The sequence below is a fragment of the Lissotriton vulgaris genome, chromosome 4_1, assembly GCF_964263255.1.
Source record: "Lissotriton vulgaris chromosome 4_1, aLisVul1.2, whole genome shotgun sequence".
NCBI lineage: Eukaryota > Metazoa > Chordata > Amphibia > Caudata > Salamandridae > Lissotriton > Lissotriton vulgaris.
In genome coordinates, this window is record NC_141691.1 from 1,846,128,721 (window position 1) to 1,846,200,809 (window position 72,089).

Consider the following 72,089-nt stretch of genomic DNA (forward strand, 5'->3'; position numbering starts at 1 on the left):
ATATTTCAGTGGTAGGGCCAGCTTACCCAGCTCCGCTCCTTGTTCGAAGCATGTGATCTGCTCCAGATAGAACTCCAAGAAGAACCTCGACTGAATGCGTAAGCCAACAGGCAAAGAAAAGATGTTAGGTGGATATTAGGAAGTGTCCCTGGGGCCACAGAGGTACTGGTCCAGATCAGGAGACTATGGCTTCTGGAAGGAAGGCCCTTCTGGACAAATTGGTGGAAGACACCACATCCAATGATCCTGACAGAGGTGACGCAACATAGCTTGAGAGGTGGGTGGCGGGTGGAGGCGGGGAATGAGGGACGGAGCGGATGACCCAAGACTTGGCTAAAAATCAGCACAGAGACTACACCACGGGTAGAGAGATGGTTTACACTTTTCCATCTCTAATCCAGGGACTATGGTTGATTGTTGTTACTGTTATGGGGTCAGTTTATGGGTGCCTGTTAGATAGCTAGAATATTCTTCCATACCTAGATCGTTATAAGTCATATCGGGGTTCCCATAAGGTGGGCGGAGAGGAACCCATAAGCACGAACCTAGGATGCATTGGACTCCTGCCATGACATCATTAACAAAGAAACCTGAGGGTATTGACCCTCAAAGTCAAGGGCTTGAATAACCCGGTCAAGAAGAAGGCAATACTTTCTTTTCTTGAGCACTCACGAGCAGATGTATGCCTTCTACAGGAAAAGAATCTGCTTCGTTGACTAGGCTCAGGTCTCAAGCTTTTCCGCAGCAGTTCTTCCTCTCCCTGACAGACAAGTCGGCGGGAGTTGCATTGCTGTTCTCATGCTCCTTCCAGGCAAATGTGGCGATAAAGGTGGCGGAGATCATAGGTCGCCATCTGGGGTACCATATACACTATGGCCCACATTCCATACTTTTAGACTCTATCTACTCCCCCAACGAGAGTGAGGAGCAGTTTCTACAGGAAGCAGTAGGAGAAATTATGGCCACATAGGATAGGTGGGTAGTGTTAGGGGGCAAATTAAATGTGGTGCTCCACAACGATTTGGATCGCTCGACCCAATGGCATGGGGCAGCAGGGGTGATTAGCGCCAGGGGTGCCCGTTGCTTGCAGGAACTGGGTCTTAGGGATCTGTGGCGGGGCCACCATCCGGAATCGAGAGACTGTATCTTTTACTCTCACACACAGATTTTACGCAAGGCTTTACTACTTCTTGGGCTCCAAGGAGGTACAGGAGGCATTTTGCTCAGTGAAAATCGACCCCCAAACCCTGTTTGACCACTTGGTGGTCCAACTAGACCTCGTCCTCCCACCCTAAAACCTATACCAAAAATGTGGATATTACGAGAAACACTACTACGCCGTCCAGAAAAGTCAAACAGGTAAAGAAGGCGGTTAGGGACTGTATCGAGAGAGGAAGTTTTTCTCCATAGACGCGGAGAAAGCTTTCGACAGGGTGCACTGGCCCTATCTGGCAGAGGTACTGATAGATTTTGGATTGGGGACAGGTTCTGCTCGTGGGTGTTGAGTGGGTGCAAGAGACCACGAGCGTTGGTTAGAGTAAACGGTAGAAATTCAGGGAGCTTTCCAAACCGACGAGGTACTGTAGTGCTAGAGGCACTCTTTTGGTCTTACACCCTGTGATGACCTTTGACTACCATTATTTTAATTGACTTTGGTGTGTTATTTCATCCTAGCTGAATGTACAACGTCCTACATAAGATTTAAAAAAAAAATGTTTTATTAGATTTATAACGCGCACAGCTACTCATGATTGTTCCGGTGCGGAGCCTAGCGGGGGAGGTACGAAGTACTTTCAGGAAAATAGGTGTGTTTCCAATTTCCTCTTGAACACAACTGGGTCTTGAACGGTGCGTGGAGCAAAGGGAAGGGCGCTCCAGGCAGCCACCGCCTTCACCGTATTAGAGCTACCCCCTATTCTCTTGGACTTGAAGTGAGGAACCTGAGCATAACAAAGGGATGAGGATCGCAGAGGGCGAGCAGGAACATAAAAAGAAAAACCATCTCCAAATAGAGAGGGCCACAACCATAAAGAGGAGGGTGGGCAATGGTCAAAGATTTAAATTTCACTCTATCCACCATGGGGAGCCAGTGGAGAGACCACAGCTGTTGACAGACACTGTTCCTAGCCGAAATACCCTACAAAAGTCTGGTACTGTATTTTGCACCACCTGCAGCTTTTGCAGCAGGTACCCGGGGATACCAGCATAAAGGGCATTGGCATAGTCCAGCCATGACAAAATCAGCGCACAGATAACCTTTTTCCTTGCTGCCTGAGGAAGGAGGGGAAAGAATCTTCTAAGAGTTTTAAGCAGGCCAAAACAATATCCAGCCAGTTTCATGATGTGCATCGAGAAGGAAAGACATTCATCAAACCAAACCCCCACATTTTTTGCTAGCTGCCCTGATGAAGTAGGTGATGGAAACTCAGGAGGCCAAAGGTGCTCTCTAAAGTTGAAGGGAAATTTGCCAAATAGCAGGAGCTCTTACTTATCTTCATTACATTTAAGCTGCGCCTCTGCCAGGCATTTGAAGATGGAAGATAAACAGTGTTGAACCAGTACTACCAAATCCACATCTTTGTTCCAGGTAAAAAGCAGCTGGGTGTCATCTGCATAAGCCATCACCTTAGCTCCCAGCTCCTCCGCCAAATATATCAGCGGAGTAACATAGATGTTAAAAAGAAGGGGGCTGGGGGGCGTGGCCAAGATGGCGGCCGGGACGGACGTGTAGCCGCGGAGCTCCTCGCCCCGATCCCCTGTAATCCCCATGATAGCCCCTTAAACGTAGCTGAATTGGCCCCCGCAAGCACTGCACATCACACTACACAATGCGGGGCAGACCCGGAGCCCCAGAGTGTGAACCTACGGAGCCGCGGACGCCCATCTCCGCCGCCACCGCTGATCGAGGCGGGGAAGCGCCGGGGACCAAGCCCTGTGTGTCGGAATCCAGGACAAGGCGCTGGAATGGATCATCTCCTTCCTCGACGGAAGAACACAGCGAGTCCGCCTACCACCGTACAAGTCAGAGGCCTCCGAAGTCATCTGCGGCGTCCCCCAAGGATCATCACTGAGCCCCACCCTCTTCAACGTCTACATGAGCCCCCTCGCGGCCATCGTACGCAAACACCACCTCAGCATCATCTCATACGCCGACGACACCCAGCTGATCCTCTCCCTGACCAACAACCCCGCCGCCGCCAGAGCCAACCTGCACGAAGGGATGAAAGAGGTAGCCGAGTGGATGACGACCAGCCGCCTGAAACTGAACTCGGACAAGACGGAGGTCCTCATCCTGGGCTCTTCACCCTCCGCCTGGGACGACTCCTGGTGGCCTCCCGCCCTGGGCACCGCACCCAAACCGACAGACCATGCACGAAACCTGGGCTTCATCCTGGACTCCTCCCTCTCCATGACCAGGCAAGTCAACAGCGTCTCCTCGGCGTGCTTCAACATCCTACGCATGCTACGGAAGATCTTCTGGTGGATCCCCTCAGAGACCAGGAAGACCGTCACCCAGGCCCTCGTCACCAGCCGACTGGACTACGGCAACGCCCTCTACGCCGGGACCACCGCCAAGCTCCAGAAGAGACTCCAGCGGATCCAAAACGCCTCAGCCAGACTCATCCTCGACATCCCACGATCCAGCCACATCTCCGGACATCTGAGAGACCTTCACTGGCTTCCCATCAACAAGAGAATCACCTTCCGCCTCCTCACCCACGCACACAAAGCCCTACACGACCAAGGCCCGAGCTACCTCAACAGCCGAGTCAACTTCTACGCTCCCAAACGCCACCTCCGATCAGCCAACCACGCCCTCGCCGCCGTCCCCCGCATCCGAAGAGCGACTACAGGAGGAAGGTCCTTCTCCTACCTGGCCGCCAAGACCTGGAACTCCCTCCCGTCCGACCTGCGCCTGACCCAAGACCACCTCTCCTTCAGGAAGAAGCTGAAGACCTGGCTGTTCGAGCAGTAGCGGCACCCCCCCTCCCCAGCGCCTTGAGACCCTACGGGTATGTAGCGCGCTTTATAAGTGCCACTGATTGATTGATTGATTGTGTTGATCGGACCTGCCGCGGTGCAATCTCAGCTGGCCGGAAGCCAATCCCCGGCGGGGGGCGTCTCACGGGACGCGGGGGAGACGCCTGGAGTGGAGGGATACCTCGCGGCTGAGGTGCGCCGGGTCCCGGGCGGCCCCCTAACACGGACCCCGGCTTGGGCCTGCACGGACCCCGGAACCAGCGGCGCGGGAGGGCACGACTCCCACACAGCGCCGCCCAGGCTACCACCAATAAATCAAACCTGACACCGGCACAGAACCGCTGGCCTTCGGGCTGGTGCTGCGGAGCAGAGGACGCTACGGCCGGCGCCCGAGGCGGACCGCGGCTGGGGTGCGCTGCACGCCAGGCCCCGACTTGGGCCTGCACGGCGGAAGGAGACAATTGGCGCGCAAACATTAAAGGCCCGCCACAAGCAACAAAGGTGTGCCCGCTACCCCCGTCTCCAGTGGGGTCCCGCTGCAGCGCACAATGCCCCACTTTGGGCCCACACAGAAGCACTTCTACCAGGCCCTGGCCCGGCTTGAGTTCAGGGATTACAACTGCGGGCCCGACAGTGACCGGGAGTACCGGACGTACATCGGAGAGACTGCTAAGATCTGCCCCGACCAGAAACATCGAACCCCCCACACAGTCATAGGGGCCTTGGAGGGGCACCTGCATCCCATCTGCAGAGGGGACGATCTGAGGCACAACAGTATTCGAGGTGAGGAGCTGGGGGAACTCGGGGAGCCAGGTAATCGCGCCCCCGGCGGGAGGAGAGCTGGTATACATCCACAGCCGGACCCCCCACCGGGCTCACTAACAACTGCCTGCTGTGCCCGGGGGGTGAAAGCTGTACTTCGGATGCGCCTTGGGGGCGTACGGGAATCCCTGTGGATCACTCGAACGGTGGTGTATTGCCCTTGCCTGCGCCGCCCCCTGCCAATCGGGGGGCGCAAATCGAGCCTCCGGCGGGGGTAGAACGCACGTAATACTCACCTACATATCACGGCCAGTCCCCAAGGCGATCAGGAGACTGGATCTGCAGGCCTAAAACTGTCACTGCACCTTTACCCTACAGGGACACAAGCTGTTCTTCTTCTCACCCCACAATTTCGAACACTAACCGCAGAGGGGGCCGGCCGATTAATGAACTCCTAATGAAAAATGCCTCTAAGTCAGAGAAATCCCAGACGTCCACGCCGCCGGCTGCTCAGACAGCCACCCCGACCAAGGAAGCTGAAGATGCCCCTATCACAAAATCATTTCTAGAAACCCTCTTCAACACGTTGCGTGAAGACTTTCAGACTCTAAAGCAGGAACTGGTGAGTGAACAAAGGGAGCTACGCCGGGACCTGGATGGGCTCGGGGAAAGAGTGGTGGCGGTGGAAGAATCTAATCATGCACGCTGTGAAGACTTGGTGCACCTCCAACAAGAAGTTATCCGTCTTCAAGAACAGCAGGTGAGCCTCCAGGCCCACGCGGAGGACCTCAAGAACCGCTCTCGACGGAACAATATACGGGTTCGGGGAGTGCCATCGAAAGCGGAGGGGAACAGCGTCACGGAATATCTCCAAGACCTCTTCCAAGAGATCCTCAACGAGCATGCTGATTTCCCTATCCGCATTGACCGGGGCATCAAGTGGGACTGCCTCGCCGGGCCCCAGCCCCCCCGCCGGACATCTTGGCGTTCCTCCCGGACTTTCCCCTGAAAGAGAGGATACTGAGGGACGCACGTCGGGCACAGCTCATTCGCTTCCGAGACAACCCTATTGAACTCTTTCAGGATCTCTCAGCTATCACTCTCCAGAAGCGCAGAGACTTCAGGATCGTCACCACGTTCCTAAGAGACAAAGGAGTGCCATATTCCTGGGGTCACCCGTTTCGACTAATCTTCAAATGGGAGGGATCCCTGCATCAACTCCGCTCACTTCAGGACACTTGCACCCTGCTAGGCCTCGAGCTCCCCGACGACACCTCAGACGGGGACTCCACTCCAGGGTCCTCGCAGGCGACCCGGACCCAGTTGTCTGGAGGAGGCTGGCAACAAATGAAGAGACGCCGCGCGCCTAAAAAGCGCCTCCGTCCGGACCCGGGGACGATTGCCAAGGATAAGGCTGCAGCCATTGAGGAGGTCGTTAAGGACACTGCCACCAAATCCTAAGTGTGCCTCTGACGGGGGGCCATGCTTAGCGCACTCTCTCTGAGTGGGAGGGGGGGGAAAGGGGCGGGGGGCCATGAGGGTCGCCACTGCCACAGTCTCCTTCACTTCTTCAACCTACAGGCCTGAACTGACTCTGGATAGGCCTGGGACTATGATTTCGGGTTGGGAACCACGAGTTGGGGTTAGGGTGGGACAGGGAGGGAGGTATTGTTGGGAGGGGGGATAAGGTGGGATCCGGGTGAGAGAGAGGACAGTCAGCTTGCTCCCCGGAGAGTTGTTTGGGATTGGGATGGGTTCAGTTTTGCCGAGGGGACAGGGGGGGGACTGAGGGAGGGGACCAGTATGCCAGGGAACTCCGACAGATTTGGTGCACCGACACTTACTCTCTGCGCATTTCAATGGGCACGTGGCTAAGCTGTACACCACCTGCACTACTCCACGATGTCTGATACACTTAAGGTATTGTCCCTCAATGTGAAGGGCCTTAATAATCCAATCAGGAGGAGAGCTGTAATTTCGTACCTAGAACACTCAGGGGCAGACATCTGCTTATTGCAGGAGACTCATCTCCTACCTAAGGACTGGCACAGGCTGAGCTCTAGAGCCTTCCCTCATCAATTTTTCTCGTCACTCCCATCTAAAAAAGCGGGAGTGGCTCTGCTGGTGTCACGACGCTTTCGGGGTCGAGTGGGGGTTAAGGTAGGAGAAATCAAGGGACGCCTCCTGGCATACACCCTCCTTATAGGGAACAGCACATTCACGGTTGGCTCCATTTATGCCCCGAACACTGGCCAAGAAACCTTTCTGAAGAACGCACTCTTGGAAGCCCTACAACCCCCTAATTCCCTCCTGCTCATTGGGGGGGACCTCAACCTAGTTATGGACACACACAAAGATAGGTCCGGACATCGGTATGGAGACACAGGAGCGCTATCTGAGGCGGGTGGGTTGTGGTTACGGGAACGGGCCTATTAAACCTATGGAGAGCTATGCATCCCAACACTGTACATTACACATTCTACTCATATGTACACCACACCTATGCACGCTTAGATCATTTCCTAGGCTCCTCAGAACTCACGGACCGCATTACCGACATTTCCATTGTCCCAGCAGCCCTCTCTGACCACGACGCGGTGGATCTGACACTTGCCGTACCCACAGCCACGCGCAATCCGAGCTCGTGGAGGCTCAATGAAATCATGTTGCAGAAACCGGCTGTTACCTCACAAATCCATAAATGCATCTCAGACTACCTCGCCACCAATGATAACTCCGTGACCTCCATATCGGCTCTCTGGGGGGCCCTGAAAGCTGTAGTACGGGGGGAACTGATTGTTATAGCAGCTGCAGATGCCAGACTTTGAAAAGAAAAAAGGGAGGATCTCACAGCACAGGTATCCGAGTTGGAAAGGGTCCACAGCTGCACCGGGGCCCCGAGAATCTGGAGACAGCTGAAGGCCGCATGGGCCCAACTAGCCAGCCTAGATACCGACAGGGCTGAGTTCGCAGCCCTTCGACTCCATTCCTACTATGTAGGAGGCAATCACACTGGGCGCCTTCTAGCTAGCGCCCTGAAAGCCAAGAGCCAGCGCTCCAAAATCACCACCCTCCTGAATGATTCCGGAGAGGCCATTACTGACGAAGAGCAGGTTGCAGACGTCTTCCGCTCGTTTTATGCTTCCCTATACAAGGGAGACAATGTGTCACCCACCGACATTGACGCATTCTTACAATCAGCGGACATCACACCGCTGTCCAAATTGAACACAGAAACCCTGGACGCTCCTATTCGCCCGGACAAAATCCTAGCCGCCATCTCCCGCCTGCGCCCGCTTAAATCTCCGGGTCCAGACGGCTTCTCATCAAGCTTCTATAAAATCTTTGGCCACCTCTTAGCGCCGATACTCACGAGATTATTCAACGCGTTCGAAGGTCCGAGCTCCATACCCCCAGACATGCTAGCAGCAGATATAGTGGTGCTACCCAAACCAGGTAAGAGCCCAACACATTGCTCAGCGTTCAGTCCCATTTCACTGTTCAATCTAGACTTAAAATTGTTTACCGGGGTTCTGGCGGCCCGCCTGGGCCCATGTCTTCCGGGTATCCTCGAACCAGATCAATCGGGCTTTGTTCCAAATCGCCAGTGCAGCGATAATACTAAAAGGCTCCTGCACCTGGTGGATAAAGCCCACTTCCAAGACTCGGACTCGGCGCTGTTAGCCATAGACGCTGAGAAGGCGTTCGACCGTGTCGACTGGACTTACTTGCAAAAGGTCCTACAACGATACCAAATAGGCGACCGCTTTCAAACCTGGATAGCGAGCTGCTACTACCGCCCTCAAGCTAAGGTTCGCTTGGGAAGTCTTAAATCAGACCCCTTCGAGATACAACGAGGTACTCGTCAGGGGTGCCCTCTCTCACCCCTCTTATTCGCCCTCTATGTGGAGCCGCTCGCGCAGAAACTCAGAGATAATTCTAATATCCATGGTATCACTTTCGGCCATGAACCTCACGTGGTAGGGCTATACGCCGATGACATCATCGCCACCCTGAACAGACCGTCCCACTCTATACCTGCCTTCTTGGAGGAACTGGAGAAATTTGGGGCCGTTTCTGGCTTTAAAACCAACCGGGGGAAATCACTTATTCTGCCGCTGGGCAGTAATGATCACTCTCGCACCCCTGCACCTGACTTTGGGTGCGACCTTCATACATCTCCGCAGCTCCCATATCTAGGAATCACTCTTACCTCCGCCACGGCCGCGACAGCATCTCTTAATTATAAGACGCTCACCTCCCAGATCCGAGCCGATCTTGTCCGCTGGTCGAAACAACCCCTCTCCCTGCTGGGCCGCATAGCAGCTGTGAAAATGTCAGCCTTGCCTAAGATTTTGTATATCTTCCAAACTCTTCCGATATCACCGCCGCCTGGTGCACTGCCGGATTTACAAACCGCCCTCCACCAGTTCATCTGGGGAAAGAAAAGAGCACGCCTGCATAAACAAGTAGCACACAGAGCTATAGATGAGGGAGGTCTTGGAGTTCCCAATCTCCTGCAATACTTCCAGGCCTCACAACTCTGCTACTTAGTGGAATGGTATAGACCGTAATCCGAGAAGAGGTGGCTATTCCAGGACAGAGCAATGGCCCAAACGTCACTATGGAAGATACCATATCTTGCCCGCCAACACAGACCAATATATCTCCTTCGCTCCCCCATCATGCGCAACATCATGAATGCCTGGGACAAAGTGACGGTCAAGAAAGGTTTAACAACTTTCCCCTCCCCGCTCACCCCGATTCTAGACAATCCGGAATTCCCACCGGGCAACGACCCTTGCGCCTTTCCACAATGGCGCGATTGGGAATGCCGGTCAGCTGGCTATTTTTTTAATCGGAAAGCTTTCTTCCCCTCAATGACATCGTGCAGGACTATGGGGTAACCAAACCCTGCCTGTTCCAATACTTCCAACTCCGCCACTGGTTGTCGAGCCCAGACTATGCCCCTTTAGTAAGTCGGCAGCTGACGCCGTTCGAGAAATGGTTGATCACAAAAACCTCTGACAGACATCTTATCTCAGATCTTTACAAGATGCTCTCACCTGCGAACGGCCCGGGCAAAACGGCGGGACAGAGACGATGGGAATCAGAACTGGGCAGGGCACTGTCACCCAAGGAATGGGGGTTTATATATTACAGGGCGGCGCACACCACTCGTAATACCACCGCCAGGGAAGCAGCGGTGAAATTAGCCATCTACTGGCACCTCACCCCGGTCAGACTCAACCGTGGCAATCCACTTCGGAGCGCGCTCTGCTGGAGGGGCTGTGGTGAACAGGGCACTTTAACCCACCTGCTATGGGATTGCCGCACTGTCAGGGACTATTGGAAAGCGGTCTTGGATGACATTGATTACACCTTCCAGACCGAAATCCCACGCTTCCCCGCGTATGCCATCCTGGGACTGCCTAACTCGCTTACATTTCCCTTGAGATCCACGCGCGGCAAGCAGATAGGTATTGCCATGCAAGCAGCGTCACAACATATCCTGTCACTCTGGGGATCACCCACCGCCCCCACCCACACTGGATGGTTACACAAATTGTGGTTCATGCTAGGCATGGAGCGTATCCAGGCCACATTGACACACACCACAGACTCCTTTCAGAAAACATGGCAGCCACTTTTATCCCTACTGTCCAAAGAATTCCATGAAATTACTTGCCCCAAATATCTTCGCATTCTGCGGAGGAGTGAGTGAGGGACCATATCGAATGCCACTGAGAGGTCGAGCAAAATTAATGCTGCTCTCCCACCGGCGTCCAGGCACTCCCGGTTGGCTTCTGCCACCTCTACTAACACTGTTTCTGTGCTATGGGATGTCCTGAACCCTGATTGGGCAGGGTGCAGAAGGACCTCCCTTTCCACAAAGTCCGTGAATTGTCTATTAACCACCTTCTCACACACCTTTGCCAAAGCAGGAAGGAGGGAGATAGGCCGGTAATTCCCTGGACAGAGGGGGTCCAACAATGGCTTTTTTAGAAGAGGAAGGGTCTAAGCCTCCTTCCAAGCCTGTGGTACCACCCCTTTCTGGAGGGACATATTAATGATGGTATTGATGGAGCGAGGTGGAAAAACAAAATTTTGTATACCCCTCGTAAAGTCAATGTTCCATAACGTTAACAATTTACTAATGGTGTGATGTGATTAATTAATCAACTATAGAATAAGAGGCATACATTTTTTACACACGGTAGTACTAACCTTGCTTGCATGATGCAATATAATTAATTAATATATGTTGTAATTGTGATGTGAACTAATGCGTAGCTTAAATATAAACAAATGTAGTTTAAATATGCTTATTGTGCACGTTTTTTGTGCCAAAAAGTCGTCGGATATGTAAGTATAAAGCGCATTTATGGGGCTTATCTGCTAGGTAACAACTAATGGGAAATATTAGTTTGGTGGGAGGTAAACAGAAGGGTTTTAGTACCATAATTAACATGAATTTGTGTTTGTTTCTATGATAGTTCCAAAAAGTGGCCTCTGAGGCCTGTTACAAAATGGTTGCCCGGGTAAACTGTGAGCAAGTGCTGGACAGCGCATGCGCGCCTAAAGCCTGCAAGTGAGAAGTGAACTGCCTGTGCTAGGAGAAGTTTAAGGCCGTCTTGCCCCGGAACCTAGGATGATTGCAAAAACATGGACGGTCAAGTGTTCTGAACGTGAGAATATACCTCGACGTTGCAAATCAAGGAAGTGACTAGGCCACAGACTGTCCTAAACAAAGCCCCTTTATTTTTCTGCTTGATTCACTCTGAAAAGCATGTTGTAATGATGAGGAGACGCTCATTTACCCCACATTTGTCCAATCAGAACTCGAATTAGTGATGCTAGTTACTTTTAAGATAGATTAAGTTAGGAAATAAGTGTATAAAAACCCCTGGTTTTGCTTAGAGGGGGGTGGCTCTTTCGATTTCCTCTGGTGATGCTGCCGGACTGAAGAACGATTCTTGGATGTAAGAATTCTTATTGTTTATTTGATTTTCTTTGCAGGATTATTAGGATAAGATGAGGGTATTAGTTAGGGGTGTAAGGAGAGAGTGAATTTGGAACTATCTGTTCTTTGCTAAACTTCTTACTGAACTTTTAAATAAATGTCTATTTCTGAGCTTCAAAATAAATGATCATTTTTAAAAATAAAGTTAAAAGATTCTTATTGAATAAAGAAATAAATAAATGCCTAAATGTCGGACATACTAAAAGTTTGTTTTGAATAAAAATTAGATAAATGGAGAGGTAAAAGCTGGTCTTAGGTTTTTCCTATGCCTAGTTTTCGTGCTAGCAGATCCATTGCCATTATGGTGGTGTGTCTGAATAAAATGGTGTTTAAATGAAACCATGGTAAATTGCTTTTCATTGCAGGTGTAAATAAAAATAGTTAAATAGGTTTAGACACTCCGCCAATGTTATAGTAGGACTCCTGGTTTGTTGGCCAAATCTGTGATGCCAAATTAAATGAACAGAGTAAATGTGCAGTGTAATGGGCCCCACTGTTGAATGAATGTGTGTTCTGAGGATTCGGGGAATGGCCATGTTGATTTAGAATATATTTTCGGAGTCCTGCTGTAGCAGTATTCACCTCTGTATTTACAACCTCAGCAACTACTGCCAGTGTCCTTGCAGGGAAAGGGTCAGAGGGTGAACCTGACTTTAGACCCTTAAGAATTTTAAAACAGTCCAGTGGGTAAACTGGGCTAAATACGGACAAGAAGTGAGCTGGACCGACCAAATGACACTCCAGTGGTAACTCCATAATGATGTCACGAGGAGTGAATGCCACTTGGATAACCCGAATCGTATCCCTAAAGCAACAGGAGAGAGTGTTACACCAAGAAGGTGAGGATGAAGACACACTTGCTTGAGCCAAAGGAGACGTGAAGCTCTGGACAATAGCAAACATTTCCTTAGAGTTGTTGCTGACTAATTCAATACAGGCTGAGTAAAATTGCCCTTTAGCTAGCGTAATATCTGCATAGTATAATTTTTGCTTATCTCTGAGCTTCCGCTTGTCTGACTGGCAGTAGCCTCTCCTCCGCCATGCCCGCTCCAGGGTCTTACAATCATGCTTCAGCGCTTTAAGGGTGGGGTTAAACCAAGGCTTGGATGGTGACTCCCTAGCCAACTTAGGGGCCGATTAGGATGGCGGTGAATCCGCATCCTCCGGGCCGGCGGAAGCCACTGCCGGCCTGGAGGATGCAGATTCACCACCGCGGCCACAGAAAACACCCACCGCCAGATTAGGATGGTGGTGGGATTGCGATGGCGTTCCTCCCGGACTTTCCCCTGAAAGAGAGGATACTGAGAGACGCACGTCGGGCACAGCCCATTCGTTTCCGAGACAACCCTATTGAACTCTTTCAGGATCTCTCATTTATCACTCTCCAGAAGCACAGAGACTTCAGGATTGTCACCACGTTCCTAAGAGACAAAGGAGTGCCATATTCCTGGGGTCACCCGTTTAGACTAATCTTCAATTGGGAGGGATCCTTGCATCAACTCCGCTCACTTCAGGACACTGGAACCCTGCTAGGCCTCGAGCTCCCCGACGACACCTCAGACGGGGACTCCACTCCAGGGTCCTCGCAGGCGACCCGGACCCAGTTGTCTGGAGGAGGCTGGCAACAAATGAAGAGACGCCGCGCGCCTAAAAAGCGCCTCCATCCGGACCCGGGGACGATTGCCAAGGATAAGGCTGCAGCCATTGAGGAGGTCGTTAAGGACACTGCCACCAAATCCTAAGTGTGCCTCTAACGGGGGGCCATGCTTAACGCACTCTCTCTGAGTGGGAGGGGGGGGAAGGGGCGGGGGGCCATGAGGGTCCACACTGCCACAGTCTCCTTCACTTCTTCAACTTACAGGCGTGAACTGACTCTGGATAGGCCTGGGACTATGATTTCGGGTTGGGAACCACGAGTTGGGGTTAGGGTGGAACAGGGAGGGAGGTATTGTTGGGAGGGGGGATAAGGTGGAATCCGGGTGAGAGAGAGGACAGTCAGCTTGCTCCCCGGAGAGTTGTTTGGGATTGGGATGGGTTCAGTTTTGCTGAGGGGGCAGGGGGGGTGGGACTGAGGGAGGGGACCAGTATGCCAGGGGACTCCGACAGATTTGGTGCACCGACACTTACTCTCTGCGCATTTCAATGGGCACGCGGCTAAGCTGTACACCACCTGCACTACTCCACGATGTCTGATACACTTAAGGTATTGTCCCTCAATGTGAAGGGCCTTAATAATCCAATCAGGAGGAGAGCTGTAATTTCGTACCTGGAACACTCAGGGGCAGACATCTGCTTATTTCAGGAGACTCATCTCCTACCTAAGGACTGGCACAGGCTGCGCTCTAGAGCCTTCCCTCATCAATTTTTCTCGTCACTCCCATCTAAAAAAGCGGGAGTGGCTCTGCTGGTGTCACAACGCTTTCGGGGTCGAGTGGGGGTTAAGGTAGGAGAAATCAAGGGACGCCTCCTGGCATACACCCTCCTTATAGGGAACAGCACATTCACGGTTGGCTCCATTTATACCCCGAACACTGGCCAAGAAACCTTTCTGAAGAACGCACTCTTGGAAGCCCTACAACCCCCTAATTCCCTCCTGCTCATTGGGGGGGACCTCAACCTAGTTATGGACACACACAAAGATAGGTCCGGACATCGGTATGGAGACACGGGAGCGCTATCTGAGGCGGGTGGGTTGTGGTTACGGGAACGGGCCTATTAAACCTATGGAGAGCTATGCATCCCAACACTGTACATTACACATTCTACTCATATGTACACCACACCTATGCGCGCTTAGATCATTTCCTAGGCTCCTCAGAACTCACGGACCGCATTACCGACATTTCCATTGTCCCAGCAGCCCTCTCTGACCACGACGCGGTGGATCTGACACTTGCCGTACCCACAGCCACGCGCAATCCGAGCTCGTGGAGGCTCAATGAAATCATGTTGCAGAAACCGGCTGTTACCTCACGAATCCATAAATGCATCTCAGACAACCTCGCCACCAATGATAACTCCGTGACCTCCATATCGGCTCTCTGGGGGGCCCTGAAAGCTGTAGTAGGGGGGGAACTGATTGTTATAGCAGCTGCAGATGCCAGACTTCGAAAAGAAAAAAGGGAGGATCTCACAGCACAGGTATCCGAGTTGGAAAGGGTCCACAGCTGCACCGGGGCCCAGAGAATCTGGAGACAGCTGAAGGCCGCAAGGGCCCAACTAGCCAGCCTAGATACCGACAGGGCTGAGTTCGCAGCCCTTCGACTCCGTCATTCCTACTATGTAGGAGGCAATCGCACTGGGCGCCTTCTAGCTAGCGCCCTGAAAGCCAAGAGCCAGCGCTCCAAAATCACCACCCTCCTGAATATTCCGGAGAGGCCATTACTGACGAAGCGCAGGTTGCAGACGCCTTCCGCTCGTTTTATGCTTCCCTATACAAGGGAGACAATGTGTCACCAACCGACATTGAATATTTGGAAAAAGGGGACCCCTATATAATATAGTAGCACTTGCTATACATAGGGAAGAAACAGAGTTAGGAAAGGTCTATAGCAAAGTGACAGACATTGATTAGATAATACAATTTATGGGTTTTTGTAAATAAAAACCTAGAATGAAACAGTATATTAAGTCCACTTGTGTACAGAAACCAATGAGCAAAATAATTTCTGATATTGCTTTATTGTTTATTGTTGTTGACTATTTTTCTTTTGTTTTCTACTGTTTTTTTTAAATATATATAGTTTTTATAAGTGATTATGTGTTTAAATTTTATATAGTCTTGAATTAAAAAATACAAAAGAGAAAATACAAAATCAATAGACATGAAACATATATACAGTGATGAAGGCAAAGCGGTAGACACCACTACGCGCGTTTCGGCTCTTGAGCCTTCTTCAGGTGACCGTCTATTGTTAGAGTTTCAAAGAGTCCAGGACTCACAGTTAGGTGTGGCGTGGATATAAAAGGTCAGTCGGTAAAGGCAGCTTCTTAAGATCTTGAGATGTGGAACGATGTAGTCCTATAGCTTGTCATATGATGTTATGACATCAGAGAAAAGGAGGTGGTAGAACAGTATAGTGGAGGTAGCTTAGATTCAGATCGTTATTTGTGTTGACATTTGTAGAACCTCCACGAGGATAACTTCCAGTGAGTAGATGGTAAGATGAGAGCAATAGTGAAGGAAACGAGTATTTATCTCCACAAGTTGATAAAATATCCGGAGGCGAGCAATAATGATGTATAATTGTTAGCACGAATATTTTGTATCCACCTAAAGATAAAGTAGAAAAGATGTCCCTGGAGCGGAAAATACTATGGAGGAGGATCTGGTCATAGCATCGCCCGTGAGGTTTGATGAAAATAGTGACGCTCCTGGTAGAAAAAGGACTGGTAGCAGTACTCGACCGCCAAAAGACCACACACCGGTATGCTAGAATGCAAGCCGACATTGACGCATTCTTACAATCAGCGGACATCACACCGCTGTCCAAATTGAACACAGAAACCCTGGACGCTCCTATTCGCCCGGACGAAATCCGCCTGCGCCCGCTTAAATCTCCGGGTCCAGACGGCTTCTCATCAAGCTTCTATAAAATCTTTGGCCACCTCTTAGCGCCGATACTCACGAGATTATTCAACTCGTTCGAAGGTCTGAACTCCATACCCCCAGACATTCTAGCAGCAGATATAGTGGTGCTACCCAAACCAGGTAAGAGCCCAACACATTGCTCAGCGTTCCGTCCCATTTCACTGTTCAGTCTAGACTTAAAATTGTTTACCGGGGTTCTGGCGGCCTGCCTGGGCCCATGTCTTCCGGGTATCCTCGAACCAGATCAATCGGGCTTTGTTACAAATCGCCAGTGCAGCGATAATACTAAAAGGCTCCTGCACCTGGTGGATAAAGCCCACTTCCAAGACTCGGACTCGGCGCTGTTAGCCATAGACGCTGAGAAGGCGTTCGACCGTGTCGACTGGACTTACTTGCAAAACGTCCTACAACGATACCAAATAGGCGACCGCTTTCAAACCTGGATAGCGAGCTGCTACTAACGCCCTCAAGCTAAGGTTTGCTTGGGAAGTCTTAAATCAGACTCCTTCGAGATACAACGAGGTACGCGTCAGGGGTGCCCTCTCTCACCCCTCTTATTTGCCCTCTATGTGGTGCCGCTCGCGCAGAAACTCAGAGATAATTCTAATATCCATGGTATCACTTTCGGCCATGAACCTCACGTGGTAGGGCTATACGCCGATGACATCATCGCCACCCTGAACAGACCGTCCCACTCTATACCTGCCTTCTTGGAGGAACTGGAGAAATTTGGGGCAGTTTCTGGCTTTAAAACCAACCGGGGGAAATCACTTATTCTGCCGCTGGGCAGTAATGCCCACTCTCGCACCCCTGAACCTGACTTTGGGTGCGACCTCCATACATCTCCGCAGCTCCCATATCTGGGAATCACTCTTACCTCCGCCACGGCCGTGACAGCATCTCTTAATTATAAGACGCTCACCTCCCAGATCCGAGCCGAACTTGTCCGCTGGTCGAAACAACCCCTCTCCCTGCTGGGCCGCATAGCAGCTGTGAAAATGTCAGCCTTGCCTAAGATTTTGTATATCTTCCAAACTCTTCCGATATCACCGCCGCCTGGTGCACTGCCGGATTTACAAACCGCCCTCCACCAGTTCATCTGGGGAAAGAAAAGAGCACGCCTGCATAAACAAGTAGCACATAGAGCTATAGATGAGGGAGGTCTTGGAGTTCCCAATCTCCTGCAATACTTCCAGGCCTCACAACTCTGCTACTTAGTGGAATGGTATAGACCGGAATCCGAGAAGAGGTGGCTATTCCAGGACAGAGCAATGGCCCAAACGTCACTATGGAAGATACCATATCTTGCCCGCCAACACAGACCAAGATATCTCCTTCACTCCCCCATCATGCGCAACATCATGAATGCCTGGGACAAAGTGACGGTCAAGAAAGGTTTAACAACTTTCCCCTCCCCGCTCACCCCGATTCTAGACATTCCGGAATTCCCACCGGGCAATGACCCTCGCGCCTTTCCACAATGGCGCGACAAGGAATGCCGGTCAGCTGGCTATTTTTTTTAATCGGAAAGCTTTCTTCCCCTCAATGACATCGTGCAGGACTATGGGGTAACCAAACCCTGCCTGTTCCAATACTTCCAACTCCGCCACTGGTTGTCGAGCCCAGACTATGCCCCTTTAGTAAGTCGGCAGCTGACGCCGTTCGAGAAATGGTTGATCACAAAAACCTCTGACAGAAATCTTATCTCAGATCTTTACAAGATGCTCTCACCTGCGAACAGCCAGGGCAAAACGGCGGGACAGAGACGATGGGAATCAGAACTGGGCAGGGCACTGTTACCCAAGGAATGGGGGTTTATATATTACAGGGCGGCGCACACCACTCGTAATATCACCGCCAGGGAAGCAGCAGTGAAATTAGCCATCTACTGGCACCTCACCCCGGTCAGACTCAACTGTGGCAATCCACTTCGGAGCGCGCTCTGCTGGAGGGGCTGTGGTGAACAGGGCACTTTAACCCACCTGCTATGGGATTGCCGCACTGTCAGGGACTATTGGAAAGCGGTCTTGGATGACATTGATTACACCTTCCAGACCGAAATCCCATGCTTCCCCGCGTATGCCATCCTGGGACTGCCTAACTCGCTTACATTTCCCTTGAGATCCACGCGCGGCAAGCAGATAGGTATTGCCATGCAAGCAGCGTCACAACATATCTTGTCACTCTGGGGATCAGCCACCGCCCCCACCCACACTGGATGGTTACACAAATTGTGGTTCATGCTAGGCATGGAGCGTATCCAGGCCACATTGACACACACCACAGACTCCTTTCAGAAAACATGGCAGCCACTTTTATCCCTACTGTCCAAAGAATTCCATGAAATTACTTGCCCCAAATATCTTCGCATTCTGCGACTCACAGGGCCACCGCAAGTTCCTCCGTGAGCTCGAAAACTCTACAACACACAGCTCTAATAGTGTCATACCACAGAACCCTAGTGCACGGCATACTGCTCGGGGTGGAGGGAGGGAAGGGTTGTTGGGAAGGGGGAGTGGGGTTGGTTTTTCTTGTTTTGGTCGGATGACCCCTTTACGTGGCACCTAAGCTATAGCACTGGCTATAATTGTCGCAGTTGGCATATTGTTTTCACTTCCTTGATGACGTTTAGAGAAGACGTGCCTGTCTGTCTCGCTCGCCATATATGCCTGCTTCTTGGTTGCTGTATTGATATGCCTTTTTTCGCTTTCGAAACTAATAAAACAGATTTAAAACTAAAAAGAAGGGGGCTAAGGGAGGAACCCTGGGGAACACCTGTTGTTACCGGCTGAGAGGAGACGGTAGAATCCAGATGTGCTCAACCCGCCCCTCCAAAAAGGACCAAAACTAGCCCCACACGGCGCCTGACAGACTAACTTAGCCATACCTGACAGGAGGAGTGAGTGAGGGACCATATCGAATGCCACCGAGAGGTCGAGCAAAATTAATGCTGCTCTCCCACCGCCGTCCAGGCACTCCCAGTTGGCTTCTGCCACCTCTACTAACACTGTTTCTGTGCTATGGGATGTCCTGAACCCTGATTGGGCAGGGTGCAGAAGGACCTCCCTTTCCACAAAGTCCGTGAATTGTCTATTAACCACCTTCTCACACACCTTTGCCAAAGCAGGAAGGAGGGAGATAGGCCGGTAATTCCCTGGACAGAGGGGGTCCAACAATGGCTTTTTTAGAAGAGGAAGGGTCTTAGCCTCCTTCCAAGCCTGTGGTACCACCCCTTTCTGGAGGGACATATTAATGATGGTATTGATGGAGCGTGGTGGAAAAACAAAATTTTGTATACCCCTCGCAAAGTCAATGTTCCATAACGTTAACAATTTACTAATGGTGTGATGTGATTAATTAATCAACCATAGAATAAGAGGCATACATTTCTTACACACGGTAGTACTAAACTTGCTTGCATGATGCAATATAATTAATTAATATATGTTGTAATTGTGATGTGAACTAATGCGTAGCTTAAATATAAACAAATGTAGTTTAAATATGCTTATTGTACACGTTTTTTGTGCCAAAAAGTCGTCGGATATGTAAGTATAAAGCGCATTTATGTGGCTTATCTGCTAGGTAACAACTAATGGGAAATATTAGTTTGGTGGGAGGTAAACAGAAGGGTTTTAGTACCATAATTAACATGAATTTGTGTTTGTTTCTATGATAGTTCCAAAAAGTGGCCTCTGAGGCCTGTTACAAAATGGTTGCCCGGGTAAACTGTGAGCAAGTGCTGGACAGCGCATGCGCGCCTAAAGCCTGCAAGTGAGAAGTGAACTGCCTGTGCTAGGAGAGGTTCAAGGCCGTCTTGCCCCGGAACCTAGGATGATTGCAAAAACATGGACGGTCAAGTGTTCTGAACGTGAGAATATACCTCGACGTTGCAAATCAAGGAAGTGACTAGGCCACAGACTGTCCTAAACAAAGCCCCTTTATTTTTCTGCTTGATTCACTCTGAAAAGCATGTTGTAATGATGAGGAGACGCTCATTTACTCCAAATTTGTCCAATCAGAACTCGAATTAGTGATGCTAGTTACTGTTAAGATAGATTAAGTTAGGAAATAAGTGTATAAAACCCCTGGTTTTGCTTAGAGGGGGGTGGCTCTTTCGATTTCCTCTGGTGATGCTGCCGGACTGAAGAACGATTCTTGGATGTAAGAATTCTTATTGTTTATTTGATTTTCTTTGCAGGATTATTAGGATAAGATGAGGGTATTAGTTAGGGCTGTAAGGAGAGAGTGAATTTGGAACTATCTGTTCTTTGCTAAACTTCTTACTGAAGTTTTAAATAAATGTCTATTTCTGAGCTTCAAAATAAATGATCATTTTTAAAAATAAAGTTAAAAGATTCTTATTGAATAAAGAAATAAATAAATGCCTAAATGTCGGACATACTAAAAGTTTGTTTTGAATAAAAATTAGATAAATGGAGAGGTAAAAGCTGGTCTTTGGTTTTTCCTATGCCTAGTTTTCGTTCTAGCAGATCCATTGCCATTATGGTGGTGTGTCTGAATAAAATGGTGTTTAAATGAAACCATGGTAAATTGCTTTTCATTGCAGGTGTAAATAAAAATAGTTAAATAGGTTTAGACACTCCGCCAATGTTATAGTAGGACTCCTGGTTTGTTGGCCAAATCTGTGAAGCCGAATTAAATGAACAGAGTAAATGTGCAGTGTAATGGGCCCCTCTGTTGAATGAATGTGTGTTCTGAGGATTCGGGGAATGGCCATGTTGATTTAGAATATATTTTCGGAGTCCTGCTGTAGCAGTATTCACCTCTGTATTTACAACCTCAGCAACTACTGCCAGTGTCCTTGCAGGGAAAGGGTCAGAGGGTGAACCTGACTTTAGACCCTTAAGAATTTTAAAACAGTCCAGTGGGTAAACTGGGCTAAATACGGACAAGAAGTGAGCTGGACCGACCAAATGACACTCCAGTGGTAACTCCATAATGATGTCACGAGGAGTGAATGCCACTTGGATAACCCGAATCGTATCCCTAAAGCAACAGGAGAGAGTGTTACACCAAGAAGGTGAGGATGAAGACACACTTGCTTGGGCTAAAGGAGACGTGAAGCTCTGGACAATAGCAAACATTTCCTTAGAGTTGTTGCTGACTAATTCAATACAGGCTGAGTAAAATTGCCCTTTAGCTAGCGTAATATCTGCATAGTATAATTTTTGCTTATCTCTGAGCTTCCGCTTGTCTGACTGGCAGTAGCCTCTCCTCCGCCATGCCCGCTCCAGGGTCTTACAATCATGCTTCAGCGCTTTAAGGGTGGGGTTAAATCAAGGCTTGGATGGTGACTCCCTAGCCAACTTAGGGGCCGATTAGGATGGCGGTGAATCCGCATCCTCCGGGCCGGCGGAAGCCACCGCCGGCCTGGAGGATGCAGATTCACCACCGCGGCCACAGAAAACACCCACCGCCAGATTAGGATGGCGGTGGGATTGCGCTGGGACCAGCGGCGGACGGCAGGTCCATCCGCCGCTGATCCGCGGGGTGTGGAGGGCTATTTGGAGGGAGTGTCTGCAAGACACCGTCAGCCAAATTGCGATGTGCATTTAAACATGCTTTTCCACGGCTGCTTTTCCGCTGTGGAAAAGCATGTGGTCTTTGGTGTTTGGGGGCCTGTTGCGGGCCCCCAGGGTGTCGGGGGTGGGGCGTGCACATGGGGGGTACCTATGGTACCCCCCAGCATTTACATGCACAAAGCGGCAGACACCGCGCGGTGCCTGCAGCTTTGTGCATGTAAATGTAAAACATGCATTTTTAACCTTGCGGCGGGTGCTGCTTCAAGCAGCACCCGCCGCAAGGTTAAAGATACAGGATGTGACCGCCAGGGTGGCGGTCACATCCTAATTGCACCGGAGGGACCACCGCTGCCACTGCGGACGGTCCCTCCACCTCGGGGGTGGCGGACGGATGCAGGTCTGTCCGCCATCCTAATGACCCCCTTAGTTGGGTGGAGAGGGGCCACTCTAGCTACCGCATTGGATACCCAGCTAGAAAACCCCACCAAGTGATCCTCTAACCCCTGCCCCCCCCAGGCTAGGTTTAGAAGCTACTAAAGCTGTATTGAAATTCACATGGGTCAATTTTGCCATAGGCTGATTTATAGCCAGAATTTAGTAAAGGTTCAACATTCAACACCACCCACGAGAAGTCAGTTAAAAAATGATCTGACCATGTGACAGGGCAGGGGTCCTCTAATGAAATAGGGAAGTTAGTGCAAATGGGGTTGAGTATATGTCCAGCTTGATGAGTGGGAAGGCTAACATGCTGGTCAAGGTTATCCAGGTGTAATATATCCAGCAAGTCACGTGTATCCTTCCTGTCTGCGTGATCCAGATGGATTTTATTGTCTCCCAAGAGCATATAATGAGTAAATTTAACCACCCTAGTGATAACAGCATCTCCCCAAGCCTGGAGAAAAGGTCCCACTGGACCGGGGGGCCTATAGATCAAAGAGCCTCCTAGTGTAAAACGGGCCAAGAAACAGATGCTGAAATCAAGGGCCTCGCATCCGCCCCACAGAGTGACGTCTCCCCTACGGAGATCTCACTTATTTTTTATGAAAATTGGATACTCCGCCCCCTCTCCCCTCCGAACGATCAGCTCTAGAGATCTTGTAGCCTGTAGGTGTAGCAAGGGTTACAATTGGAACCGAGGAGGTATCCAGCCCGGTTTTAGTAACGAACAGCAGATCAAGTGAGTTGTCCTCTAAAAGCTCAGAAACATCAGCATATGCCCTGTTTCTCTTAAAGGTTTCTTTCTTGTAATCTTGCAGTCTTTCAGTGGGAACAGTTATGGAGTAGGACAGCCATGCCAAGAAGAGAACGTGTGAAATGTGCATTTGAAAGCATGAGAGAGAGCGGGGTGTGGAATGTACTTTTTGATCTCAAAGTGTAGTGTTATGAGCAGTGGTGCACAAATGCACACTGTGTTGTACATTAGGAGATGAAGTATGTGATGTTATAAGCAGTGGTACACAAATGTGCACTGTGTTGTATCCTTGGTAGTATTATTAATTTCATACTATTGACTTTGACATGGCCTCATCTTGAATTCTGACTGCCTGGTTCCGAGCTTTATCTGCGCGCACAGCCATGCCTGCAATTTGTTTGGGTTAACCAAGTTCAAGGATTGTTTGGGTGAGGGATTGTTTAATGTACCCTGGAAGGCCTTCGTGAGCTTCATTAAGATAAAGGCTGGAACATGTGAGAATGTAAAGGGGACGTGGGAACTCTTTTCTGACCGTGGAATGCTTGCCTGGAAGCTGGCCTGTTCCAGTAGGATTATTTTGGCACCGGGAGGAAGACTCTCGAATCTTCTAGTCTTTGTTTTGGGACTTTAAAGCTGATGTATGTTGACAGCTGAGTTTGGAGCTCACTTACAGAGTAGATGTACTGGTGTAAGACAAACAGAACCTGAGTCCCGGTTGAGAGTCCAAGCCAGCTGTGAACGGGCCCCCAGCGTGAACTGGCAAGGATGTCGATTGACTGATTGGTTGATGTGATTTATTTCTAACTAGTGCCTTTGTGACGTTTGGTTCCAGTGGCTGTGGTAATTTGAGGTGTTTGAGTTTTGATTATTGCCATTGTGATGTGTGGCCAGTGGCTTTGATCATTTGAGGTGTTTTCTTTGTGGTTCAGTGTATATATCTTTCTGATTTCTTGCAGAAAGTCCAGTATATTCTCTTGAATGTTATCTCATATTATTTGCTGCTTGTATTTGATATCCATGCATTTAACTGTTGCATTTACCAAGTGTGTTATTATTGATTGCATATAAATACATATCACTATGTATATTTAAATATGATTCATTTTGGCATCTGAGTAAGCTTTTCTGTTAGAGAGCATTGTGTAAAATAAAACCCCAAGCCTTATTCTAAAAAGAGGCTCTTTGCATTTTGTAAAATAAAACCCATTTTTGGTGTTGTTGTTGTGTCTTATGTTTTCCTTTGCTGTGTTTGAGCCACTGTGTGCGAGATTCTGTATTATCTGAAAGGCGACGTAAGACAGGTACACGACAGGGATGCCCCTTTCGCCTCTCTTATTCACGCTCTATATGGAGCCTTTCGCGCAGAGAGTACCTGACGATCCACAAGTTAGGGCCATATGTTTTGGGACTGAAGGGCACCTTATTAAACTTTATGCGGATGACGTTATCATCTTTCTCAATAATCCCCCGGAGATACTCCTGAGTTTCTAAGGGAGATCGAGAGGTTCGGAGTGGTTTTGGGATTCGGAATTAACACCACCAAATCACAGGCGCTGAGTATGACGGTCTCACAGGCTACGTAAGAACATCTTATGCGGGCGCTCTCAATTGGATGGAGTATTAACATTTTGTATTTAGGTATCCAAGAGATTTTGACACTTAATTACCGAGAGCTAGTGGACAGAGTGAAGTACGACTTGGTTCGCTGGCAACCAAATACGCTGTCGTGACTAGGACAAGTTGCGGTACTTAAAATGACAGTCCACCCCAGAATTCTATACTAATTCCTGAGTTTGCCTCTCTAGCCCCCACGGCGAACGCTCCAATCTACAAAGAGAGTTTTCTAGACCTTTGGGCAAATTGGCGCCCCTGCATGAGACGTGATCTGAGTTTGCAAACTTCGAGGGAGGGAGTCCTGGGCTTTCCCTCCATCATGTGGTATTTTCAAGCTGCACAGCTCCGGTATCTGGTGGAGTGGTCTCGCTCAGAATCTGAAAAATCTTGGTTATTCATGGACAGGGCACTGGCAGGAACCTACCTCCTTGTGAAAGATATCCTTCTAGAAAAAAGCTAACCGCCTACCTAACCTTTAACTCTCGGCAATTACTGCGCCCAGCTTAGGGTGTGGGACGCAGTGGGTGTGAGGAAGGGCCTCGCATTGTTCCCTTTCCCATTGACTCCAGTTGCGTAGAACCAAAACTTGACCCTAGTCCGCCTGTATAAAATCAATCCAGAACGGGGAGACAAATGTTGGAGATGTAGGGACTCTCCTGGGACTCTGCTTCATATTTCCTGCGAAGAGGTCCTATCGTAGATTGATACACATTTTGATACCAAGGTTCCCCTCTTATATAGTACTAAGTCTCCTCAACCCACTAACCTTCCCACTCAAATCCAGGAGAGGATGACACATTACACTGGCCGTAAGGGTGCCACACCAATCAATATTGGCCCTATGGGATACAGATAGAGTCCCAACCAGATTGTCCTGGATACACCGTATCTGGGATTTGCTGGGGAAGGAGATACTCTCATCAACACATAAACCAGAGGGGGACACATTCCGGGAGATCTGGTGCCCATTCCTAACACTTCTTTCATAAGAATTCACCAAGTTTACTTGCCCTAGATATCTCAAACTGCTACACTTCACAGAATCGCACGCACACTTCCACTGAAACTGACTTTGTAGAAGCCAAAGCCTGCGATCCTCGGGTATATTATTAGCTAATCAGGTACCAGAAGGGGGAAAATGAGGGAGGGGGGTTGATGGGGAATTTCACATTATAAGTTGCACAATATGTGATAATGGCCGAATGTTGATGCTGTTTCAGCAAGTGACTGATTTCATTCTCATGCTTATCTGGCAAAAATAAAAACTGATTTAAACATAAAAGTGAGGCTTAATCTTGCCCTATGAGCCAAACTGAGGCCAAGTGTACTCCGCCGCAGAGTGAGTAGACTGTTGACCATGAGCTCTGATGGCAAAATCTTGACCTTTCCAACTGCTCCTCATGTAGAGGGAGGCAGTGTCCCTTCCTCATTATTTTTGGAGTGGGCAGGGTCAATGATGCACTGATGCTCTGTTTAGACCTAAATAGAAACACACAGCAAGACATCCGCGACCTGTATGATATTTAGTGGCAATTACTATAGTATTCCCACCCTAAATATATCGACCATGTATCATTGAACTCCAGGGCCCCTCTCATGGACCTCCTCATACAAAAATCAGGCCGTCAGGCTACAGCCATCTCTAGGAGGACCTCTTCTCCCCCTGCCACCCTGAATCAACCAAATCCATTTCAATAGAAAAATGCAGAGTGCCTATTCCTTTCGTTGTCCTCATTGCTAACACTTCAAATGTATACCACGTTACAACCTAATGGCTTCCAGCAGTCAGAAAAAGCCTCACCAATAGCAATGTTTCCTTTTCAGAATTCCTCCTGTTAAATCCTTTATGTGGATTAGTGTGAGTAGGGTGTTAAGAAAGCTCAAATATACACAGCCTATGCAAACAGTACCATTATATTGTTTTTCATCTCAAAACAACATAATTTGTTGTTACGCTTGCCTCTCAATGTCTACACACAGATCGTAACTCCAGATTTTCCTTGCTTTGCAGGTGTACTCCTACTCCCTCTTTATTTTTTTAAACACGTTTTTATAATGTCAAAGGCCAAGTACAGTGCAGATCTCCTTAACCCAAGTTACATCTGCCTTATTAGACATTGCATATTATTGTCATTGACATGTAGTATATACGTTATCATGGTTATGCAAAACAATACAACATAAACATCTTGAACTCTCCCATTGCACTATTCCACTACTGCATTTCATTTGCCACCACATCGCCCAACACAACAAAAAAAGTCCATCACTATAGAATTGGTCCCTTACCCAAGAGGCTCACATAACAACATAGATACAGATGCAACTACTGGGGGCACTGGGTCCAGATCGAGGCCTCTGTAGTTTGCCCATCTTTTCCAGATCTTGGGCTGCTTTTGCAGACATCTCCTGGCCTCAAAAATTGGGATCTCCAATCCCATACAAAATTCCATCCCATTTTTCCATGCCGATAGAGAAGGTGGAGCTGATGCCTTCCAGAGCCCTTGCTATATCCCTTTTAGCTAATGTCAGCCGCAACAGTAACAGGTGACTCTTGTATATATTACCTCCTATACCCTCCATGATATGTAAAATCTAATTACTAATCTTGGTGAGGAGGGGAGCTTCCACCCCAACACTTCTGCAAGACAGGCCAGTGCCGTACAATGCCAGATTGTATGTATCAGGGATCCCTCCTCCCGACCACACCTCAGGCATATAGGGGATGACACTAGCCCCGCCCTCCACAACCTAAGCCTGGTATAATAAACCTGGTGAAGGTATTTAAATTATATAAGAAATAGCCGCTTTGCTATTGCTGCTCCCCGAGCGGAGGTCAGCGAATCCATTCAATCATCTCTCTCTATTTGGCCAAGATCAGCCACCCATGCTTCTCTAAGTTTATCTAATGTAGTAGTGCTAGTGGTCATTGCAAACAAAACAGGTGATGGACAGAATGTGGATCAATGTCACACATTCACCCCAGTCCAAAGATCTGGGCCCAAATCCATCGTTTTTTTGCACTCCACACCACCCTGGGTTAGACAATGGCGATATGCAAATCAGCTCTGACCCTGTGCCCCATGGGAACAGTCCAGTCCGAACTACAAAAGCCATGTCCTTCCCAGAACGGAAGTAGTGCTAGTGGTCACCAGTGACTGATAGATTTTCGAGATTTTATGGTCCTGCAGATCGTCCATAAACACTTTGGCTTCAATAGGACTGAATTTGGGTAGAGCCTCTAATCCCAAGATACTAGGGTACATGGCGTGCCGAAATTGGAGGTATTTATAAAATTGAGTTTTTGGCATCTGGGTCTCTTGTTGAAGATCTTGGAATGATTTCATAACAGGGAAATGTAAAGGGAAGATTTCTACAATGATAACTTTGAACAGCTTTACAACTCAAATCCAAATTAAAATTCAAAGAACCACGGACTACAAACTGAAATTTTGAAGATTTATTACAAAGCCAAAAATAGTTGAACATACAAACACCTCAGCAAGAGGTTCAGAAAATAGACTGGCACTACTACAAACATAATTCTACGCAGGATTCTCAGATGACTCAAAATAAAAAGCAAAGTCAATTCGAGTAACATTAGGCAACCAAGAACAGTTCCTGCTTAAAGTTTGGACTGCATTTACAGAAGACAAGGAAAGGAAAAAAATGATTAGTCTGTCCCTACACTATTCTAAAGTGACATCCCTACTTAACAATCCCTTCAGACAAGAGTAAAGGTGTCAGCAGTGAAGACTTCCAAAGAAGTACATTCACCTTCTCTAGGTAGGTAGTCCAACTACCGAGCTTGTTCAAAGATGTTCCTTCTTACACCTCACTCTGCCATAGGTCCCCCAACTCTCTCTACAACTACCTACATCCTGCTCTGTCAATTTGCCTACAAAATCTGCTCTCCACCCTCGGGTGCTGTCCCTAATACAAAATCCCCAAAACAGTTGACACGCCCAGAAGTACGCCCCTCTGGCAGGTACAGATCTTCAGATTTTTCCAGCATGGCACCTCTCCATCAAATGTCCGTTGGTGTGTTCTTTGGTCCCAAGCACCTTCTCCGCTGAATGTTGCACTCCCAAATTCCTTGGCAGCTCTTCTGCGTTTGCGCCTACTATCCTAACTCCTAAACAATGGACCCTTCTACCTAACGAGCCTTGTGGCCTTGCACCTGCAAGCTGAAACACATGGGAACATCTCTGCAAGCATTCGAAATTACAATTTAATATTTGCTGAGAACAGCTTCTTTCCCTGACGAGAGAAAATCATTCCTTCTCGACTCAGGCTAACAAAAGAAATTACCGTTAGGCCTCTGCTGGCTTCAGCATATCCCAGGCCCTTGCACGTTAAATGCATTTCTAACATGACATGGCATTCTACTTTCAATGTAAGCAATATCTCTTTCATATTAAAAGCCTACGTTAATTCACTCATAAATAAGCACGTGTATATTTCAAAAGGCATTTCATTACTAATACGACATTTCACATGTGATTATATTTCTACATTAAACAAACATTATTTCCTAACCAATACACTACATTAGTCCATGATTAATAAACACCACGCTATATGTTATACTAATCTACTTTAGTAAGACCCTCTAAATATGTGGGTGCTGACTACTCAGGATTATGGTGCACCCCTACAATTTTCAAAATAACATGGCACTCTCTCAACAATAACAGAGGAGATACGAAAGGCAAGGAAGATCTATTGAGCCAAGTTATGGGAAGTACCCAAGCAAAATGAAGACAAACAGTGGATTGAACTCCACAAAGCCTCCAAATCAAAAAATTCTTGCAAGCTCTGGAGAGTGGTCCAGAACTAATCAAATGGAATTAGGCAGAATGATGCACCCACCATACAAGCGACTAGGTGGGTTGAAAATATATCCAATCCGTACAATATATCAGTTGAAGAGACAGATATGGGCCCATTGATAGATGATAAATCTGGACGCCCCTGTGAAAACCTTGTTGAGTGGGGAAACAACATTGTACGTATAGATAAGATCATATTAATAATTGACTCATTTGATCCGGCAAGTGCTCTGTGGTCTAATGGTATCCCCCCAGTATATTTAAATCTGAGATAGATGAATGGGCCTCCTAATTAACCCCCTTATTTAAGAACTGTATGTATCATCACAAACTATGTCCTGAATAGTTGGAGAGGCTCAATATATAACCCGATACATAAAAAGGCTTAACCAACCAACTGGCTATCTAGAGGTTATTTCCTAACCAAGACACTACATTAGTCCATGATTAATAAACACCACACTATGAGGTCCATTAGGATGGCGGGCGGATCTGCATTCTGTCCATCAACTGTTGTTTTTGCATTTGTCACCCTGAATGGGATGGGTATGCTCAGACGTGAGTCCCATGCTCTCCACACCACTTGAGTGAAGCTATCCTGGCTGATGACGGCTGATAACCAGAAACTGGTCCTAGAATACTTGATTCTGGTCCAGGAAAGACATGGCTTGGCAGTTCGGGCTGGACTGTTCCCATGAGGCACAGGGTCAAGGCTGATTTGCATATGGCCATGTCTGAACTGGGGTGGTATGGAGTGCAAAAAAACGATGTATTTAGGCCCAGATCTCTGTACTGGGGTGAATGTATGACATTGTTCTGCATTCTGACCGTCAACTTATGTTTTTGCATTTGTCACCTCGAGTGGGATGGGTATGCTCAGATATGAGTCCCATGCTCTCCACACCACTTGAGTCAAGCTATCCTGGCTGATGACGGCTGATTACCAGAAACCGGTCCTAGGATGCTTGATTCCGGTCCTGGAAAGACATGGCTTGGCAGTTCGGGCTGGACTGTTCCCATGAGGCACAGGGTCAACGCTGATTTGCATATGGCCATGTCTGAACTGGTGTGGAGTGCAAAAAAAATGATGGATTTAGGCCCAGATCTTTAGACTAGGGTGAATGTATGACATTGTTCTGCATTCTGTCCATCAACTGTTGTTTTTGCATTCATAAAATATGCTAGGCCGCAAACTACATGAAATTCCATATGTCAATGGAAGATGATGGTATCTAATACCCTTGTCTTAGTATCTTATTCCCTTGATTGCTATGTGTAGTCAGACACACATAGCAATCTTTCGCATCCATTGCATCAGTATACTCATATAACAATTTTGCATACGCATTAAGCTTGAAATTGCCCGTAGACAGATCTGTATGTAATCTACAACTCTCTTCTAGCAGCAAAGCTCTGTCGTGCCCTACCTTGACCTCTTCTTTGCTAGGAGTAGTAGGTGTAGGTGTTCCCTCAACCTCTCCTGCCTGCTCATGTGGTGCCAAATACGAAACGACAACTACTAAAATAATGAAGAGTATACTCCACCTATAAGTGTGCCTAGAATGCACCTAGCTCTACGATTCAGGTTTCCAGCCTCCATGGTCTCAGGACTTGCTTTTCAATATAGTCGTTCAACAGTAGTGTTCAAAAGTCTCTTTCTTCTTTCTTCCTGTAGAAGCACTCAAACCACACCTCAGAGGCTGAAAGTCCCCTTTGTTTATTTCAGTTCCTTATTTACAGCAAACAAAAGACAAACCTAACCCTTCTCCGTCCTCTATGTGAAGTCCCTAAATTTCTTCTTCTTCCACTCGGACCTAGGTTATTTACAGCAAAGTATTTACAAAAGTCTCATTTATCAATAATAAGATTTGTTCCAACCGATTCTAGTACATATTCCAAAAGTTCAAGACCAAGAACAATGGATTCTTGAGCTGATATTTCAGGGCCAAATGTAGGAAAAAGCAATCTACTCAAAATCAGATGACGAATCCTGCTCACAATCGGTGGATTTGGAACAGTGATGGTCAGTACACCTTCGATCTCAAGTCCCGGCACCAACAACAGCACGTCCGATTTGATGTTAGGACTGTTACTGATCACTGTCACTGCCTTCACCCTACCCGATCTCAATATGCCTGGCATCAGTCACAGGGTAGGTCCACTCAGGATTCGCGTACCTTCGACAAGGCGCCCTCTTTCGTGTTGATCTTCTCAGTCCTCCACGAGCTTGCCCTTCCTTGTCTCTGTCTGATTCAGACTCCTCAGACAGAGGAGAAACATCCCTCTCGGTAACTAACCTCAGGTTCAGTTGCCTCTGCTTTTCTGGCCACTGCTCCCCTGCTCTGCTGGTTCTCCTGCTTTCTGCTTGCTCACTTTGCTCACAGCTTTCTTCAGCTGAGTTTGGCTTCGGGTCCCTTTCACAGTCACTTCCCCTTTCAGAGGCAGTCTTAGTTTCACTTCCGTTGTGACCCTCTTCAGCTTGATCTGGTGAGTCACCAGCTTCCTCAGACACCCTCACAGCTTGGCTTGTCCCCTCCTGTGGCCCTGCCACCTCAGCTGGATTTTCATTAGGGAGAGGAGCTGTTTCTTCCAAGGGGGCTGGAACTCGACGGGTGTGTGAAGCATGCATTCAATTCGGTAGCCCTCCACACTTCTCAGCAGTGTTTGTGACAAGGATGACTTGGTAGGGTCCTTTCCAATGAGCATCCAAGCAGCTCTTTCTCACGTGCTTCCGAACCAGCACCAAGTCCCCCCGACTCAGGTCGTGACATAGATCGCTGGAAGCCGGAACCACAGCAGCCTGCACCTGATGGGACACAGAACAGATGACATCAGCGAGACCCTTGCAATAATCAAGGATCAGATCATCTGTGATTCTCAGCAAGGCTGTCGATGGCACCACTGGTAACCTCATTGCCCTCCCCATCAGTACTTTATGAGACAAGAGACCTGTACTCCTGTCTGGGGTACTGCGCATACTCATTAGCACCAAAGGCAAAGCGTTTGACCACTTAAGAGACGTGGATGAACACACTTTCGCCATCCGAGCTTTCAAAGTTCTGTTCTGCTCCACTATCCTAGAAGCCTCTGGTCAGTAACTACAATGGAGTCTCTGATCAATGTTCAGTGCTGTGCGGTAAACAGACATAATATTGATTCCAAAATATCGTTTGGACAAAATATCGAGTAAAAAATATAGACTAGCAAAAATATCGACCAGACATAATATAGACTACAAAAACATCGAGTAATATCGATAATAATAGCCAAAATATTGAATCAAAAATATAGACTAGACATAATATCGACTAGATAGAATATAGACAAAAAAAAAATCGAAAATAAGGTAGTTTTTAATATTTTTTAATAATTGTGTAATATAAATCTGTAGCGGGTTGTGGGTTTATAGGGGAAAGGGTGGGAAGTAATTTAATTATAATTAATTAATTATGTAATGTAATAATAATTATTAATTAATTATTAATTAGTTAATAATTAAAGTATAATTGGTTAAAAATAATAATTGAGTAATAATTAATTTTTAGTACATTATTTTCTGTAGCGGGTTGTGGGTTAATAGGGGAATAGGGTGGGAAGTAATTTAATAATAATTAATTAAATATGTAAATTAATAATAATTGTTAATTAATTATTAATTGGAAATTGATTAAAATATAATTGGTAATTAATTATAAATATTTAATTGATAAATAATTAATATTTGGTAAATTAATTTCAGTAGTGGGTTGTATGTTTATAGGGGGATAGGGTGGGAAGTAATTTAATAATAATTATTTAAATATGCAAATTAATTAAAATTGTTAATTGTTAATAGTCATTTTAACCCCTACGCTATCCAACGCTTTCCCTACTGTAGCACCCACTGGAGTGGGAATAGTAATTTTACCCCCTACGCTATCCAACGCTTTCCCTACTGTAGCACCCACTGGAGTGGGAATAGTAACTTTACCCCGTACGCTATCCAACGCTTTCCCTACTGTAGCACCCACTGGAGTGGGAATAGTAATTTCTACCCCTACGCTATCCAACGCTTTCCCTACTGTTGCACCCACTGGAGTGGGAATAGTAATTTTTACCCCTACGCTATCCAACGCTTTCCCTACTGTAGCACCCACTGGAGTGGGAATAGTAATTTTACCCCCTACGCTATCCAACGCTTTCCCTACTGTAGCACCCACTGGAGTGGGAATAGTAATTTTTACCCCTACGCTATCCAACGCTTTCCCTACTGTTGCACCCACTGGAGTGGGAATAGTAATTTTTACCCCTACGCTATCCAACGCTTTCCCTACTGTAGCACCCACTGGAGTGGGAATAGTAATTTTACCCCCTACGCTATCCAACGCTTTCCCTACTGTTGCACCCACTGGAGTGGGAATAGTAATTTTAACCACTACGCTATCCAACGCTTTCCCTGCTGTAGCACCCACTGGAGTGGGAATAGTAATTTTAACCCCTACGCTATCCAACGCTTTAGCTATTGTAGAATTCACTACAGTTATTACAATAAAATTTAACTATTTTGCTATGCTACGGTAAAATTATTATATATGTTTGTTTAATAAAAAAAATTATATAAATATATATGTATTATTTTCATTTTTTTTTAATTTACAATAAATATTTATTAATATAACATTATTTATTAATTTTAAGTAAGTTTATAATAAAGATATTTATTACTACATTAGTTTTAACTTAATTTAAAGACAAAAAACCCGATATTTTTACAGTCTATATTTTAGTAACTCGATATTTTAGAGTCGATATTTTTGTACTTACCTGTTTAAAGATAGCCAGTCGATATTTTATCCATCGATATTTTGTCAACGATATTATGGCAACTCGATATTTTTGAGGTCGATATAATTTCAGTGATTCGTGCTGTGCAAAGCATCTTCATAATCTCGCTATGGAAGTGAGTTCCTCTGTCTGATTCCAAAGAGGTTGGGACCCCGAACCTAGGAACAAGTTCCCTCAACAACAGCTTAGCTACTGTAAGTGTGTCGCACCTTCATGTCGGGTATGCCTCCACCCACCGTGAGAAAACACACACACCACCACCAAAATGTACCTCAAATGATTGCACCTGGGCATCTCGATAAAATCGAATTGCATCCTATTGAACGGTCCCCCAGACTTTCCAATGTGACTCATGGTAACTGCAGTTCTCTTTCCAACATTCATTTGTTGACACGTAACACACCTTTAACACACAACTTCTGCCACTGCACAAAACTTTGGATTGTACCATGTCTGTCTGAACGCTCGTACTATCGCATCTCTTCCCAAATGAACTGCACCATAAATTTGTCTCGCCATTGGACTCAACAGCTCATCTGGCAACACAGCACTCTCCCATTAGTCGAGACCCAAATGTCCACATTCCCTTTCACACAGCCTGAATTGATCCACACATTTTTCTCATGGTTCTACACCTGTACCTGCATGCACCTGAGCGCATCCCAAGTATCTGCTATGGCAAGCATCATGTCTAACTTGGTTCTTTCTTTGCATCCTTCTATGTCTTGTTCAGTGAACAAATAACCTTGCTCGGCACAACTTCATCCGCATAGTGGTTTCCAAGTGACACAACATCTGTCCCTTTTCCATGAGCCGTGCACTTCACAACAGCAATTTCTGCGGGGTCCTGCAAGGCTTATAGAAGCAGCCTAATGAATTCTCCACTCAGGATGGGTGATCCTGACAAAGTCATATACCCTCTCTGAGACCATATTTGTCCATAGTCATGAACCACACCAAAGCCATATTGGCTGTCAGTATAAATGGTAATCCAAATTCCCTTTGCTGCCAGGCAGGCACACGTCAAATCTAAGAGTTCGGCCACCTAAGCAGAGTTTACCCCTTCCAGGCATGCAGTTTCGACAACTCCTGAAATGGTGCATACAGCAAATGCTGCTCTCAACTGACCAACACTGTCTCTTATGCACAAACCATCAACAAAGAAAATGTCATCAGGGTCAGTCAATGGTTCATCGACAATGTCAGGTCTCGGTTTGGTGCAAAAATCAGTCACATCAAGACAATCATGGTCCTCACAATCTTCATCAAGCGTGTTTGGCAAGGGCATCAGGGTGACAGGATTCAAGGCAGAGCACCTCTTAAGGGTCACATTCTCTGCAGCAAGTATGACCTGCACGTAGCGTGTGAGCCTGTTATTCGTCAAGTGTTGTGTCTTGGTCCTGGTCATTACCAACTCAACAGAGTGTGGCACATAAACAGTCAATGGGTGACCCATGACAATGCTCTCATACCTTTCGATGCTGACACCTGTTGCAGCAAAGGATTTGAGACATCCGGGCAATGCTGAAGCTACTGGAACTAAAGTAGCTGAGAAATAGGCAACTGGTCTATGGACACCTCCATGATCCTGAACTAGGACTGCTAAGGCACAAACCTCTCGTTCACAGCAGAACAGTGAAAAAGGCTTATTGTAGTCAGGCATTCCCAGTGCCGGAGCACGACAAAGGTCCTCTCGCAACTCAAGGAAAGCCTTCATACAGTTGTTGTCCCATGGTACCGGATCGCTCATATCCTTGTATGTCAGTCTCTGCAAAGGCTTTGCTTTTAGTGAGAAGTTGCCAATCCACTGGCGACAGTAGCCAACCATCCCTAGGAACATCCTGACCTCTCTCTGGGTTGAAGGCACCATCATTTTAAGTATTGCCTCAATCCTATCAGGTGACACTTTCCTTTTGCCCTTCTCTATTCTGTGCCCCAGATACTGCACCTTGTTCAAGCAGTACTGTAATTTATTTGGCGACACCTTGTGTCCGTTCTCTGCCAAATGGTTCAGTAAGGCAATGGTATCAATTCTGTATGCATCCTCAGTCTCTGACGCAACAAGGAGGTTGTCTATGTACTGGACGAGAACGGAGTTCTGCGGCAGTACCAGACTCTTAAGATTCTTTTTCAAGATCTCATTGAAGATCGATGGGCTCTCTGTGTACCCCTGAGGGATGAGACACCACGTTAAAACACGACTTTCCAGTTTGAAAGCGAATAAAAATTGTCTCTCTTCATGCAGAGGTATCGAGAAGAAAGCCTGACAGAGATCAATCACAGTGAACCACTCAGCTTGGCATGGGATCTGAAATAAGATTACAGATGGATTCGGTACCACTGGACAACAGGGAACAACTATGTTGTTCAATCGGCTCAAATCCTGCACAATCCTGAACTTCCCATTCGGTTTCTGCAAGCCCTTGATTGGCGAGTTACATGGACTAACCAATACCTTCTTCAGAATTCCCTGTTTAATCATGGACTCAATCATAGGCCTTATACCTGCAATCGTTTCTGGGGTTAAATTATACTTAGGCGTTCTTGAGAAATCAGCATTCTGCTTGACCAGAATCTTAACTGGTTCAACACCTTTAATCAATCCTATGTCTTCTCTAGTAAAGTCCCACACCACCTGTGAAACTGAGTCTCTCAAATCAAGTGGAAGCTCTTCCACTGTCAAGGCAGGGTACATCTCTATGCGCACATGCTTATTCGCGACCTTAAAGGTCGCGTCGTCATCATTAGTCTGTAATTCCACTCACTTAGGGGTGCAATAGATGGTACAATTAAGCTTACATAGGAGATCCCTCCTTAGCAAACAAACAGGACTTGAATCGCACACCACAAATTGACGTCTATCCCTAAACATTCCTATCTTCACAGGAATCGGTTCTGTCAGAGGATTTGTCATTTTCCTATTTGCAACGCCTACTACTTGGATTGTCTGTCCAGAGAGGGGTAGGTTGGGGACTACTGCAGATCTCACAGTAGAATGGGTAGCTCCAGTATCAACCAAAAAGGTGGTAGGGTGACCATCAACATCAGCTTCTACAAATGGCCCCCTGTAGTCTACCTCCAAGACTGCCCCAAGAGTGCAGTCCTCCGACCCTCTGAGGCACATCATGCCAACGGGTCTAGGTAACAACCATCGCTCTCCTATAAGAGAGGCATCTGCCGGTAAGTCCGAGCCTCTGTCGATCTTCTTGGTGGCTGGGGAACCTGTACTCGAGGAGCCGAAGTCCCCCCTTTTATCGGCTTGGTCTTTGCTACTGCTGTCGTCGTCACCTAGGGTACCATTTCCTGAACCACTTCCTCCTCCTGCTGCTCCTGATTTGCCGGATTATAGGGACACTCACGTCTCCAGTGTCCAACCTGATGACACAGGTGGCACTCGGTAGTCTTTTTCAATGTCGCTACATCTATCCTTGGCTTAGAGTCGTCCCCATTTCCCTTTTCTGCACATTCTGTTTCCTGCCTAAAGTACCGCCCCCGATTGAACCTGACCTCCCTTGTCAGCAGATTGCATCTGGACCAGCATCAGCTTGTCCTTGAGCTTGAGCTGAGCTCGTCATGAGCATGGAAGGGGTTAAGACTGTATGTATCATCACAAACTATGCCCTGAATAGTTGGAGAGGCAAATTATATAGCCCGATACATAAAAAGGCTCAGCCAACCAACTGGCTAACTAGAGGTTAATCGCTCTGGTTGATGTTGATGGTAAATACTTTGCTAAAGCCCAGAATAAAGAACTAGATTAATGGGCTACTGCGAAAGCACTAATTCAAATTACTCAATCTGGTTTTAGACATGGTCATGGCACCGAAGACAATGCAGTCATCCTTGCCTCCCTGATCAAGGCCTCAACCATCAAAGATGCTCCTCAACCTCTACGTAGCATTCATCGACTTGACCATGACATTTGACAAAGTTGATCAATCAATGCCTTGGCTGTAGTTACAAAATTGGGGTATCTCTAGTGAAACTATTAAGAGCTATTATTCTATTCTATTCACCTCTTGTATAGCGCATAGCTACCTGAGATGGGTTTCCCATCACTGTTAGTGCTAGCAGGAGTGAGAATAGATAAGGAGGATTAAGAAAAAGGTTCATTTTCACTTGTTTTGGAAAGTTTATCAAGTTTTGAACCAATCTCAAACTGATAGGCAATGAATTCCAGAGTTTAGGTGCACGATATGAAAGAACGGCCTCCACTTCTGGCTCTCTTAACTCTGGGGACAACAAGACGGCCCGGATTGTTTGACCTAGGATCTCTATTAGTCCAATAGGGTGTGACCAACTGATGGAGGACATGTGGGCCTACTTTATGTTTTGTGACATGTGTAATGCATAGTGCCTTGAATTATATTGTGCAGTTTGTAAGCAGCCGGTTAAGGTTTTTAGGCACCGTACGTGCAGACTGTGTTTTAGGAATTCCCAACAGTATTAGGACTGCAGCATTTTGGATAAAGTTTTTTGATGACAAACCCTGGACTGCCCAGGTAGAGGGAGTTACCTTAATCAAGGCGAATAAGAATAAGTCCTTGAATCACTGTCCTTTGGACCTCCATAAAGAGCCATTTCGGAGTCTTGCTTAAAGCTCTAAAGAGGCCGAAGCAGCAGCCAGCCACCTTCTTTACTTGAGATGGCATGCGAAGATGTTATTATGAGACTTTACGTAAAGACCTGGGTGAGACTTAAACATTTTGCCAATAGAGTCACAACAGGAAAGATCTAGACCAATACAGGTCTAAAACAGGGGTGCATTTTAGCCCCCTCTTAGTTAACCTCTATTTGGCAGATATTAACAATGCACTCACCACAGAGAGAGCCCCCCTCCCAAGTTTGCAGGCAGTCACATTCAGTCCCTCCAGTACGCTTATGATAAGATTTTACTTGGTTATACAGCTTTTGGTTTGCAACAATCTTTGGATGCCCTTTTACTGTATTCTAATGAAAACAATCTATCAGTTAATCTTTCAAAAACTAAAATCATGGTCTGTGGAGCTAGAAGTATTAACAAAGCCAGATTTGCAATGGAGCATATAACCTTGGAGCAAGTATCAAGCATGAAGTATTTGGGCATCCAGTTCAATCAGCTGTCAGCTCTGAAAGAAATCTCGACACCCATGATTATAAACCTTCAAAAATTATTTTAATAGATGCATGGCCAGACCTTACTGGCATTTGTGGATTCATCAATGCCAAGTTTATGCCAACTTTGGCCTATGGCTCACTGATATTCAAGGACCACCTAGCCATATGGCTGGATAAAGCCCAAACCCGATGTTACAGATGTCTGTTCCAGCTGCCTGACACCACTCCCACTTCTCAAATACAACTGGAATTAGGCCTCTGAAAACAATCAATTATGCTCCAAGCCTGGTTCTTGGGATATAATGTTAAGCTGAAGGCGGCCTCTGTGGGAACGCTCAAGGACCTGATAAGGTTAGACATTCAGGATAAAAAACTCCAATAGGAGGCCTATGTGAAGGACACAATAGAATCGTTGGGCTCCCAGAATGTTCTCGAACAAAACCTGCCAACGAAACTTTGGACTCAAGTCCTTGCCAAAAATGCAAAAATAAAATTTGGAGCGGGAGATCGACAGGTATTAGCACTGAAGGCTCATGCAGATTTATGTGAAACTCTTTACCACGAACTGGAAAAGGCCCTGTATCTATCCGGACCCAAGAGCCTAGCGCTCCAGAAAGAATTTACGAGACTGAGATGTGGTCTAATCCCCCTTAAAGCCAAAAAATGTGGGCGCCTGAAAGGATCCACTACTCATAATTGTAGTCTGTGTAACTACAAATAAGAATCGTTTATGCATGTGGTGTGTGTGTGCCCTAACTTAAAGAAATTAAGGTGTTAGTTGCTAACACCAATATTTCGCCACCTATGTGTAAGACAAAGTGAAATAGAAATGACATGTCTGAGCAGAGCTAATATACAGCTTTCAGACAGGTTTGTGAAGTTTCTCAGGAATGTTTACAGGGTAATGAATATGAAGTCTTTTGGTGGATAAAGTTGCTAAATACTTTCAACTTTTTTATATTATGCCAAGGACAGTTTAGGATAGTTCCTGCGGCTCAGAGCTACTGCAAAGATCTCTTTATTAACTTTGTTTAAAACGTGTGGAGCAAATATACGTCTATGTTGCTTACTGTATAGTGCACTTTAAGGCGGGCTGTTCGGAAAGTAAGATTTCGATAATAAACTAATTTTAACCAGTGATTATTTATCACTTAGCTTTTGAATTGTTAAGTATCAAAAGGTTGCATGGTGGTCGAAGTACCAGTTATGTGAATACGTCACTGCGACCTTGTTGATGCAGCAATTTGTAGATCTCTGTAAAGCATTTAAAGCATAACACACTTTAACAGCTGTAGTTAAACTGCTGTGGTCAAATGGTTGAGCCATTAGATCATTATTGTATTTATTTCCAATGCTTTGTCTGTATTGTAATTTCAGAATCAATCAAAAGTATTAAATACAATGATATACAAGTTACCATGTGTGCAATTGTAAGATCTCTGTAAACATTCAAAGCTTTACGCACTTAACCAGGTGTACTAAATTTGCTGTGGTGAAACGGTTTAGCCATATATCATTCTTCCATTTTTTCCCATATATGTTTTATATTGTGATTTTAGAACCGATCAAATGTTTTATATGAACTGGATAACTTTGATATATATTTTGACAAAATATTGTTTTAAATAACTGGAGAGAATAACATTTTACTTACATACTTATTACACCTCCTCAGACACCGCCCGCAGCCTTGCCCACTGAAATTGTACCTTCACAGAGACTTTTTCTTCAAATTTCTTCTGAGTACGAAGGTAAGCGGCAACTGCAGCCAATCCACTTTTTGTACCAGACTTGTGCTTAGGGTTGGGTGGAATGTTTCATTCTGGCCAAATGCCGGCAATCACCATGTGGCGGAACTTTTTCCCACAAGGCTCCAAAAAATACTAGTTGGTGAGTGTGAGCAAGATTTGGTGTCCCCTAGCTCAATTTTCTAACGTGAGTGGTCGCGGTCAACGGGTTAACGCTAGAGTAGATGTGTTTCTGCTCAAGTAGATTTTCTACTCGAACAGCATCAAAATCAACTTGAATGTCCACACACTCTTGCTTGACACATGGTGCAGTTCATGCAAATTTTTGAACTCTGCGGAATGAAATGGAGATTTTTATGTGACTCCCTGGAATTCCGTGGAGTAAAACTCCACAAGTTTCACCCACCCCTACTCATGTTCCATTGTGGACGGCCATATTTTTTGACTTTGACCCAGTCTGGCGTGACTAGATGTCCGCGGTTGGCGCTTTGATCATTTAGTCACCAGTTTTCACCTTACACTTTAAAGATTGGTAACTACGGTATAATACTGATTGGATTTTTGTCATTTCAGTGTCAAATAATTTATTGAAATGTACTCTATTTTAAAAAATTGGTGTAGGATTTTTCATGTGCTGTGTTTTCATTGCTGTTTGTGTGCTGCATACATACTGTACACATTGACTCTTAGCTAAGCTTAGCTGATTTTGTGTCAAGCTATCAGAGAGTTAAGCACAGGTTAATTTAGTGACTTTTGTGGCTCACCTTGACAGGAGTTGTGGCTGTTGCTTGAGTAGGGTTAACACCCCAGTCAACTAACAACCCAATTTCTCACACGCCCTCTTTCCCTGTTGGAGCTTTGATGCTCAGGGAGATTGAGGACTTTAGACAGGTGGGTACAGGCAAAGGAAATACCTGGTGCTGTGGGGGCGTTTTCAGAGCTGGACAGGCAATACCTTCAGTCCTTACTCAGCTTCCTGCATACCAGTAAATCCCTGGTAACCCTGTTGCCAACACCACCACGGTGTTTGTGCTTCTCTTAGCCACTTGATCTTTATGTTTTTTATGCTCTCATCAATCACTGTTTGCCCCAATTGCCCATCCCAAGTTCTCTACTTGTGTTTATAAGAAGGAAATTATTTTCTCAGTACCAAGCATCTTTTCCAATCATACATGTCTCATTCCTAGGTGTTACTGAAGTGCAGCTTCAAATACCCTACTCCTATACGTGCGCCTCTAGCCCCTCCAGTCTGCACTGTTTTTCTCTGTGTGTGATAGATGTGCATGCCTCACATCGGGCATCAATCACTCTGATCCTTAGTGATTTGCCATTCAATTGGTATATGCCATCGGTGTCATTTGTCACCATTTACTTTCTTGTGACATTGTTCACCCTCTGACTCCTCTTTCTTGCTCTCTCTTGTTCCTGACTTATCTTCATTCCCACATCAAACTGTCATCCCTCTGTCTGCCTCTGTCTGCCTCTCCACCAGAAACGAACTGTTGAATCATTTTTTTCTCTCTTAGGAGGCCTCCTTGCCTATCTTATTCTCCTTCTGCCATTCTTTCTCCACCTCCCGTTGAATAATGTATTTTTTCTATTTACTCCTTGTGCATCTTTTTTATCCCAAGGCTAACCTTATCGCCTTGCCATTCACTGGCCCTTGTCAATCCCTTCCATGTATTTGTACCTGTGGTTTGTGTAACAGAAGTTCTTTTCAAATTAATTGACGCTCTAAACCCAAAATAGACTTTAACTCTGCAATTTACACATGTGAATATTTGTTTGTATAGAACCAAAACCTATCCCTGTACCTAAAATATGGGCAAATCCACAAAAGAGAGTAGAGTAAGGATTGGCACATCATCACTTAATAATCAAGTTACCCTTTCCAGTATCTTTGGGAGAGAAAAATAATAATCTCCCCTTCATAGACGTATCCAGTTCATTAGGGTTTCCATTGTATGTCTTCTCATAATTAGATTATCCATTTACCGACCACAACTCAGCTTCCTCTCCTATTACTCACTGACTTTATGCTTGTCTTTGGTAACACATTAGCTTTTGGCTAGGTTTGTGGTATAGAAATAACATATACACTTATGCATACATGCTTACATACGCATGTTGATTATCTGGCCTTTATCGTTCTCAATCAAAGTACTATGCAAATTTAGAAACCTCAAGAAATTGTACATGGGTGGCCACATATGTCACCAGATCCTGTACCCTGATGCCATTATGGGGTTCTGTGAACAATCAAAAGGCGAAGCTACAATAGAGCAATTTGCACAGTCCTGCTCAAGATTATTTAATTACCTTATTAACTCATACCTATCTTGTTTCTATGTGTACATTAATATGGTGGTATGACACCTATTATGCATAATAACTTAATTGATCCAATTTATAGTATTTATTTATTTTTTATTTATTTAGAAGTTTTATATATCGCTGGCCAGACTCGAAGGTATTGGAGCACTTTACAACAACTCATTCGAGAGTCATACAGTCTAGCAGAAAATATACATATAGGCTCATGTTGCTTTGAAAATTCTGCGTGATGTATGGTGTAGGTGGACGACGGTAAAGTAGTCTACAGGTTGTGTGCCTATTAGCTTGCATTGAGTCTCCTTTGTTAACTTGCATCAAGTCTCCATTAGGGGAGGTGTGGTAGAGGCCAGGCTCGTGGAAGTGGCGGCGGTAGAAGACTTAATGTCCCAGTAGCATAATGCAGCAGTGTGTTGGCTTGTGCGCTTCGGCGGCAGCTATCGTTTCGGCAGCGCACGATTGAGGAAGAGGTCTTTGAGCTGACCCTTGAATTTTACAAAGGAGGCGATAGTCCTGATGTGAACTCGAATGGAGTTCCAGATTTCAGATTTTAGGAGCATTTCCAGCGAAGGACCGTGTTGCATTTTTTTGTTTGCGTGTTTTCAAAGGAATGAGGAGTAGGGTGTTGGTGCTCCTGAGGTTCCTTGCCTGGCCGGCTTTCTTGAGTTTGGAGGCCAGGTATTCAAGTTTCCCTGTGTGAATTGAAAGGGTATATATTTTATGAGAAATGCATCATATTAGTCCAAAGGCCATAATTCTGGAGTCATTCTCCAGATTTCATCCTCCAAATGTTTAAAAGGAGTTTCCACTTCTAGTGAATCTTGTGAACGTACGGATTGTAAGCAGTGCTTTAGAGGAGGAATTGATAAACGCTTTTGTGTATTGGTACTGCTCTCTAAACAGTTGTGTGTTAGATTAGCAAACTTAAAAGTACTTATTCAGCAACTGGGTGTCAGTGCCATCTTGGGAGTAAAGCTACACATGGCATCATATTGGTAATGAGATGCCATTCTAGTGGCTGGGTTCTTGATCCTATTTACTCTCCTCTCTCTACTATCCAACATTACTTGTCATATTTATTAACCTAAAATATTTTGCACTGCAGTCTTGTACTGTTTGGCTGCCTGCAAACAAATATGGTTTTAAAGCATGCTAAATACATGATTTATTCACTTATGAGAATACATTTTGTTTTATTGTTCATTTTCCTCCTTTTGATGTTTTTTAAGGGATGAGCTACTTTTGGGCGTCTTATGGAAGGCCTTGTGCTAGCTTTAGGCTTCTTTTTTTAAGGGGGTTGTGCTTGTTTAGTATTTCAAACCTGGCAACACAGCAGCAGTCGACAAGCAGCAGCAACCGATGAATGTAAACAGATATGTAGGTTCTGGGCCCAAGAGAGAGGCACAAGTACAGTAGGCCATTGGTGCATGAGGTCACAGCGTTTTGGGACACTTGCAAGAGTTAAATTGAGCGAGACACAGTAATGGGGCTTCCATTGAATGGGGAAGTAAAAGGATTGGGAACATTCACAGGAGGGGGTCCCTCCACTGCCTGTGAATAAACACACTTGTTCATAGTTTTCACCCTGCAGAGTGGGTTCAGGCACACATGCTTATTGTGCCCATGCCATTAGTGTCCCCTTCAGCCACACTCACATTTTAGTCACCTGCACAATGTATGTTTCTTGGGAATGAGAGTTTTGATTTTTAACATGCTAAGAAGTTGTTCTTAGAGGGCAAGGCTCTGTCTTTATGGAGCTCTAATTTCTGTCCTTCAAAGTGGTGTCTCACCCAAAAAAAACAAATCTTTAAGCACCCCCAAAAAATCTGGGTGTCAGAATTAAAGGCTGCACCTGACTAAAATCATTGTGGAGGGGGACTCAGGAAGGAAGGAGTAGGATCAGAAGGAGGATTATGATGACAAGTAGAAGAAAAGAATATGAACCAAATGGTGGACCACTCGGAGGGATAGGATGACCCGAGCCATGAGGACCAGGACAGGACAAACCAGGCCCAGGGAGACGTAAACTGAGAGGGTCAGTGTTACCATTGCCAGAGAGGACAAGGAACACATAGATGATAAGATACAAGGAAAACAAGGATGTGGGGTTTCCAGGACCAGGGTCAGAAAGAACTGTAAGGCTAAAAGGATGTGAAACAATGGGGCCTGGACCCAGTGAAAAGGGTCCGCACTAACAGATGTTTCAGGGGTAGAAGGAACAGAAGGCTCTGGACTATTTTGTGAGAAGGGCTTGAGAGCATCAACCAGGACCAGAGAAACAAGAACAACCAGAGCAAAGAGTAGCAAACACAGGTAGTCAGACCAAAGAGGACCAGTACCAGGAGACCAATGGAAAGAAAGACCAAAGACAGGAGGGCCAAGACCACAGAGATCAGATCAAGGAGGTCCAATGGGCCAGATGCAAATGGACCAGTACTGTGAAGAACACAACTCGAAAGGACCTGGAGTGCAATAGAAACCAGGATAAGCAGGAGAGGGACTAGGAAGACCAAGGGGACCAGTACCAAGGGCACCAATAAGACCAGAGCGGAGAGGACTAGATTACCTAAAAGGCTCATGACCATGCCAGGGCTAAGGGGGCGATGAAGTTCAGGACCAAAGGGACAAGGATTGGGATTACCAAATGTTACAGAGCAAGGAGACTGGGCAGCAGGTGCCAGGAGGACCATGACCTAAATGACCAGGCTCTGGAGGACTCAAACAAGGAGAATCTGGATCCAAACAATGAGAATCTGGATCAAGAGGACCAATATCAATGAATGCAGTTTTAGCAGGACTAAAAGGGACAAAAGGATCAAAGGAACAGATCCAGATAGGAGGCGAAGACTAGGGGAACCAAGAAGGGTCAGTATGGCCAAAAGGCCATGTTTATGATAACAAGCACAATAGGGCAAGAAGGACCAGGATGACCAGGGCCAAGGAGGATGGTTGGTGAGCCAGGTCCATGAGAACTAAGAACAGATTAAATTAAAGAGGACCAAGTGGATCAGGACCAATTGGGCACATAATCCCAAGAAGGACACAAACTATGAAAAAGAAGAATAGCCCAACAATGGCCAGAAGTGCCAGGGAGGTGAGAACAGGGACACAGGCAACCAGAAGCAACTTATCTCAGTGGACCAGGAACCAAAGGAGTAGGGCTGCCAAGAAGACAGGGCCTTGAGTATTTGGATATTTGGATATTTGGAGGGGTATTTATAAAGCGCAGCGTTCGCTCCGGAAGCAGCATCATGGCGCTATGAATCCTTGATACCAGATCACAGAGGAGTATGGAGGGGGCTAGATTGAGGCTTTGGTCCAGTCATCGGAAAGATTAAAAATCCAAGTTTTAAGGAGTTTCCTAAAAGGTTTCTCGAGCGTCTGAAGTCTGAGATGTCTAGGCATGTTGTTCCAGGCTCTAATAGCCAGGGTACTAAGGGTTTTACCGCCTTTAGATTTCAGGTTGAACTTAGCAGAGGTCATGAAGTTTTCTTGTGAGTATCGGAGGGAGCGGCTCGGGTTGTAGTGGGGGAAGCGTCTGGTGAGATAAGAAGGACCTGATTTGTTAAATGCTCGGAAGGCGATGGTGAGAATCTTGAAGAGTATTCTCTTGTGCAGGGGGAGCCAGTGTAGGGTTTTCAGGGCGGCGGAGATAGAAGATTTGCGTGGCAGTTTTAGCACAAGGCGGGCAGCGGTGTGTAAGACACTTTGAAGTTTCGAGAGAGTGGACTTTTTGGTTCCTGCCAGAAGGCCGTTACAGTAGTCCACTCGGGAGAGAATGAGGGCCACTGTAACTGTCTTTCTGGAGTCAAGGGGGAGAAAAGCAAAGAATTTTCGCAAAGATTTGATTATGCCGAAACATTTTCCTGCTACGGCCGCGACATGGTGATCGAATGAGAGGTCGGAATCGAAAAGGACTCCGAGGTTTCTGGCAGAGGTGACCGTCTGAGGGGGAGCTACAGAGTTGTCCGGCCACCACAATGCAGGGCAGAAAGAGGCATTCTTACCAATGGGAAGGATCTCAGTTTTATTTGAGTTGCAGCGGAGGTGGTTAGCGTCCATCCATTGGAAAACTGCCGTAAGGCAGTGTTTGAGGTTGAGCTCTGCCTTGTTGGAATTGTCGTCAAGGGGGATGATAAGCTGGGTATCATCGGCATAAGAAGTTACGGTTATGCCGAAAGATTCTATCTAGGTGAGAAGAAGGATAAGATAAATGTTGAAGAGGAGGGGGCTTAGGATAGACCCCTGAGGGACTCCGGAGGATACCCTTTTCTCGCTGGATTGGAAGGAACCAAGGGTGACTGTTTGGGACCTACCGCTGAGAAAGGATCTAATCCATGATAGGGCTGAGTTGGAGATGCCGATGTCGATAAGTCTGTTGATCAGGGTGGAGTGGGAAATGGTATCGAAAGCTGCCGTGAGGTCAAGAAGGATCAGAATCGCCTTCTTCCTTTGATCTTGTAAGGTTTTAATGGTGTCGGTCAGTTCGATTAGGGCGGTTTCCGTTGAATGTTTGGACCGGAACCCGGATTGCTGGGGATGGAGTAAGTTGCGGGATTCCAGAAAGGTCTTGAGCTCTTTGTGGACTAGCTGTTCTGTTATTTTACCCAGAGCGGGTAACAGGGTGATAGGGCGGAGGTTGGTCAGGCCCGTTGGGGATTTGTTCGCCTTTTTCATAAGTGGCTTAACCACGCCCTTTTTCCATAAGAGAGGAACAGAGCCGGAACTGAGGGATAGGTTGATTAATTCATTGACGATAGGGTTGACTTCATTGATGATGAGGTGGAGAATCTTGGGGGGACAGGGGTCAGAGGGGGAGCCAGATTTGCAGGAAAGGATCGCTTCTCTGGTACCAAGACCTGTAGGATGAAGTTGAAGAGGAAAAGGAGGTTTATGACCAGTGAGATCAGGACCGGGATGGTCACTCCCTAAGGTCTACACCACAGGGTTGGAAACAAAATGGCCAAGAAGATGAGGAACAAGATGGCCTATACCAAAATGGCCAGAGCAAGGAGGACCATAATGAGTTAGTGTAGAAGTATGGGGACAACCAGCAGAAGGGTCAGGACCAGATTGTCAATGATTAAGAAGATTAGGAGCATGAGGATTATGTCCAATAGAACTGATGACCAGATTAAGCAAGGAAGACATGGAGCCAGTACCAAGATTACCAGTAGTACCAGAGCCAACTGGACCAGGACCAGAGCAAGGAATATTAGAAGGATGAGCACTTAGAGGATCAGGAACAGGCCTAGGCATGTTGGGTGGACCATGACCATAGAACCAGGGCCCAGATTTCCACGTGAAGCAGAAAAGCCAGGACATGGGGGGAGCAGGACCAGGATGATGAAGATAAGGAGGACAGAACAGCCAGAGCCGCCAGGGAGATTATGATAACTGGACCTGGATGTCCAGGGCAACCAGGACCAAACTGATGAAACTCAGAAAGACCCAGACAAAGAGAACCAGGACCAAGAGGGCCGAGATCATTGGGTGAAGAACCAGAAGGGGCATGAGGACCAGGCACAAGGTCAGGAGGATGATTCAAACAAGGAAGGCAAGAGCTAAGAAGGGAAAGGCACAACAAGGCCAGGACACAAGAGGCCAGGTAGACGAGGGACCAGCAGGACCAGGAACTGATGTACTGGGAATCAGATGAGCAGAGTGAGAAGGATCAGAAGGACTATTTCAAATGAATGAGGGTCAAGCGGATCGGGAAAGAAAAGGAAGAGCTAGGAGAAGGAGGCCTGAAAGCATAGGGATTGCCATGAGGACCTGAACCAAGATGATTAGGCAGACAAAGTCACAAAAAAGGAGGACCAGAATCAAAATGATCAATTCTACTGGGCAAAACAACAGGTAGAGAAATCACAGACTGTAAGGACTAGGAAAATGAAAACCAATGCTAGGCAAATTAGTCAGAGGGTGAGGAAGACAAAGAAGACAGGACCTGAACAAATGGTCAGGCAACCAGAACCAGCATTACAAGAGCTCAGAGGACCAGGGCAAGTGGGACCTCAACCAAGGGAAAAAGGAAGCTCAAGTCACAAAGGCCCAGTGGTATCAGGACTGCCACACCAGGATAGCATTCTCAGAACCAGGAGAAAAGGAAGACCAGGACAAGGAGGGCTAGAATGACAGGAGCAATGATGTCAAACAACAGCTAACAACGGGGTGACCCGAACAAGGAGAATCTGGACAAAGCGGACAAGTTAGTCCAGGATGAGAATGAGCAGGTGGGACAGGACCATATTGGAGGAGGACTGTGATCAACAGGGTCTGACAGAAGACTTCAGTTCATACACTGGGGTGTAAGTGTTTAACAAAAACACTTTGTTTAAGCTTTCAACTTCTTGAACCTAAAGTCCTTTCTATTTCTTATGTTGGTTTCTTTTCATTGTCTTCCTGTCTAGATTAGTCTTGATATGTTTACTCTTCTTTTTCAAGGGAACTTCTTCAAGGGGACCGAATCACACAGAAAGAACAGACAGATTGACAGATAGTATTTGTTCTTTTCCCTGTTTCTGTTTATTTTCCTGATTCTTCCTCTTTTTTCTCTGTTTCCTGTTTACTTCCATTTTGTCTATTGACTTTTCTTCCTTTATATTTTTTTCTTCCTTTATATTTTTTTCTGTGATCTAATATATTCCTTTTCTGTACATCCTGTAAAACCAAGCGTATTCCCCTTTGCTTGGCTAGGGAGTAATAGATCAACAAAATTAAATGGTTTCCCTCTCCTTCTAACCTTATCCTATGAGTGCCCCCTCCATTCCCATATGCATGCACTGACCTAATTGAACCAAGCTCTCCTGTCAGCATGGTTAGGGCCAGGTTCCTGCCGGCTGTTGGGAGGCCTGTGCTCAAGTGTAGGTCTCCTGAATTCCTTCTCCTATGAGTCGCACACCTCAAGTTCCTCTGTCTCTCAGTAGGTGGCTTTCAGCTGCACGTCATCCATCTTGCTTTCCTGTTCACTTCGGTCATTTCCCCTGGCTCCACCTCAGTCTCCCAGCAGCTGTTCCTCAGCCTTTCCTTGCACTCCCTGTCCTGTGGCATCCTGTCTCTTCTCCCATTTCTCCACTCTGTCTCATCTTGCTCCTTTCCTATGTCTTTCTCCCTCCAGCTGCCTTATTTCCGTCCTTTCTCTTCCTGTGTTACTCCCTGTGAGAAGAATGTGAGTCCTTTTTCTATCTCCATGTGTTTCTTACTTGTTTCCTTATTTGTCCTATACCTCTTTACAATGGGTCTGTTCCTTTTCCTATAGGGGTAATTGTGGAGGACCCAGTCTCTCTAATGCTGGAATCTCCGGAAAGTATGTGACTCCCTCTTGTTCCTCTTCGCCTCCCATTTCACAGACCCCATCTGTTAGGTTTTTCTGATTGGGAAATACAGGAAAACTGGAAAAAACAGCAGTGTTATTAACCTTCCCCTTTGCATGACTCACTTCAAAGGAATAAGGTTGTAAGGAAAGGGACCACCATAGATCTCTGGGATTGTGTGATTTGTTTCTACGCATTTAGATGAGCAGGGCATTATCATTGTGGTGAATAAAGTGGGGCCTTCAAGACAATAATGGAGTTTGTCAATGCCCCACCTAATGGCTAAACACTCCTTCTCGAATATTCTCTGGGGAAGATTTTCTAGCTAATGAAAAGGATGGGGTTCTCAATGTTCTGGTCCTTTCCTGAGATAGGACAGCACCTAGCCCCACATTAGAAGCATCTGAATGTTTTTAAAATGATGGTGAGATGTTTTATATAGTGCCGCCATTGGAGACTAAAAAAACAACAACATCTAAATATGCAGAAGCATATTGTCAGAGGTTTTAAAAAAATGATTGATAAGTCCCCGGACGGTGGCTGGAGCTCTATGTAATTCAGAGGGTAATACCGTAAATTGATAGAAACCTTGAGGGGTAACCAATGCAGTTTTCTCTTTGTCCTCGGTTCTCAGAGGGATTTGCCAATTCCCTTTTGTGAGTTCTGTAGTAGAGATTTACTGAGAGTAGCCCTGTTGCTCTATTATTTCATCTATTCTTGGAAGGGGTAGTTACCAAATTTTGATACTCTTCTGACTGCTCTAAAATAGCTATACGTGGATGCTACCATCCCGATAGGAACCACAACTATGAAGACTAATGGCTAGATGATGGTTCTATGATGCCTATTTCTAGCATATGATTTGCCTCCATTCGACCTTCTAGTATTTTATATGCTCTTTATTTTATCACCATCCCAGGCTATGAGATTATAGCATGAGTAATCAGAGGACTTCTACCGAATGTATCCGAGAAAATATCAAAAAAGGAACGCAGGGTGCATATCAATACTTGTTTTTGAGTTTCGCTAAAAGCAGTACCCACACAAGTGTAATTTATGGAACTTCTAGGGCCCGGTGCAGTAGTTGTTAATTTAACCCCATCCACACACATGGGGAGAGGGTCCCAGCCGTTTCTTAAGAAGATTAATGTGATAAGTTTGGTTACAGGTTCTAGACATTTGTACTTTATAGTTGAGATTTCTTATCCTCTCCACTATCTTGTAAGGGCTTTGCCAATAGGTTTTAAGTTAATTTTCACTAGAAGGCAGTAATATTAAAGCCCAATCACCTAATTTTTACGCTTTCCACTTTTTCTCTGATTGCAACAAGACTGCTGTCTCTGTTGGAATTTATCTAGTTGGGTTCGAGCCAACTCATCTAGTTTCCCTAACCTGGTTTTCAATTGAATAGTATATTCGAAAAAGACTCTTATCGTCCTAGGAGGAATCTTCTCAGGAATCATGAATCATTCACAGGAGAGTTTGGGGTTTCTTCCCGAACAGTAACTCAAAGGAAGAGTGTCCCAAAATACTCTGGACTTGGCTACGAATAAAGTGTAGGTTCATATGCAATAATTAGTCCCTGTTGTGGCCTTACCTCATCATCATCTTTTGAAGAGTCAGCTTTAGAGTATTGTTATATCATTCAATCAGTCCATTGGTCTGGGGATGGTGTACGGAGGTAAATAAGTGCTTTATATCCAAGTTGCGGCATATTTGCTGCATCAGCTTGGAGTCAAATGGGGTACCTTGATCAGTTAAGAACTCTTTTGGGAAAACCACTTATGAAAATATTTCAATTAGATGTGTAGCAATAATTCTAGTAATGGTTTCTCCTAATGGGACTGCATTGATTTAGTAGAAGGTAAAATTAAGCATAACTAAAATGTATTTATTACCTTTCCCTGAAGTGATGAGAGGGCCTAACAAATCTAGTCTGACTCATTCAAAATGGCTTCTTAACAGTGGCCTCTGGTGACCTTTAAAAATGATGTGGCGTAATTCTTGGCTCAAATTCCAAAGAGCTTTTTTTAAGGGTTCTCTCACACTTTCTTGCACTGAGTTCACTAACTCACTTTGACTCACTCGGTCTCACTTGGTCTCACTCATTCTGAATTACTCAGTCTCCCTGTGACTCAGTCACACACAGTTAGTTACACTCACAGTCATTCTCCCTCACTTGCACATTCATTCTCACCATACTAGTCTTTACTGTCACTCATTCTCACTCACTCATTCCTTCACCGACTCTTACTTTAACTCACACTCATAGTCTACGAGACATTCTCACAGTGCTGGAATGGCGCAGACACCTTCATGCACCTCTGCCAGCAATCAAACAGTGTCACTAGCTGCCTCAATTTGTTGCTGGACCCAATGCAGGTCTGCACTTTTATTTTTATTGTATCAAGAGTGAATAAATATTCAATCTTGATAGAATAAAAATGGACCACAATACAAGGAAGATGTAGTATAGCCGGGGAGCCCATAAAGGACAGCCACCACTGGTCTAGGGACACCTATCCATCAAACCAATCCATCCACTTAATTACCCATTGTTTCACTTATCCAGCCCTTTTTCATCCATCCATTCATCCATCCATTTATTCATCCATCAATCCTTTCGCTTTTCCATCCACTCTTTTGCTCCAACTATCCATTCTTTTACACCAACCATCCATCATCTTCCCTTTGGCTCATCCTTCTAACCACCCTTTCACTCATCCACCCATCATTCCATCCACTTACATATTCACCCATCCCTCCATTCAGCTTTTCTCAGCCATCCATCCTTTCACACAGTCATACATCTATCCATCTATTCATTCACTCATTCAACCATCCATCCTTTCATCCAGACATCCATCTACCCTGCTTTTGAATCATCGATCCATTGTTTTACTCATCTATCTTTACCTACCTCCTTTCACTCATCCATCCTTTTGTTCATCCATCAGTACTTCCATCCATCCATCTATCCATTCATCCATTTACCATTCCACTCATCCATCCATCCTTCAACTCATTCTAACATGCACCAATCTTTTCTCTCATCGTCCATCAACCCATCATTTCTATCCATCCATCCATCCATCTATCCATCCATCCACCGTCTGTTTCACTCATACACCATCCCTGCCTTTCACACTACCACTCTTATGTCCATCCTTTCACTTATTCATACATGAAACTATCCATCCATCATTTCATCCTTCCAACCATTCATCCATCCATCCACCCACCCTTCCTTTCACTCACTCACACTCCCAAGTTAATTATGAGAATTTGTCCACGAGCTGAACACAGAAGAGGCACATCAAGAATCTCACCCAATGTAGCTGCTAAAGCGGGGGGATTAACGATGCCAACTGACCCAATTTAACATAACATAACATATTTAGGGGCTCAGTGTTCAACAGGGTCTGAAATTTCTTTTGATGTGGCGCGTGCCTCGGCCCTCACTGGGGGTGCTTGTATGGCTGCTTGTCATTCCTTGGTTCTGAACGACTGGAAGACGGATTCGGCCCAGAAATCTGCTGCTCTGCGGTTGCCCTTTCAGAATTCTATGTTGTTTGGAGAGGAGTTGAAGGGCAAGTTGCATCGGCTGTTTAAGGAGAAGAAGCATTCTTCCTCTTTCAAGCAGTCTTCCTCTGTGCCGGCTTCTTCCAAGCCTAAGCCCTTCTTCCATCCTCCGTCTCACAGGCGTTTTCCAGGGGTTGGGGTTGTTTTCAGTCTGGAAGGGGTCGTGACAAGAAGGCGAAGTCCCCTCTTGCAAAGCCTCATTCCTGAGTAGCTGGCTGCGGATGCCGGATCCTTGGTCGGAGGTCGGCTCGGTTCTTTCTTTCAGTCTGGATGTCCTCCTGTTCAGACTTGTGGGTGCTGGACGTTGTCCGGTTGGGGTGCCTGTTGGAGTTTTCGACCCCTCCTCCAGACTCAGGGGTCCGTCCGACTCCCTGGCCATCTTGTCCATCCAAGCGGCAGAGCTGTCTCTGGGGGTCAGGTCTCGCCTGAATAAGGGGGCGGTGCAGGTGGTTCCTCCCAGGGACAGGGGTCGGGGATTTTATTCCATTATTTTTCTGGATTCCAAAGTGACAGGGGGGTTTTGTCTTGTCCTGGATCTGAAGGCCCTAAACAAATTTGTGCTGCGGGTTCCGTTCAAGATGGAGGCTCTTCAGCGGGTGATTACCCTGGTTCTCCGGGATCCTTACATGTGCACTCTGGACCTTCAGGATGCCTATTATCACGTGCCGGTCCTACCCCTTTCTCATCTTTTCCTGAGGTTTTGTCTTCTGGGTGTCCATTATCAGTTCCAGGTTTTTCCATTTGGCCTGAGATCGACTCCCAGGGTGTTTACCAAGGTGGTGGCTCCCTTGGTGGCTTACTTGCATCTTCACGGGTTGATGGTTTAGCCTTATCTGGACGATTGGCTCCTTCATGCTCCCGCCGAGGTTCAGTTGTTGAGGGATCAGGGGTTGGTGTATTCCACCTTGCAGGCCCATGGGTTCCTGTTGAATCTCCCCAAGTGTCAACTTCTGCCATCTCAGGACCTGACTTTCACAGGGGCGCGTTTTTGCACGAATCTGAATCGGGTCTTCCTGCCAGTTGCTCGGGCGCTGACCCTGTGCTCCCTGGCTCATCGGTTTCTGGTGGGTCGGTCCTTCCCGGTCCGTCTTTGGTGGCGCCTTCTGGGTCTGATGGCGGCTACGGTGTTCACTGTGCCTTGGGCGCGTTTCCATCTTTGGCCTCTTTGGTCTTATCTGTTGGCTCAGTGGGATCCTTTGTCTCTGGATTTGTCCCTTTTGGTTCTGGTGTCTCTGTCAATCCTTCCTGCCCTGGTGGACTCTGTTGGACAATCTGGCCAGTGGCTTGCCTCTGCAGTCTCCTCCTCCGGTGGTCCTTACGACGAATGCCAGTGCTCTGGGTTGGGGGGCGAATTTGGGGACGGAGTTCCTTCAGTGTCGTTGGTCCCTGCTGGAGGGTCGGAGGTCCTTGAACTGGTGAGAGTTGTCTGCTGTGTGTCTGGTAGTCATGGGGTTTCGGAGCCTGCTGTTGCACCAACATGTGTTGGTTCGGTCAGACAACTCAGTGACCGTGGCCTACTTGAATCACCAGGAGGGTGTCCGGTCCCGGTCCCTGAACACGGTGGTGTCCCTGTTGTTTTGCTGGGTGGAGGGCCATATTTTGTCTCTGGCGGCTGTGCATATCCGGGGGGGAGGACAATGGGGTGGCAGATGCCCTCAGTCATTTTCTTCACGCCTCCCTGGAGTTCGCTTTGACTCCGGTGGATTTTCGTCTGGTGTGCGTGAGGTTTGGTCTTCCCTTTCTGGACCTATTTGCTTCCCGGCTCAATGCTCTGCTTCCCCGGTTCTTCAAGAGGTGTCTTGGGGGGTGGATTCCCTTACCCTCCATTGGCCTTCTCGCCTGCTGTATGCATTTCCTCCGCTGGCTCTGATCTCTTGGTTTCTGTCTCGGCTGGTGATGGAGGATTGGGAGGTGGTGGTGCCCTTCTGGCCCTGCCGGTCGTGGTTTCCGACTCTGAAGTTGTTGGCAGTTCAGGGTTCTTGGTGCTTCCCCTTCCCTACGTCTCCCTTGCGGTCCTCTCCGATGTTGTCCCTCCGGCGGCTTCGGCTGTCGGTTTGGAGGTTGATAGGCAGGGGTGGAGGAATAGGGGTCTCCCCGAGCATTTAGCTTTGGCTATTCAGCGGTCCCGCAAGCCTTCGACTCTTTGTCCTATGGCCGGCATTGTGGGAATTTCGAGCATTGGTGTCTCGGTCTGGCATTGCTTCCTTTGGTTTGTCCTTTGCCTGATGCTCTTCAGTTCCCTTCGCATGGGTTCGAGAAGCACTTGTCTGTCTCCACTCTGCGGGCAGAGTGGGCTGCTATTCGGGCTTTCCGTGCCCCTTGGGGGATTCTGCATGATGTTTATAACCTGGTTTCCCATTTGCTGCGCAGTTTTGCAAATTCCTGTCCTGTGGTTCGGCCTTCTTTTCCTCTTTGGGACCTCCCTTTGGTTTTGAGGGCCTTGGTGGCTGCTCCTTTTGAGCCTTTGGAGGAGGTTGATTTGAAGTTTGTCACCTTTAATGTTGTTTTTTTGGTGACTATTACTTCTGCTCGTCGCCTGGGGGAGCTGGGGGCTTTGATGGCTCGGGAGCCTTTTCTTTCTTTTCCTGCGGATGGTGTTGTTCTTCGTTTAGATTCCTCTTTTGCTCCTGATGTTTCCTCCCAGTTCCATCGCTCTCAGGAGCTGGTCTTGTCGGCTCTGTGTTCTGTTCATGTGGATGAGGACGACCTTCCCTTGTCCTTGCAGGATATTTGCCGTGCTTTGAGGGTCTATGTGGACCGTACTCGTTCCTTTCGGCGTACTGACTCCCTGTTTGTTTCCTTTGGGGTGGTCTCCAGGGGTTGCCGGGATTCCACTTCCAACATTAGTCGTTGGTTGAAACAGGTTATTGTGTTGGCCTATTCCTTTTCGGGCTCTCCTCCCCCAACTGGGGTTCATGGGCGGTCTACGCGGGGGTGGCTGCTTCCTGGGCGGAGGTTTGTGGTGTGTCCCTTTCTGAGATTTGTAGGGCCGCTACTTGGGCCTCTGCTAATACCTTTGTTAGGCATTACCGGATTCAGAAAGTTCTGGGGGATGACACTAACTTTGGTTTGGGGGTTCTTCGGGCTGTGTGTTCCTGATTCCCTTTTTTTCTTTGATACTGTGCTGTTTTCAATAAACTGCTGGGTTTGCTGTGGTTTGGTGTCCTGGTGGTTTATTGTGTGATGATGGCCGGTTGCTGCTTGGGTATTCTCACTAGTCAGTAGGAAGGGGACGAGGACAGGAGGGACCTGGGGGTAATGTCCTATTACTTACCGGTAATCTTCATTACTCTGGGTCCCGTTGTCCCCATCTCCTTCATACCATCCCTCCCTCCCTCCCTCCTTGGCTTTCCGGCCCTCATCTGAGGCTTGGTGGTTCAGGAGGAATGTTGGGTAATGTACCCTTCTGTACTCCCAGTGGGGAGGGGGAGGGGTGTACCAGCATTCCTGCTTTCGTTTTTCTGTCATGGAGATAGGTTATCTCACTAGTCAGTATGAAAGGGACGAGGACAACGGGACCCGGAATAATGAAGATTACCGGTAAGTAATAGGACATTAATGGTGTGCAGTGAGGTCTTTTTTGAGCTGACTGCTGACAGCTTTAACTGGTTGCCAGACATCTTGCTATGGTTAGCCACTTTCAGCATTAGTCCTTTTGGGTCCAATGTTTTCAGCCATTGCTTGAAGAAAACCTTTTTGATCAGGAAAGAGGAGTATGTCAGTTTCACTGTTAAGTTGCTGCTGTCTACAGAGTATTTTCCATTGCAGTGTATGGGTGGTCATACATTTCTGAACTTCAATAGAGTTGCATATTACTTCTAAAAGTAATGCACACATGTTCATGGTACACCAAGAGTGATTTTGCACCAAAATTAGATTTTGCTCCTAAATGCTTTTCTTCTAAATTTGATTTGTTGTCCTAAAAAATGTCATACTCCTGTGTATGTTGCACCAACGGTGATTTTGCACCTTCAGATGGTTTTGCCTTAAATGTGATTTTTCTTTTAAGGATCTGATTATGAGTGCTCCTGTACTGTACCGCTATTTATCACACCTGAAAATGAATGACACCCTTGGGTCGTTATTTATTATACGCAACAAATTACTTCAATTACAAGTTTGATCTGTGATAATGGGGCATACAATGCCCCTGGCAAGCCTGCATCTCCAACAGCTTTTTCTGGGATTGCCCATAGTGTCCACCACAACCTGGGCCTTGCTCCATACAGTTTCTTTTACTGATTGACCCCTGCCTGCTAGACTGTGCTTCCCACTGTCGTTCTTTGGCCTGAGTTCCTACTCAACGTCTGTAACCCATCTTCTCTTAAGAGGTGACTCAGATGCTAGCAAGATGGCTTAATCAGTAAAGGGCTGTAGCATACATGTTCAAATCCAGCCTTATATAATTCTGAGGTCAATAAATAGAGTATCATTAATCTGAGATATATGAGCAGGTCATATTTACAGTGATTAGAAATGGCAAACACTGTTGAATGAAGCACTGTATTAAAACAAGTACTTCTTTTTCTTCTTCTTCTTCTTCTTTTTCTTCTTCTTATTATTATTATTATGAGGACAGTTCCATGCCAGCATAATATAGACACAAAACCACCTCCTCTGGCACTAACTTGTCTCTCCAGACCGTGGATAAGGCTGTCTTTAATGCGCTAACATGAAAACAAATTCATTCATAAATCGACACAGAGTATTTGTGGAGTGTCTGTTTGCACTATACATCTTCCTGTGCCTTCTATATCCGCTTTTGTATTCCCCAGAATTGCGGTGATGAATGACGTCATCGATGCCACTTAAGAGAACCAGCAGCACCATAAGCATAAGTCCCAGATTCTAACATTTCCATCTCTGTTTTAATATTTGGATTGTGTATAAATGAGACTAATTTTCTTTTTCTTTTTGAAGTCCTATTGTGGGTAGGGAAAGTGCAATGTTGTACTAGGATGGTTGATGAAAAGGATTTGAGAAGCATGTGTAGGTGCCGCTTGTCTATTATCCAGTGGAAGTAAAAATCTACTAGGAAAGTCTGATCACAAAGGGATTTGACTTGAAAGAGTGCTATAAACATGGGTCCATTTGATACAAATCTTTTTGCTGCCCACTGGATAGTAGAAGATGCTCAGTCTCTGTAGTTTACATGCCATTTTGGAGTATCCACGATGAAGCTTTGGGATTGGGGAGGTGTACTGAGTCAATCATTTAGCATTTAAGGGTCTTGTTGTGCATAAAGGCAACCACCCACAGAATATTTATTTTCTTTTGAAGTGGACGATGTTGAGTGAGAAAATAGTGGAGTGGAAGATGAACGGAATTAGGTTTCCATGAGTGAAATAGAGTTAAAGTACTAGACTTTAAAGGGGATTTTGAAGCAAGTTGCATTAGATATTGCAGACCTACAGTTCAGGAGGGCACATTTAACGTGATGTTTGGAAATAGGTCTCTGGCTGGAGAGGGTGTGATTCTTCTGTGGTTGCTTGGGCAGTTTGATCTTTAATTAATTCTGAGAATTAGATTAATAGGATGTGATGTGGAGTCTGTGGTCCCAGTGTTTTTAGATGTCTATTTGGGTGTGTCATTTGCTGCAATGAAGTTTGAGTATTCGTACCTCTCAGGTGAATCATGCCTATGAGTGATTGAAACCATTGGCGAAGAGTCAGTTTGTGTGCTGATTTGTGCTTTTTATTTACTTAGCGGGTTTGGACTAGGAGGTTGGTTGATAGAGGTACATTTTATTGAGAGGCAGTGGTGGCTGTCATGAGGACTGTGCAATTGGGTCGATTCATCCATGTCACTATTTTGGTTTGTGTTAATGTGGTGTGTCATTACACTGCCTGATTTCAATCCCAGAGCAGCATGTGGGTGATGTTGGTGATGGGATAGTAGAGGAGGGTGAGCTAGTGGTGTCGTAGTATAGGTGATTGGTGTTTATGAGCATAGCTATGAGACAAGTTTTTACATGGTTTAGGATATCAAACTATGTGGTGAAGATATGGAGGGCGATATCCTAGGACTAGTTCATGGCGTTCTCTCTTTCATGAAGCATGTTGTATACCTTCATATTTAAGGTGACTCTAAGCAGTATACTAAATTTGGCCCTGTAATGGGAGAAACAACCTTTACAACGCAGTCATTACATCGCACTACACTTACAACGTAGTCATTACATCGCAACATCCTTTGCAACGCATGTCACTACAACGCAAGCATTACAACGCATACCATTACAACGCATGATGCTACATCGCATGTCACTACAAGGCAGGCATCACAACGCATATCATTACAATGCATACCATTACAATGCATAGTACCCCTGCACTATCCAACACTTACCCTACTGCTGCTCCACCTGGAGTTAGAATACTATTTTTTATCCCTACACTATCCAACACTTACCCTACTGTTGCACCCCCTGGAGTTAGAATATTATTTTTTACCCCTACACTATCCAACACTTACCCTCCTGTTGCACCCCCTGGAGTAGGAATAGTAATTTTTACCTCTATACTATCCAATACTTACCTTAAACGTAATGTAATGGTATGCGTTGTAAAGGTAGTATGCAATGTAATGGAATGCGTTGTAAAGTTAATTTTTTTTAAATGCGATGTAGTGTTATGCGATGTAATGGAATGCGTTGTAGTGGATGTTGCGATGTAAAAACTACAATGTACGTGCATGCGTTTTAAATGTTTGCGTTGTAACGTCATACATTCCTGCAATGGATTTTTGTGATCTTTAGGACTAACTTTAGTGCAAACACCGTAAACACTGCACACCTGCACTTTTCCCTAGGTAAATAGCAGATTAAGCCTGATATATGTGCTCCAAAAATGGCAAGAGACTTTGTCACTCTACTAGCTCTTCCCAGGCTTCCCTACTTCCATAAATATCTTTGCTACCATTTGAAGAATTTCCACAAAACTTTGTAGGCTCTTTGCTTTTTCTGCATTGGCTGATGATATAAAGTTTCTTGGTGGCTGGTTTATGGGGAGGGGGTGCAAAGAAAAAGTAGTTTCCCAAAACACGTTTTGCCACCAATGCATTTTCCATACACTTTTTAGACAAACGTAGCGCTAAAAAGCCTGAAAGGATTTTAATGAAATTTGCAGGACTATAGTGTATTAGAGTGTGACTATAGGAGGCGCCCATCCTGAACAGACCATGAGGCAACTTGCCCCCAGACAATAGGTAAACACTAGCTTACAAATGTGCACTCAGATAATGTATGGTTTCCTTCCCACATGTGTTTTTACCACCTGTGCATGCGTGGAATGAATGAATATTCCTTTGTCACCTCTGCTACATTGTCATTCTACGTACAATGTTGTTTTTAATGTGTAGGATTGTCATTGTGTATTTCCTCAAGATATTACCACAATGAAAAATGGGACCATTGTGGCCACCAATACTAGCTCACCTACTATCACTGCCATATCTGTATTTATTTTTCTTTCCCCTGAATAGGTATTATCTCCTGGTAATTACTTGAAGAGTTAGGTCCTCTCAAGGTTTTTTATTGCACCCTTCACTATTATTAAATAGGTGTAGAGATACACACATCTAGCCCTGATGAATGCCTGAGAACAATGGACTCTATTGTAAAGGTAGAAACATGTTGGCACGATAACTCAGCAGTACGTAAGGGTCATAGTAACCCCGTACATCCTCTGAGATTACCTAATGGTAATTTTACTCAAACCTCGGATTCCACCTGAATAAAGAATATTTTGTGGCATAGCCCAAAAATGTTTTTATATAGAACTGGATACAAGCATTTTATCCTGGGAAAATAATTCATTTCTAAAAACTCCCTCAGGTCAGACCCCATTAGAGGTCAAATCCGCCCTGGTAGTACCACCTCACCAGGGTGGGACGAGGTGGCAAATGAAGGAGCATGTCACATTATCTGCGTGAGCCTTCTTTGGCCAATTCGTGGAATTGCCCATTTTCACAGAAGAGATATTAGCAGTAGGTATGTACGTTGTTATGAACTAGGGCTAGGCAGAGTCTTTTTCCCTAAGTACGTCTGAAGGGTGTCAGGCCAGTTTTGTGTTTAGAGTATTTCCTGAAAGGAAGGTGTGAGCGTGGTGTATCGCCTATTTCTTTCTCTTTGTTGATTTATGATATGCCCAGCACCACACATGGCCCCCCACTTGCACTGCAATACCCTCGATTGGAAAATAATTAATTTAGGGACTTAAAATGAACCTCAATAAGAAATAATGTAAAAGAAATTATATTATTTAAAACAGTAGAAATTATATATGAATATAATTAAATGTTTAAAAAAATTGAAACACACTTTTTATTTAATTTTTAAATATTTGAACACCCTTTTTTGAATGTATACAGTGAGACAACAACATTTTTTTATTAAAATATAATTGAATTACTTTTATTTCTTTTTTGAGTTAAATTAATGTTTTTACTTTTCCTTATACTTTACAATAGGAAGTATCCACATTTGGTGAGGATATCTCCTATATTCATTTTGAATGTAGGACAAAATTAAAAACATTCTGCAGCACTATTAACTTAATTTTGAATTAAATCTTTAATCTAAATAAATCAATTAAATTTAATTTATTTTTCTGAAATTTAAAGTAGAAAATAAATGACCACCTAACGCACAAAATGAATGTTTATTATGCACTATTGACTACTAAAAGTGATGTATATTGAATTGCAACTAGATTCATGTTACAACAATCCAAAAATTCAAAAAAGGTTGTTAAAATATTTCATCATTAAAATCAATGTTACATTTTTTAACTTTAAATTATATTTATTAATATCTGTAACTATTATAAATAATTAATTTTTTAGCAATATTTCATTTGAAGTTCTTTTAAGACCCTACCGTCAATGTTTTCGGTGGTAGGATGCTGCTGTACAAGTGGTTGCATATATGTGGTCCTGACTTACTACTGTTTCTTTCGGCAGTAGTAACTTTCACTTGTAAATTTGGCTCCACCCTCAAAGGGGGCTGGGATGTGTGAGTCTACACTTTAGTGTAACTTTACACTTGGATTTTGTGAAGAGACAAAAGTAGCAAAGTTACTCAAAGGAGTAAGAGTAAATTATTCACAAATTTAGGTTACCTTTGTGAATAATCCCTGATGTATTTTTAATTTTCTCCACTCCAATGCATGTTATAAGGAAAATTAAAGTCCCTCATTTAATTCTCTAAATCTCCATCTTGGGTGGTCACAAATGGCAGCATGTTTATTAGAGCTTTACTTGTGTGGTAAAATCTTTGATTTGGGTCCAGCAAATATTGGCCAGGTTCAAAAAGCCCACACGCAAAATAACTGTTTATTGAAGCACTGTGCTACTTTCCAAGTGGTGACATTCCAAGTGTGAAGCCTTCAGCCAGCCTTAACTTTTTTTTTAGGTCAAGACCACTTTACACTGTTTGATTTATCAGGTCGATCTTACTGTGCTATACTGAAATGAAGCCTTGGAATGCACAAGCTGTTGGCTAAAAAGCCAGGACAGGTTACTATGTCTTGACAAGAGCTTCTCTGCAGATCTTCCTTCATACCTGCTGATATCTGATTTTTGATTATTGTACTTTTTCATGCTTGTGGGATATTATCTCTCATGGATATCCTGGGCCAGAATATATTTACTTTTGCAGGGACTACAGCAGTGTTTGTGAATTCAGAGAAGCAAATTGAGGCTTGTGTACTGCATTCCTCATGCCTCTATTGTGCTGTTGTTTTTGGCAACTGTTCCATTTCTCTTATTTCTTGTGGTTAGACAATGTAGTAATATTGCATAATGTTATCATATTTAAATGTAAATTAATTTATTTTTGATAATGACTTTCAATACATTTTAAATGTAGCGTGTAGGAACTTAGGGCAGCCGGATAAAAGTAAGTTTTGCAAGAAAAGTGAAATAATGTTTCGACCCTCATGCGCCCCAATGGGTGGTCGCGGCGGGTCTTTCTCAAGACAAGGTAAGTATGATGACAGTATATGTTTCAGACCGGTGGGTCTCAGCCTGAATCACAGCGGCGCAGTGGCCAGTCGTATCCGTGGTGTGTGAAAGCTGCTCAATAATGGAGGTGCTTCAGTCCCTCTCGTCAGCTGCAAATATCCAGCTGCCAGCTCTCGTAAGGCCTTACCCATTGGGGCGCATGAGGGTCGAAACGTTGACGCGCATCATAGGTCCAGAACCACCAGGATCCTGCTAGGAACACTAGGAAGTCCTTGTTTGAAAATCGCCATCTGGCCAATGAAACACTTGTATATATTTGTACATAGGAAATCTCTTTTCACTGTAAAAATTGTTTCACCCATTGAGCACAACTCACCAAAAAGTCACATTATTTCACTTTTGCTGACGGTCATATCATGCATTGTATGTTATCCTTTTATGAAACAATTTGGATACAAAAATGAATGAATTCTGTTATGATTTGCACAATATAATTCCTTGATCGCACAACTTTGTATTTTGAGCATTTATTTCTCAATCTAGCTGTGTTACAGAGAGCACTTGTCGTTGTTTGCATTAATAAGCATTGTCAAAGTAATGTGTCTTACCCAACAGAACCACTTTTTTGCTTAACCATTCTTTATATCAATTCAAGTCTAGTTTGATTGGTAAAAATGTATTGGAAGATACAAAAAAATCAGTTAAGCATTGGCTTTAGTGCAAGAGACCACATGAATGAAGATGTTTTAGAACCTGATGCGCAAAACAGTTGTCTTGTTCAAAACAAACAAGATGAGTGGACCTTGAAAATATTCTCCAAACAATGTAAAACCAACAACACAATCCGGATTATGCCCACCACGTACCTGACCATCCTTACGACCAACAGCAGCAGGGTGTTTTATATCATTTGCCCACATGCTGTGGCTAGGTTGCTTGTATCTTCATTTTTATTTTAGTGAAAAGGGTGCCTCTCTATGTAGATGAGTTATGATCCTACTGAATCCTATAAACTGGCTAGTTTGGTGCATATCCCTTAATTCATGGTTGACACATTAAGGAAGCAACCAATCTTGAATGACTGTAAGTAGTTCCCCATAGTGGACATTTGCTCTGCAAACACTTTACCTTTCCCTTCCACTTTAACCTCACCTTGTAGACTGAAATTAGGTGATACAAAGCTTATCCGAGCAGGGAACTCAGATTTGGTAGCAGGTCAGTTTGACTTCTAGTCAGGTTCCCATAAATTACAGGTATTGCAGACTGCTGGTTTTGTGATTTTCAATTGTTAGATATGCATCCTTGTAACAACCTTAGATTGGCTGATTGTGTCCATCCTCATATTAATGTGCTAAGAAGTTGAAATACCAAGATACAACCCAACTTACCTGTAGCAATCACCATTACCTGCATCGCTCTTCTTGCTCATATTCATTATCAATAAATCAATCAAGGATTTATAAAGCACAGCATATGACCCATGAGTGTCTCAAGGCACTGGAGATGCTAGCTGCTTCATGGTGACCTGTTCATTCGAACAACCATGTCTTGAGTCCTTTCCTGAATTGCTGGAGTGATGGGGCAGTCCTGTGGTGCATGGGAAGGCCATTCCAAGCTTTGGCTGCCAGGCATGAGAAGGATCATCCTTCCCTGTTGCTTCTGCGGACCTGGAGGGGAGACTGTGAGGAAGAGGGAGGCTGATAGTAGGAGTCTGGTTGATTGGTGGAAGGTCATCCATCGTATGCTGTGCAGGACTTTGTATGTGTGGGTCAACATCTTGCTCTGGCATCTCGTCTGCATCAGTAGCCAGTGTATCTTCTTGAGGAGGGTAGTGATGTGAGTTTATCTGAGGAGGTCTAAGATGAGTCTTGCCCTGAGTTATGTGTTGTCGGTACTCTCTTCTCGAGGCATGCGGTGACTATGTAGAGTGCGTTCCCGTAATCGAGCCTGTTTGGTGATGAGGGCTTGCATGACGGTTCTTCTGGTGATGACTGGGAGCCACCTCTAAGCATGCGTAGGGTTTAGAAGCAGGCGAATGAGGCAGCGTTTATATGTTTTTTCATAGATAACTTGCTGTCCAAGATGATGCCGAGGTTGCAGGCTTAGTCTGTCGGGCAGGAGATGGGCCTAGTTCAGCAGGCCACTATGCGTTGTTCGATGGCGAGGTGTTTGTTCCCAAAGATGACGACTTCTGTTTTGTCCATGTTGAGCTTGAGACAGTTGTCCTTCATCCAGTTGACGACGTTCATAATACATCTGTGGCCCTGGTAGCCGAGGGGTTTCTGACAGCAAGAGAATGAGCTAAATGCCGTTGGCATAGGGGATTATGTTGAGTCTGTGTGATCTGATGGGAATGGCCAGGGAGGTCATGTACGAGTTGAAGAGGGTGGTCCTGAGGAACGATCCTTGGGGGACACCCCGGATGACCTTCTTGGGTTCTGAGGTGAACAGTGGAAGACGGATTCTCTGGGTTCTTCCGATGAAGTATGAGGTGATCCATTTGTGTCTCACTATTCCTTCTTCCTGACTGTGTCAGTTGTTGTTAACAGGAGGATATTTGGGGTAGGATTCTAGTTATTCCCATGTACAATCATGTGGTTGGACGGCAACAGTTGCACCCTGCAATGGTAGGCTTTAGACAAGTTTGAAGTGCTACTTAAGTGAGTGGCACAATCAGTGCTGCAGGGCCACTGGTAGAATTTAATTTACAAGTCCTGGGCATAATTTGTTGCACTTTACTCTGGGTCTGATGGCTTAGTGGACTAATGCGTCCACTGCAGGGGCCTGTGTTTGACCTCATGGTCACATGTACAAATCCCTTTTGGTCAACTTGTCCTTTCATGCTTCTGAAGTCAATAAAATGAGTACCGCTTCTTTGGTTCTTGGCCGTACTTGCAGGAAGAGGGACTACAAGTCCCAGGGGGAAAGTGGCTCACCCGCACCTGTGCCGCTGCTGGAGGAGGAGCCCTCAAGCGAGTCAGCGCTACATCTTGCTGCTCCGACTTTGCGGGAGCTGCTGCGCTTCTTTGGTTCTTGGCCGTACTTGCAGGAAGAGGGACTACAAGTCCCAGGGGGAAAGCGGATCACCCGCACCTGTGCCGCTGCTGGAGGAGGAGCCCTCAAGCGAGTCAGCGCTACATCTTGCCGCTCCCACTTTGCGGGAAGCGCTGCGCTTGTTTGGTTCTCGGCCATACTTGCTGGAAGAGGGACTAAAAGTCCCAGGGGGAAAGTGGATCACCCGCACCTGTGCCGCTGCTGGAGGAGGAGCCTATACAACTATTTTGGAATTAGTCAATCCCGCCTCGCGGAACGCGCGCGGGCGAGCGCCGGGCAAAGCCCAGGCCAAGGGCGGGCCCGTTTAAGCCCGTTTGAGCCCGTGAGAGGCCGGGCCGGGCCCTGTCTCTTTGCTCCAGGAGTCGAAAAAATACAGCCACCACGCCCCATCAGTAAGTGGACCCTCATTTATTTTTTGTATTTTGGTCAGGGTGAAACCTCAAAAACAATAAATCAAGACATGACAACACGGGAAGGCTGTGGTAGGAAAGCGGCAGCAACAGGCTATGTCACAGGGACTTTAGAACAATTCATCATGCTCCATCAGTAGGTGGACCCTCATTTATTTTTTGTGGTTTGGTCAAGGTGAAACCTCAAAAACAATAAATCAAGACATGACAACACGGGACGGCCGTGGTAGGAAAGCGTCAGTACCAGGCTATGTCGCAGGGACTTTAGACCAATTCATCACCAGAGCTACATCTGTCTTGGCCCACGAGATAGAACTTACAGAGCGTAGACTATCTATGGATCCTGTGTTTGCCAAGAGGTTCGCCCCTGGGGGGGATCACGAACGCCCGCTCGCCACAAAGAGCTTCCCAGCCTCTCAACTCCCCTATTCGGCAGAGGTTGAGTAGAGGTACTCAACAAGATGATTGCCAAGTAACAGACAAGGCGGAGTCAGGGGGTGGAGCCTTAAAACACCTGTCGAATGATACTAAATTATGGAACGCTGTGGTCCATACTCAGCCAAATGTTCTGAATGACTGTGTACAAGGGGCAATCCCTAAAAGGAAGCGAGAGGGAGCCCAGCAGAAGGGAAGACATCCCAAAATACCCAAACTAGGCAAAAGAAACGATAATAAAACTGCCAGCCAAGTTATTCTTGAGGACTCGCCACAAAGGACTGATCTCGTAAATAATGAGAACCCAGATGGAAGAGGAACTGGATCGCCAGTGTTTATAGATGAATATTTGTCCAAAATGGGTGTTATAATGAATCTGCACTTAGAACCCATTCTATTGAGACTTGCGCAAATTGAACATAGGCTCCCTGGTCTTGAAACATCAATAAGTAATGCTCTAAAAGTCACGTAAACCACTCCAGTGAGCGATAGCCATGATAGAGATCACACGAAGGCTAGGACTGACTGGAGGTGGATCTACAGTATCTGCAGGCATGGTAGATTTAAATGTTATTTCAACTGTGGGCGTGGGACCCCGTCCGTCTGTTAAAAAAACACTTATGCCAGGAACAACTACAGAACCCCAGGGATTGTGTGAACCACGACCAAGGAAAATTGAACCTGAGGGAAACCGGAAAGGACCTGAGAGAGGAAGCGATTATCAACACTTAAGCCTCCCCCCTGATTGTCTGCCCTATGTCACTGTTCTGACTGGTGTTCCTAGACTTAAATGAGGGCAATTAGAAACCTATGAGCAGCTGAAGAACAAGTCAATGCATTGGCTAAATGCCAATAGACCACTCCCCCGTGACATGAAGTCAAACATTTTATTTGTAAGAAGGGTGGACTGGGTAGGACCGATGAAGAAAAATATCACTGGTGATTGCATTGTGATTAATTTTGATGATCCGAGGGTTGTCGAATACGTCTGTAGGGGAGCACGGGCAAATCTAAACACTAATATACAGCCTAGGGACTTGAGTTATTTCTACATAGTCCCACCCCACACACTAGATTCAGAGAACTTTGAACCAGTGAGAGGTGGGAGGGTGTACTGTGCCAGGCTGATAACTAACCCAAATGGGGGTCACCAATTTTCAATCCCTCTGTACAACAGGTTTGAGCGGTTGGATTCAGTGGATTGACTGAATCCAGCTGACACAGATCAGGTTGTGAGTTCCCCTGGGTGGAGGTCATTAAGCAATGAAGGCCCACGGGGGGTGGGCGTATAAATCCCGAAGCAACAGTGAAACAGGGATTAGTCATATCGAAGGCCAACTGTTGGTGGATAAAAGCCCTGGGGGTTGCAGCGAAGGGCAAAATAGGGGTATAACCGATAATGCTAGAGTAGCTATCCTACACCCAGAAGCTTCTCACTATGGCCCCTTTCGACTTACTGATTTAGGTGTACAAGAAAATTTAGGGCCCAATGCTAATACAAGGAGTGACCTAGTGAGGGGGAAAAGTGGTATAAAAGTCCTTTCATGGAACATTGCGGGTCTTGCGTCTAAACTCGTTTTACCAGATTGGGGGTCTTCATTGACCTCCATGAGATCTGCTTACTACAGGAAACCTGGACCGTAACCCCGTCTCATAGAGTGGGGTTTGTTACATACCATGAACCAGCTGTTAAAGGACCAAAGGGTAGACCATCGGGGGGATTGTGTATATGGGTGGCAATCCACCTTGGATTAGCTGTAAGGAGAGTTGACACCCACTCCTCTGACATAATTTGTATCTCCCTGACAACTATGAATTCAGAAAAACTGGTACTCATTAATATATACTCTCGCCCAGTCCAGTATGGGGGTACTTCTGATACCCTGGATTCCCTGAATAGCCTTTAGAAATCTCTCCCAGGCGACAGGCACTTTGCAATTGGAGGAGATTTTATTTGCCACTATGAACCCCTTAAGGGTATCTCGCAACCGATAACGGCAGACGAAGATGCAATTTGGGCAGTTCCACCACCCAATGTATATCTGGCTAAGGGGTGGACTCCAGCTGTTCTCCAAATGCTTTCCCTCACTTTAACTTTCTCCATAAGGGCTTGCAATGGGCGCTTCCCGAAAGACAACCCAGGCCAACCCACGTTCGAAAGAGCAGGTCAAACATCTGTAATTGATTATTTTTTAATCAGCATAGGAAATATAAATTTTTATGGTCAGAAATGTTCCCTAACGTGTACCCCACCGTCTCCATGTACGAGCTTAAAGTGCATGTAACTTCCCTCCTGTATCAGCTATGAAGACGCAAATACATTTGCGTCCAAACGTTAACATGTCCTCTTTCAGATCCACCATGAATGGGTCAGATATTCCGTTCCTAAGTGTGCCTTGCCAACGTCTTTTCATGGTGCACTTTTCACGTTTTCCCTGGCTCAGGCGAGTTAGGCCCTGATTTCTGTCATCGAGTCCTTTCCTGCTTTCTGCCTCTGAATGCTCCAGCTTGGATGAGCATCTGTATCCATGACCTTTGTCTTACTCCCTGCGCGGCTAACGGCGCCTGGCTCAGCCTGTTGCCTGCCAAACCGGTATTTTGCCTTCAAGTTATCTGTTCCGCTCCTCGAAAATACATTCCTGTCTAGTAGTTTAGGAAAACATCCTTCCAGCTGCAGAGCAAAGGGCCCGGCCTCACTGTCTCCATGCAAGTAATTCATAGCTCCTGTTACCATGGTAGGCCCATGCCCCCTCGCATCTCATGTAGACACGTAGACACATATGCACGCACTAGCAGTCAGTATAGAATAGCCTTTTGCCCGAGAGACCTTTCCTTCCAGATAATACAGTTCCTTGAACACAAGATATTAGATACGATTTGGGATTAGGTTGTTCTGACACCCCAGACTTCTGTCTCCTCATGTAAGGCTAAATGTCAAGTCCCCTTCACCCTCCAGTTACACGTCAATTACACGTCATACTGCTGCGCGCGCATCTCTGCCATATATTTCTGCTGACACTGCAGGATTCTCTTGTGGATACACCCACCTGTGACATCTCATAATGACGTTTCTAGTACATGCCCTCATGCACGCCTATTGTAACGCCTCTTTTTATTACGTATGTGTATTCTTATCTCTCCTCTCAGCTGTTACGCCTCCTGCATCTGTCTTTATTGTAATGCATTGACTATATATATGATAACCTGTCAATAAAGTGTTGTCTATCCTTTCCCGAGCCTTAGTGGCAACGGAATACGATTTGCCATGGTTCGAACCATATAACCAATTCCTTTTTAAGGAATAAAACCCCTTTTAAAACCTCAAATACCACGGATCATGCCTCTTATTTTTGACTGAGTTATTCTTATTGAACTTTACCGCATAAATTAAGTATAGGTAATTTATATTTACCACATAATTGGCGCCCGAATAGGGACCCCTCCCCCACCTTACGCGCCGGAGGTGCGTTGCAGGCCCGGTCCCCTGCCACAGCCGGACGGACAACTACGCGTACCCGCAGGATTTCCTGTATCTCCCTCAGGCCAAAGGAGGTGACTGAGGCTGCGATTAACACCCAGACGAGGCGGTGAGGAGTGCGGAGGATCCCGACCAGAGCCTAGCTGAGAGAGCAAGATCCGAGGTATACAGAGGCCCACCAGGTTCCGAAGTTCCGAAGTATCTACGTCACGAGTCGAGTCGAGTCCAGTCCAGTGTCGAGTTTCCGAGGCCTTCTGTTCAGTGCTTCCCGGTGAGTACCGTTGCTGGGGACGCATCTAGACGTGCGCA